The 72,089-nt window shown below is 36.9% G+C and overlaps 1 protein-coding gene across 1 annotated transcript; it reads left to right on the forward strand.

Annotated features, from left to right (window-relative positions):
* The first annotated feature begins 27,785 nt into the window (after positions 1-27,785).
* LPL (lipoprotein lipase) lies at positions 27,786-50,512 on the forward strand. The gene is made up of 10 exons (XM_028093104.2): positions 27,786-28,026; positions 34,551-34,720; positions 38,899-39,078; positions 40,411-40,522; positions 41,658-41,891; positions 43,517-43,759; positions 45,646-45,766; positions 46,456-46,638; positions 47,669-47,773; positions 50,078-50,512. Coding segments are annotated over exons 1-10 (1,437 nt in total). The 5' UTR covers positions 27,786-27,938; the 3' UTR covers positions 50,079-50,512.
* The last annotated feature ends 21,577 nt before the right edge of the window (positions 50,513-72,089 follow it).

The following is a 72,089-nucleotide window of genomic DNA, read 5'->3' on the forward strand; positions in this document are numbered from 1 at the left end:
AAAGTTAAAACCTTCTTCTCTTCAAAAAGACTGTTATAAATATAAAAAGTCACACCACATACTGAGAGAAAATATTTGTAGTAAGTATATCTGACAAAAACACATTCAGGATATATGGATTTAATTCAGTAATAAAAAATGATCAACACAATTTAAAAAAAATTCTATTTAAATTCAATTTAATTAGCATATACTGCATTCTTAGTTTCAGAGGTAGAATTCAGTATATCATCAGTTGCATACAACACCCAGTGCTCATTACTTCAAGTACCCTCCTTAATGCCCAACACCCAGTTACCTCATCCCCACACCCACCTCCCCTCCAGCAACTCTCAGTTTGTTCCATATAGTTAAAAGTCTTTTATGGTTTGCCTCCTCTGTTTTCCTCTTATTTTATTTTTCCTTCCCTTCCCCTATGTTCACCTGTTTTGTTTTTTAAACTCCACATATGATTTAAATAATATATTTGTCTTTTTATGACTGACTCATTTCACTTAACATAATACCCTCTAGGTCCATTTGCATTGTTGCAATTGGCAAGATATTCTTTTTGATGGCTTAGTAATAATATTCCATTCTACATATATACCTCTTTTTCTTTATGTATTCATCTCTGAAGGACATCTAGGCTCTGTACATAGTTTGGCTATTGTGGATATTGCTGCTATAAAATTGGGGCGCATGTGCCACTTTGAATCACTATGTTTCTATCCTTTGGATAAATATCTCGTAGTGCAATTGCTGGGTCATAAAGTAGCTTTATTTTTAGCTTTTTGAGGAACCCCCATACTGTCTTCCAGAGTGACTGCACCAGTTTGTATTCCCACCAACAGTGTAAGAGTGTTCGCATTTTTGATCATCCTCAGCAACATCTGTTGTTTCCTGAGTTGTTACTTTTAGCCATTCTGACCAGTGTTAGGTGGTTTCTCATCATAGTTTTGACTTGTATTTCCCCGATGATGAATGATTTTGAGCATTTTTTCATATGCCTGTTGGCCATTTGTATGTTTTCTTTGGGGAAATATTTGTTCATGTCTTCTGCCCATTTCTTGACTGGATTTTTTTTGGGGGGTACTGAATTTGATCTTGGATACTAGGTCTTTATCTGATAAGACATTTGGGAATATCTTCTTCCATTCCCTAGGTTGTCCTTTGGGTCTGCTGACTGTTTCCTTTGCTGTGCAAAAGTATTTTATCTTGATAAAGTCCCAATAGTTCATTTTTGCTTTTGTTTTGCTCAACTTTGATTTGTCTAGCAAGAATTTGCTGTGGCTGAGGTCAAAGAGGTTGTTACCTGTATTCTTCTCTAGGATTGTGATGGATTCTTGTTTCACATTTAGGTTTTCATCAATTTTGAGTTTACCTTTGGGTATGGTGTAAGAAAATGGTCTAGTTTCATTCTGCTACATGTGGCTGTCCAGTTTTTCCAACACCATTTATTGAAGAGACTGTCTTTTTTCCATTGGAAAATCTTTCCTGCTATGTTGAAGATTAGTTGGCCATAGAGATAAGGATCCATTTCTGGGTTCTCTATTCTGTTTCATTGATCAGTTTGTCTGTTTTTGTGCCAGTACCATACTGTCTTGTAGATTACAGCTTTGTAGTATAGCTTGTAGTCCACCATTGTGATGCCACCAACTTTGAATTTGTTCTTCAACATTCCTCTATTTAGGGTTTTTTCTGGTTCCATACAAATTTTAGTATTGTTTGTTTCAGCACTCTGAATAAATGTCCATGGTATTTTGGTAGGGATTGCTTTGAATATGTAGATTGCTTGGGGTAGCATAGAACTTTAAATAGTATTTGTTTTTCCAATCCATGAGGATGGAATGTTTTTCCATCTCTTTTTGTCTTCCTCAACTTCTTTCATAAGTGTTCTGTGGTTTTTAGAGTACATATCTTTTAACTCTTTTTTTTTTAAGTTCAATTAGCAGTCATGTAGTACGTCATTAGTTTTTGATGTAGTGTTCAATGATTCATTAGTTGCATAACACCCAGTCCTTTACCTTTTTGGTTAGGTTTACTCCTAGGTATCTCGTTGTTTTAGGTGCAATTATAATTTGGACTGATTACTTAATTTCTCTTTCTTCAGTCACATTGTTCATGTGTAGAAATGCAACTGATTTCTCTGCATTGACTCTATATCCTGCCACGTTGCTGAATTGCTGTATGAGTTCTACCAATTTTGGGGTAGAGTCTTTTGGGTTTTCCACATTATCATGTCATCTGTGAAGAAAGAGTTTGACTTCTTTGTTGGTTTGAAATCATTTTATTTCTTTTTGATGTCTTATTCCTGAGGCTAGGACGTCCAGTACTATGTTGAACAACAGTGGTGAGTTTGGGTTTCCCTGTTGTGTTCCTGACCTTAGGGAAAAGCTCTGTTTTTCCCCATTGTGAATGTTATTTGCTGTATGCTTTTCATAAATGGCTTTTAGGATATTGAGATGTGTTCTTTCTATCCCTACACTTTGAAGAGTTTTAATCAAGAAAGGATTCTGTATTTTGTCAAATCCTTTTTCTGCATCAATTAAGAGGATCATATGGTTCTTGTCCTTTCTTTTATTAATGTGATATATCACGTTGATTGATTTGAGCATGTTGAGTCACCTTTCTAGCCCAGGAATAAATCCCACTTGGTTGTGGTGAATAATCCTGTTAATGTCCTGTTGGATCCTATTAACTAGTATCTTTGTGAGAATTTTGGCATCCATGTTCATCAGGGAAATTGGTCTGTAATTCTCCTTTTGGTGGGTTCTTTGGTTTTGGGATCAAGTTAATACTGGCCTCATAGCACGAATTTGGAAGTTTTCCTTCCATTTCTATTTTTTGAAACAGCTTCAGTAAAATAGGTATTATTTCTTCTTTGAATGTTTGGTAGAATTCCCCTGGGAAGCCATCTGGCCATGGACTATTGTTTGTTGGGAGATTTTCGATTACTGCTTCAATTTCCTTCCTGGTTATGGGTCTGTTCCTGTTTTCTATTTCTTCCTGTTTCAGTTTTGGTAGTTTATATGTTTCTAGGAATGCATCCATTTCTTCCAGATTGCCTAATTTGTCGGCATATAGATGCTCATAATATGTTCTTAAAATTGTCTGTATTTCCTTGGTGTTTGTCATGATCTCTCCTCTTTCATTCATGATTTTATTTACCTGGGTCCTTTCTCTTGTCTTTTTGGTAATTCTGGCTAGTGGTTTATTGATCTTAATAATTCAAAGAACCAGTTTCTTGTTTCATTGTTCTATTTTACTGTTTTTTATTTTTTATTTCTATATCATTGATTTCTGCTCTAATGTTTATTATTTCTTTTCTCCTGCTGGATTTATGTTTTATTTGCTGTTCTTTTTCAGTTTCTTTAAGTGTAAGGTAAGGTTGTGTATTTGAGACTTTTGTTTTTTGAGAAAGTCCTTATTGCCATATACTTCCCTCTTAGGACCACCTTTGCTGCATCTCAAAGGACCTGAACTGTTGTGTTCATTTTCATTTGCTTCGATGTATTTTTAAAATTCTTCTTTAATTTCCTTATTGACCTATTCATCCCTTAGTAGTATGTTCTTTAACCTCTGGGTATTGATGGTTCTTCCTTTTTTTGTTTGTTTGACTCTCAAGTTTTAAAGCTTTGTGGTCTGAAAACATGCATGTATTAATCTCAATCTTTTTGTACCAGTTGTGACCTGTTTTGTGATCCAGTATGTGATCTATTCTGGAGAATGTTCCATGTGTACTTGAGAAGAATGTGTATTCTATTGCTTTAAGATGAAATGTTGTTAATATATCCATTAAGTCCATCTGGTCCAGTGTGTCATTCAAAGACCTTGCTTTTTTGTTGATCTTCTGCTTACATCATCTCTCTATTGCTGTGAATGGAGTGTTAACGTCCCCTACTATTACTGTATTATCATCAATGTGTCTTTAATTTTGTTATTAATTAGCTTATATATTTAGCTTCTCCCATGTTGGGGGCATAAATATTTACAATTGTTCTATATATCCTTGTTGGATAGACCCTTTTATTATGATATGGTGTAGATCTTCATCTCTTATTAGAGTCTTTGGCTTAAAATCTAGTTTTTCTGATACAAAGACAGTCACTTTATCTTTCTTTTGATGTCCATTGGCATTATAAATCGTTTTCCACCCCCTCACTTTTAATCTGGTGGTGTCTTTGTGTCTAAAATGGGTCTCCTCTACACAGCATATTCATGGGTCTTGGTTTTTTTTTTTTCTTTTCCCCATTCTGATAGTCTATGTCTTTGATTGGAGTCCATTTACATTCAGAGTAATTACTGAAAGATATGAAGTTAGTGCCATTGTATTACCTGTAAAGTCATTATTCCTTTGACTGTCCTTTCTGGTCTTTGTTACTTTTGGGCTCTCTCTTTGCTCAAAGGATTTCCTTTAATATTTCTTACTTTAGTTTTTGTTTCTCCTGGAAACTCTATCTCACCTTCTGACAGACTTGATGGATAAAATACTCTTGGCTGTATGTTTTCCCATTGAGCATGTTGAATATATCATGCCAGTCCTTTGTCTCTGTGTACAGGCTCCTGCCAGTCCAGTGTTTCTACACTTGTAGGTTAAACACTTCTTGTTCTGAGCTGCTTTCAGTATTTTCTCTTTATCTTTGAAATTTGCAATTTTCCCTATTATATGTTTAGATGTTGACCTATTTTTATTGATTTTGAGGGGGGTTCTCTGTGTCTCCTGAACTTGAATAACTGTTTTCTTCCCCAGATTAGGAAAGTTCTCAGCTATAATTTGTTCAAATAAATAATCTGCCCCCCTCTCTCTCTTCATTTTCTGGGACTCCTACTATCTGGATATTATTTTGCTTTATGTAGTCACTGATTTCTCAAAGTCCCCCTTTGTGATCCAGTAGTTGTCTTCCTCTTTTCTTTTCAGTTTCCTTGTTCTCCATCATTTGGTCTTCTATGTCACACTGACTCACTCTTCTGTCTCATTTATCCTCGCTGTTAAAGCCTCCATTTGTGACTGCATATCAGTAATAGCATTTTTAATTTCAGCCTGATTAGATTTTAGTTCTTTTATTTTGACAGGAAGAGATTCTCTGGTGTCTTCTATGCTTCAGGCCTAGTATCTTTATAATTGTTTTTTAAAAATCTAGTTCAGATATTTTACTTATATCCTTATTGATTAAATACCTGGTGGTGAGTATTACTTCCTATTCTTTCTTTTGGGGTAATTTTTTTCCATCTAGTCATTGTGTTCAGAAAAGAAAGGAGGAAAGAAAAAATAAAAGAAAGATAAACATCAAAAACAACAATAGTAGCAACAACAACAAAAGCTTCAGGAAGTGTTTCTGGTGCATGGTGTGTACACTCTTCTGCTGTGTTTTGGCTCATCTTTCCCACTGGTCCTTCTTCTACAGAGTTCCTCCTTGCTTGTATTGAGGAATGTTTGGACCTTTAAGTAGGTGTTCTTTGATTTGTTTGTCAGGATAAGCCTTTAAAGGAAATAAGAAAAGAAAAGAAGACAATAATGAAATGAAAATGAATGAAAAACAATAATCGAAAACAAAAGCCTGATCCAAGATAAGAGAAGAGGAAATGGAACAAAGATAGAAAAAGACAAACAATAAACTATAAGCCTTATTCTAAAAAAAAATAAGAAAGAAGAAGGAAACAAAGTAGGGAAAGAAGAAAAGTAAAAAAAAAAAAAAGATGAAGCTGATCCAAAAAAATAGGAGAAGGAAACAAATGAACCAATAAATGAACCAAAGATTATGAATCTGATAAAAAAAAAGTGTGTGGGAGAAAGATTAAAGAAACAAAAAGAAAAAATATATAATAAAGGCTAAAGATTAAAAAATAAGAACTAGAAAAATAAAATATTTTATTTATTTATTTTTTAAATTAAGAAAAGAAAAGAAAAATAAGAAGGAAAAAAAAAGAAGCAAGCCTGGTCCTGATGTTTTGGAGCTTTCTTTAATCAGTAGACTTGGTAGATATGGAAGCCTGTGTTGGTCTTCTGTGGGAGAGGCCTGCTGGGCTGACTCACAAGCTGACTTGCCCTTGTAAAGATGTATCTACCAGACAGAATTTAGTGGAGGGGATTCCAACTTCCAGTGGAGGTGTTGTGTTTCTCTCTGAAGTAGGACTATGCTGGTGGGTGGGAAGAGGGAGGGGTGGTAGAGGATGTAGAATATGGTGTCACCCTGCCCTCTTGTCCCTGGGGAGTGGAACTCCCAACCACCACTGTTCAGGAGGCCCTCTTAGGAAAGCAATCTCCTGTGTCCCAAGTTTTCATCAGCTCTCTGCCCTTAACCTGTCTGCACCCGGGCTGTTGGAATGCCCAGAGTCACAGATCTTCTGTATTTTATCTCTGCCCAGTGGCTGGGATTCAAAACTCCAAGTCTTAAAGGGCCTGGTAAGGTGTGGGCCCACTCCTATCCCCTGGAGGAGAGGCTCAGGGCATGCTCAGCACCATCCTCCCCAGAAAAGCCATCACACAGTGTGTGCCCAGGGACTAGAGTTTATTGCAATGTTCTGTGAAAAGCTGGAATCATGTTATCAGCCATCTGTACTCTACTCAGTCCCCTACTCCCTTCTGTCCCAGAAAAGCAGTCACACAGAGGCTCAAATTTATTGTGGCAGACAGTGAAAAGTGGTGGCCAGGTTGCCTGCAATCTTCTCCAGTCTCTCTGCTTAGTTCAGCTGATGAAAAGCAGCCACTCAGCATGCACAGAGATTTAAACCTATTGTGGCTCACAGTGAAAAGTTTTTTTTTTTCCCTAAGATTTTATTTATCTGATAGACACAGAAAGAACAAGCAGGGAGAGGGAGAAGCAGGCTCTCCACTAAGCAGAAAGCCTGATGTGGGGCTTGATCCCAAGACCCTGGGATCATGACCTGAGCCGTAGGCAGATGCTTAATCAACTGAGCCCTTAGGCACTCCCACAGTGAAAAGTTGTTAAGTGGTTTTGTGCCCTCTGCATGAATCTCTGACCCTGCTGTTGAGCACTGCTCAATAGCTCTCTGGCTGGTCTTTTGTCCTTGGAGAGGCAAAATGCACTCTTCCAAATGCCCTCTGGGAGGGGGGTGATCTCTCCCTGTGCTACCCAGGGGATTACCTAAACTTGGCTTATTGTGTGGTCCCTACCCACCAAGCTCTCTCCCACTTTCTCCCTCTTCCTGACTTTGCTCTGGAAAAGGGTTCCTTCCCCTTTGCAGCCATACAACTTTTCCCTTTCCCAATTCATGGCCCCAAACCTCACATCTGCCATGTTGTCTTGCTCCAACTGTGCAGATTATTTCTTTAATCCTCAGATCTTCTTAATTGTTAAAAATAGTTGAATGTTGATCTAGGTGTATTTGAAGGACAAGGCAAGTTAGGGGTCCCCTAACTACTCCATCATCTTAACTCCTCCCCTTTTGCAACACAATTTTAAATTAGGCAAAATACATGAACAAAACATCACCAATTGTCAATAAGCACATGAAAAACATGTTCAAAATCAGTAATTGCCAGAGAATGTAAAATACAACTATGTGATAGCACAATGTACACTTGAATGTCTAAAACTTAAAAGACTGAATATATAAAGTGTAGATAAGGATATGGAGGAATTGGAATTGTCATAACTAGATGTTGGGAGTGCAAAATGTTACAACTATGTTGGAAAATAGCTTGACAGTTTCTTATAAACATAAAACTTCCCTATGATCTAGCTATTTTACTAGGTATATACCCAAAAGGAATTATATATATATATGACTGAATATATGAATATTCTTAAAAGCTTTATGTGTAATAGCAAAAAAAAAAAAGAAATAATCCAAATGTCTACCAACAGGTGATTAGATAAACATGGATTCATGTTCATACAGTGAAATATTACCCAGCAATATCAAGGAACAAACTACTGATATACAAAACAATATGCATGAATCTCAAAAATATTAGGTTGGCTGAAAGAGACAGACATGATAGAGTGTGTACTGTTTGTTTCCCTTTATATAAAATTTCTACAACAAGTAGAATGAGAACTTTCTGGCATGATGAAAATATTTTACATCTTGATTATGGTGTTCAAAACTTATTGGAGAGGAGTGACATCAGCAAAATGGCACATTAGGAAGCTTTGAGTCCCTGTTCTTCCATGGAGACATCAAGATATAATCAAAACCTTGCTAAAACAAACTAATAGGAAGCTCTGAAAAATAGTACCAAGTCTATAGCAACTAAGTGAACCCCTAATCAAGAAAAAGACATATTTAGGGCGCCTGCGTGGCTCAGATGGTTAAACGTCTGCCTTCGGCTAAGGTCATGATTCCAGGGTCCTGGGATCGAGTCTCGCATCAGGCTCCCTGCTCCTTGGGAGCCTGCTTCTCCCTCTGCTTCTCTCTCTCTCTCCCTCCCTCTCTCTATCTCTCATGGATAAATAAATAAAATCTAAAAAAAAAAAAAGAAAAAGACATATTTAAATCAGTAGGAAATTTTGTGATGTTTTTACTTGCCTATCCCCTATTCTTTCTTCCACATGTCCCATGTGGACAGACTTGGTCTAGAGGAGGAAGCAGCCCAATTCCCAATTTCCTCCCTTGAACCAAAAGGAGTACAGCAGACCTTATTTGCAAGATTCTAACCTATTTGGGGGCAGCCTGAAGAAATGGTCTCTTTTTCTTCATTCCTATCCAGGCAGAGGGCTCAAAAAGCTAGAGGGAGACTAAAGCCCACAGATGCCTAGGGCAAGAAATTACAGGTGAAGATATGTGGTAGACCATTGAATGCAGCAGCCCAGTTCCCAATCTCTCTTTTGAACCAAATGAAGCAGAAAAGATCTTATTTGTTATGTTCTAACCTATCTGAGGGTTTCATGAAGGACTGGTTTCAGTTTCTTCTAATTCAGATCTCAGGTAGAGACAAAGATGAGATGGTGCTTAGCGAAGTTTTAGGGAGACTAAGTCTCACAGACACCTGGGGGAAGAGATTATGGGTGAATACACAACAATAGAACATCCAGGAAGAGAATCTGGAGTAAGGCTTGACATATATTACAATGGCTATGAAAAACTAAACTAACCCTGAAACAGAAAATACCAAGATTTGGTGAAGATGTGGAGAAATTTGTACCCTGTGCATTGCTATTGGAACTGTAAAATGATCCAGCTTTTGAGGAAAACAGCATGACAGTTCTTCAAAAAATATAGAACAACTGTATTTAGCAATTCTATTTGTTACTATTTAAAAAGAATTGAAAGCAGGGACTCGATAGATATTTATATACCAGTGTTATTACTCATAATAGCCAACATGTGGAAAGAACCCAAATGTTCATGGATGAAAATATGCATGAACAAAATGTAGTATATGCATACAATGGAATATTATTCAGTCTTAAAAAGGACAGAAATTTTGACACATGCTATAGAATGGATGAATCTTGAAGACATTGTGCTAAATGAAATAAGCCATAAAAAAGATAAATATTATATGATTTCACCTATACGAAGTACCTAGAATAGTCAAAATCATAGAGAAATAAATTATAGTAGTGGTTATCAGGGGAAGGAGAATAAATGGAGAGTTATAGTTTAATGAATATAGAGTTTTGATTTAGGCTGATGAAAAAGCTCTGGGGATTTATAGTGGTGAGAATTGCACAACAATGTGAATGTACTTAACACCACTTGGATTGTACTCTTTAAAATGCTTACAACTGTAAATTTCATGTTATATGTATTTCACCACAATTTAAAAAACCTCATTGAGTAATTTTGGTGAGCTTTGAGCTATAAGGGTGGTCTCTCTTGCCTAGTAAGTGGCCTGGGAATGATTAAGACAGAGGAGTATTACCTCCTGAGATGACAAGCTAGAGGAAATACAGCTCTAGATTGGTTAGTTTGCATTATCAAAGGCATGTGCCCAGCTAGGTCTTTCACTATTTTTTAGACTTGACCATCCCAGTGAGAGGCAGTGTCTCCCCAGCCAGAAATTAAGATGTCCAAACATCATAATATACAGAAAATTAAAAACACATATGACACAAACATCAACTGAACATTTTACCCAACAGTAGCAGAATATTCATTGTCCTTAAGTGCACATGGAGTATTCTACAGAATAGAACATATGCTATTTCATAAAACAAGCCTCAGTAAATTTAAACTTAAATTATACAAAGAGTGTTCTATGACCACAATGGGATGAAATTAGAAATCAATAACACATAGAAATTAAAAAAAAATCAGAATAACCAAACCAATGTTAAAAGACAGAATAAAGTTAAAGGTTTCACATTTCCTGCTTTCAAACTTACTAAAAAATCATAACAATCAAGATAGTATGGTACAGACTAAAAGATAGAGATATAATCAAAGAAACAGAATCAAGAGTCCAGAAGTAAATCAATCTTCACATTTGTGGTCAATTGATTTTTTTTTATAAGTTTGGGGAAAGAATAGTCTTTTCAAAAATGTTGCTGGAAAACTGGATATCTGTGGTCAGAAGAATAAACTCGGATCCCTATATCACAGCATTCATAAAAATTAACTCAAAATGGATTACAGATCTAAATATAACAGCTAAAACCATAAAGCTTTTCAAAGAAAACAGGGATAAATCTCTGTGACCTTGGAGTAGGCAATGGTTTCTCAGATATGATAACTAAAACACACTATAGAAGAAAAAAATACATAAATTGGACTTCATCAAAATTAGAAAAACAACAACAACAACAGCAAAGCATATGTGCTTCAAGGAACACCATCAAGAATGTGAGGAGACAATCCACAGACCCGGAAAAAAAAATCACAAATTATATACCTGATAAGCGACTTGTATATAGAATACATGGAAAACTCTACACCTCAATAATAAAAGATAAATAATCCAACTGAAAAAAATGCGCAATAGATCTGAATCCACATTTCTTCAGAGAAGATATACAGATGGCTAGTACACACACAAAAAGATCCTTAATATCATTAGCTATTAGGTAAATGTAAATCAAAACCACAATGAGATAACCCTTCACACTAACTAAGATGTCTATAATCAAGAAGACAGATGATAACAAGTGTTCGTGAGGATTTAGAGAAATTAGAACCCTTATACACTGCTGGTAGGAGTGTAAAATGGTGCAGTGACTTTGGAAAGCAATATGGCAATTCCTCAATGATTAAACACAGGGTTACCATTTGACTTGGCAATTCTGCTCCTTGGTGAAAACATATGTCCACATAAAAACTTGTATCTGTGAATGTTTATAGCAGCATTATTCAAAATAGCCAAAAAGTTGGAAGAATTCAAAGGCCCATTAACTGATAAATGGATAAATAAAATGTGGTATATCCATACAATGGAATATTATCTGTCATATAAAGAAATGAAGTACTGATACATGATTCAACATGCTGACAAAACCACATGTTATATAATTCCATTCATATGAAATATTGAGAATAGTCAAATCTATAGAAAGTATAATAGTGGTTGCCTAGGGCTGGGGAACTTGAGGGAAATTGGGATTGACTGGTTATAGGTTTGAAGTTTGTTTTTGAGGTGATGAAAATGTTCTAAAATTGTGGTAATGGTTGTGGAACTCTGTGAATATACTAAAAGACATTTAATTGTATACTTTAAATAGGTAAATTTTATGGTATGTGAATTATATCTTGATAAAGCTATCTCTCTCTTTTTAACAGTGGTAGGGGTGGTTACAGGTAGCAGAATGTCACTGGGATAGGTATAAAAAGGCAATGAGATACAAGTAACTGGGAGGTGGGCAGGGCTCCAATACAAGTAGATATGAATAATACAGAAGAGGCAACAAAATTTCAGGTGTGAAGCACCTGTAAGTTTAAGTTTTAATACATGGGCACTAGCCATGATTGTAAGGTGGCTCCATGACCATTTAAATGAGGAAGGAGAGAATAATTATAGGGATATCAATATCCTAGTCAGTTCTACCACTGGGAATCTATGTGAGTCTTAATGAACACGACATATTAGGAAGCTCTATTTTTCTCAAGGTTTACACCAAGGTTTCTCAGTGTCAACATTATTGACATTTGGGGCTGGATAATTCTTTATTATGTGGAGTTGTATTAAGATGTTTAGCAGTGAAAGGAGGGTTAAGATGGCAGAAGAGTAGGGTGACCTTAAGCTTGCCTTCTCCCTCAAACCCACAGCTAGGTAAATGTTAAATCATTCTGGGCACTGAAGAAATCAATCTGAGGACTCAGAGAACAAAGCTGCACATCTATAAGCAGAAAAAATGACCACCTCATGGCAGGTAGTTGCTGCGGAAAGTTGATTTGGGGCAGAAAAGAGCTTTGAGCACTGTGGAGGGGAGGGAGCTCTGACTGTAGAGAGAAAAGCTAGAGAGAAAGAGTGAAAACACATGGAGGGAATTGCACAAGACAAACTCTTCCCCCTAACCACTGACTGGAAAAAGGAGAGGGTTTAAATATTCCAAGTTTTTTAATAAACAGTGGAGCACAGAGTCTGAAGTTTCAGAGGTCTGTTGCATCGCCAGTGTTGCACCTGGAGTTCTTGGTGGTGCTCCAGTGGGGTAGGAGGTGGAGACCCAGGAGCGGGCAGTGTGGTCTGAGGATTCCCTTGATCATATGCAGAGAAAAAATTCCCCTGTTTGGAGTGCAGTTGGTAGAGGTGATACAGTCTCTCAGGGGCAAAAGACCTGCAGACACCATTGAGCTGCCTTGTTCACCAGCATAGGAACTAAGATGCTGCCTGAGGAGAGCAAACCTTGGCTCTGGCTTTGTGCTGTGCTCTCCATAAACTTTGAACTGCTGCACAGTCATGCCACCATTTTCTGAGACAAGCTAGCACCAGCCACAGTGTAGGAAGACCCCTTCCCAAAGGATCAGCATTGGTCCATGCCCCAGCGGTCTCTGAAGTTTGGAGATTTGAAGTCCAGCCATGCCTGAGATAAAACACCAGAGTGTTGTGCAGCCTGGCAGGCACACAGCTCAGACACAGACAAGGTGAAGGCGAGGATCAGACAGAAGCCAGGGACACAGGAGGGGTGATTGTTTGCTCATCTTTGAGGGCTTCCTAAAGAGTGGTGCGTGAAGCTTCCTGCTTTAGAGATGAGAGAGCAGGGTAAAGCCATTTTCACCCCCAACCCATCAGCACTGACCTACCTCAGTGAAAAAAACAGCACCACCAAGTGGAGGCTGGAGCCGCTTAAACCAAGCCCTGCCTACTTGTGCCATGCAGGTGCATCTCCACCAGAGCAAGTCCACCAGAGAATCTGAGGAGCAGGCCTCTCCCCAGAAGACCAGCACAAACCTCCTGCATGCACCAAGTCTACTAACAGTACTGCAAAGCTTCAGCACTGGGGAAACAGAGCTAGCTTCCTTTTTTTGTTTTGTTTTGTTTTCTTTTTGGTTATAGAAAACATTTTTTAAAAAAAATTATTTTATTTTTTATTCTTTATTTTTATATTTTATTTTATTTTATTTTATTTTATTTTATTTTATTTTATTTTATTTTTTGGATCAAGTTTCTCTTAACAAGCAGACCAAGACACACCTCGAATATTTTATTTGTATTTTTTTAGACTTCAAAAATGTCAAGAGGGAGGAATTTATCCCAAAAGAAAGAACAGGAAGAAGTTACAGCCAGGAATTTAATCAATACAGATGTAAGTAACATGTCTGAACTAGAATTAAAAAAAACAAAAACAATTATAAGGATACTAGCTGGGCTTGAAAAAAGCATAGAAGACACTAGAGAATCCCTTACTGCAGAGATAAAAGAACTAAAATCTAGTCAGGCCAAAATTAAAAATGCTATAACTGATATGCAAACCCAAATTAATGCCATGACAATGAAGATGGACGAAGTACAGGAATGAATCAGTGATATAGAACATAAAATTGTGGGAAATAATGAAGCTGAAAGAAGAGGGAAAGAATGGTATTGGATCATGAATGTAGAATTAGGAAGATCAGTGATTCCTTAAAGCGCAGTAACAGTCATATTATAGGAGTCCCAGAAGACGAAGAAAGAGAAATGGGGCAGAACATTTATTTGCACAAATTATACCTGAAAACTTCCCTAATCTGGGGAAGAACACAGACATCAAAATCCAAGAAGCCCAGAGAACTTCCACTAAATTAAACAAAAGCCAGCCATCAACAAGACATATGGTAGTCAAATTCACAAATGCACAAGGAAAAAATCCTGAAAGCGGCAAGGGAAAAAGAAGTCCTTAACCTATGAGAGGAGACAGATCAAGTCACAGCAGATCTGTCCACAGAAATTAGGCAGGCTAGAAGAGCATGATATATTCAACATGCTAAATGGGAAAATTAGGCAGCCAAGAATACTTTGTCCAGCAAAGCTGTCATTCAGAATAGAAGGAGAGATAGAGTTTCCAGGGCAAGCAAAAATTAAAGGAGTTCATGACCACTAAACAAGCCCTGCAAGAGATATTAAAGGGGCTCTTTCTGTGGGGGCGAGGGGGAGACCAAAAGCAACAAAGACAAGAAAGGAAGAGAACATCACCAGAAACACCAACTTTATAGGACACACAATGACACTAAATTCATATCTTTCAATAATCACTCTGAATGTAAATGGATTAAATACTCCAATCAAAAGACATAGGGTATCAGAATGTGTAAAAAAACAAGACCCATCTATATGCTGCCTACAAGAGAGTAATTTTAAACCTAAAGATACTGGCAGACTGAAAATGAGGGGTTGGAGAACTGTCTATCTTGCTAATGAACATGAAAAGAAAGGTGGAGTAGCCATACTTATGTCATACAACCTAGATTTTAAACCAAAGACTGCAACAAGAGATGAAGAAGGGCATTATACCATAATTAAGGGGTCTATCCATCAAGAAGATCTAACAATTACAAATATTTATGCCCCTGACTTGTGAGAGCCAAATATATAAATCAATTAATAACAAACATAAAGAAACCCATTGATAATAATACAATAATAGCAGGGGACATTAATACCCACTAACAGCAATGAACAAATCATCTAAGGAAACAATGACTTTGAATGACAGACCACACCCAATGGACTTAACAGATATATTCAGAACACTTCATCCTAAAGCAGCAGAATACACATTCTTTTTGAGTGCACATGGAACATTCTTCAGAATAGATCACACACTGTGTCACAAATCAGGCCTCTCTTCAAGTACAAAAAGGGATTGAGATCAAACCATATATATTTAAAAGTCACAACGCTATGAAACTTGAAGTCAATCACAAGAAAAAATTTGGAAAGATCTCAAATCCATGGAGGTTAAAGAATATACTACAAAAGAATGAATGGGTTAACCAGGAAATTAAAGAGGAAATTTTTAAAAAGTACATGGAAGCAAATGAAAATGAAAACATGACAGTCCAAAACCTCTGGGATGCAGCAAAAGCAGTGCTAAGAAAGAAATATATTGTAATACAGGCCTACCTCAAGAAGCAAACAAGTCTCAAATACACAACTTAACCTTACACCTAAAGGAGCTAGAAAAGGAAGAGAAAATTAAGCCTATATCCAGCATAAGAAGGAAATTATAAAGATTAGAGCAGAAATAAATGACAGAACAGATCAAAATGATAAACAAAACAAAAACAAAATAAACAAAAATGATAGAACAGATCAATAAAACTAAGAAAGAGTTTGTTCTTTGAAAGAATTCATAAAATTGAAAAACCCCTTACCAGGCATCAAAAAACAAAAGAGAAAGGACCCAAATAAGTAAAATCATGAATGAAAGAGGAGAGATCACAAACGATACTACAGAAATACAAACAATTATAAGAGAATATTATGAAGAATAATATGACAACAAACTGGGCAGTCTGGAAGCAATGACAAATTCCTAGAAATGTACATACTACCAAAACTGAAATAGGAAGAAATAGAAAATTTGAACAGACCCATAACCAGTAAAGAAATTGAATCAGTAATAAAAAAATCTCCCAAACAAAAAAAAGTTCAGAACCAGATGGCTTCCCTGAGGAATTCTACCAGACTTTTTATTTATTTATTTATTTATTTATTTATTTATTTATTTATTTATTTAAGATTTTATTTATTCATTTGACACAGAAAGAGAGAGAGAGAGAGTGCACAGTAGGGGGAGTGGCAGGCAGAGGGAGAGGGAGAAGCAGGCTTTCCACTGAATGGGGAGTCTGATGTGGGGCTTGATCCTAGGACCCTGGGATCATGACCCAAGCCAAAGGCAGATGCCTAACTGACTGAGCCACCCAATGTCTACCAGACATTTAAAGAAGAGTTAGTACCTATTTTTCTCAAACTGTTCCAAAAAATACAATGGAAGGGAAACTTCCAAACTCTTTCTATAAGACCAGCATTACCTTGATTCCAAAACCAGATCCCTAATGAACATGGATGCAAAACTTCTCAATAAAATACTAGCAAATTGAATTCAACAGTACATTAAAATAAATTGTTCACCATGATCAAGTGGGATTTATTCCTGGTCTGCAGAGGTAGTTTGATATTTGCAAATCAATGAATGTGATACACCACATTAATAAAAGAAAGGATTAGAACCATATGATCTTCCCAAAATATGTAGAAAAAGCACTTGACAAAATACAGCATCCATTATTGATAAAAACCCTCAACAAAGTAGGGATAGATGGAACATACCTCAACATCACAAAGAGCATAAAGACCCACAGCTAATATCATCCTCAATGGTAAAAAACTGAGAGTTTTTCACCGATGGTCAGGAATAAGACAGGGATGCCCACTCTCACCATTACTATTTAACATAGTACTGGAATTTTTAGCCTCAGCAATCAGATAACAAAAAGAAATAAAAGGCATCCAAATCAGCAAGGAAGAAGTTAAACTTTCACTATTTGCAGATGACATGATTCTCTATATGTAGGAAACACAAAACACCACCCCCAAATTGCTAGAATTCATACATGAATTTAGCAAAGTTGCAGGATATAAAATCAACTTACAGAAATCTGTTGCATTTCTATACACCAATAATGAAGCTACAGAAAAAGAAATCAAGGAATCGATCCCATTTGCAATTGTACCAAAAACAATAAGATACCTAGGAATAAACCTAATCAAAGATGTACGGTATCTGTACTCTGAAAACTACAGAATATTTATGAAAGAAATTGAAGAGGACACAAAGAAATGGAAAAACATTCCATTCTCATGGATTTGAAGAGCAACATTGTTAAAATGTTTATACTACCAAAAGCAATTTACACATTTAATATAATCCCTATCAAAATACCACCAGCACTTTCCCCAGAGCTAGAACAAATAATCCTAAAATTTGTATGGAACCACAGAAGATCCCAAATAGCCAAAGCAATCCTGAAAAACAAAAGCAAAGCTGGAGGTATTACAATTCTAGACTTCAAACTATATTACAAAGCTATAGTCATCAAGGCAGTATGGTACTGGCACAAAAACAGACACACAGATCAATGGAACAGATTACAAAACCCAGAAAAGGTGACTCCTGGGTGGCTCAGTCAGTTAAGTGTCCAACTCGTGATTTTGGCTCAGGTTGTGATCTCATGGGTTGTGGGATGGAGCCCCACGTTGGGATCTGTGCTCAGTGGGAGTCTGCTTGAGTTTCTCTCCCCCTGCTCCTCCTCCCCTCTCTCTCAAATAAATAAATAAATAAATATTTAAATATTTAACATTTAATAAAAAATATATATTTTTTAAAGGAAAGAAAACCCAGAAATGGTACCACAACTATATCATCAACTAATCTTCGACAAAGTGGGAAAGAATATCCAGTGGAAAAAAGACAAGTCTCTTCAACAAATGGTGTTGCGGAAACTGGACAGCAACACACAGACCCCACCTTCTTATACCCTCTTATACCATACACAAAACATTAAAAATGGATGAAAAATCTAAGTATGAGACAGGAATCCTTCAAAATCTTAGAGTAGCACACAGGCAGCAACCTTTTCACCTTGGCAATAGAAACTTCTTACTAGACACGTCACTGGTGACAAGGGAAACAAGCAAAAATGAACTATTGGGACTTCATCAAGATAAAATCTTCTGCACAGTGATGGACACAATCCACAAAATTAAAAGGCGGCCTACAGAATGGGATAAGATATTTGTAAACAACATATTGAATAAAGTGTTAGTATCTAAAATCTACAAAGAACTTAACAAACTCAACACCCAAAAAACAAATAATCCAGTCAAGAAATGGACACAAGACATGAATACACACTTTTACAAAGAAGACATCCAGGTGGCTAACAGACACATGAAAAAACACTGAACATCACTCATCATCAAGGAAATACAAATCAAACCCACGATGAGATACCACATCACACCTGTCAGAATGGCCAAAATTAGCAAAACAAGAAACAACAGGCATTGGTGAGGATGTGGAGAAAGGTGAACCCTCTTACACTGTTGGTGGGAATGCAAACTGGTGCTGCCACTCTGGAGAACACTTTGGAGGTTCCTCAAAAAGTTAAAAATAGAATTACCCTATGATGTAGCAATTGCGGTACTAGAAATTTATCCAAAAGATACAAAAATACAGATTTGAAAGAACACATGCATCCTGATGTTTATAGCAGCATTATCAACAACAGCCAAACTATGGAAAGAGCCCCATTGTCCATCAACTGATGATTGAACAAAGAAGATGTGGTATATATATATGCATATATGTATATATATATATATATATATAATGGAATATTACTCAGCCATCAAAAAGAATAAATTCTTACCACTTTCAACAATGTGGGTGGAGCTTGAGTGTATTATGCTAAGTGAAATAAGTCAGTTAGTGTAAGACAAATATCATATGATTTCACTCATATGCAGAATTTAAGAAACAAAACAGATGAAAAAGAGAGAAAAACAAACCATAAGAGACTCTTAAGGATAGAAAACAAACTGAGGGTTGATTGAAGGAGGTGGGTGAGGGATGGACTAGATGGGTGATGGGTATTTATGAGGGCACTTGTGATGAGCACTGGATGTTGTATCTAAGTGATGAATGATTGAATTCTACTCCTGAAACCAATATTTCTTTTTAATTTATTTATTTGAGAGACAGAGAGCTCATACATGAGTTGGGGGATGGAAAGGGCAGAGGGAGAGGGGAAGCTGACTCCCCGCTGAGGAGGGATCAGGACACTGGGGTCAATCCAAGACCCCGGGATCATGACTTGAGATAAAGGCAGATGCTTAACCGACTGAGCCACCCAGACGCCCCTCCACTAGAATTAAAAATAAATAAATAAAAATAAATAAAAAAAGATGTTTAGCAGGATTTCTGGCTTCTACCCACTAGATGGCAGTAACACCTCCCCACCCTTACCTTTCATGACAACCAAAAATGTCTCCATACATTGCCAAATGTCACTTGTGGGCCCAAATCACCCCTGGTTGAGAACCTATGTTTTATATGTACACTTTATAGGGTAGGAATAAGTGCTATACTGGTAAATATTTAGCCTACTCACTCTCTAGTGGAAAACACACACACACACACACACACACACACACACTCAGTTTGTACTATTTGCTAATTTCCATACTCCCTTAATGACTTGTTTCTAGCTCAAATGCCATCAACCTGCTTGCATAATTCCTAAAAGTTTAGCAGTCATCTTTAGCAAGCTTTTTAAAGCCTGCTTCAGCAAATTACAGATAAGGATTAACAGTGTTTGAGTGAATAGAGCATTCCAGCTGAAACTTGATGTTAAAGTGATTCCTGGACCAGGGTGCTAGCAACCAGGAATAGGTCCAGAGCTCCAACTTTTGTGGTCTACTTTCCTTTCACTGTGGGCTTTAACACCTATTTTCAGTGTTCACTATCAAGATCTAATGATTTACTTTCCTTGGAAGTTTTCAGTGAAGCTGCTGCAGCCGAAGTCCAAGATGGAAAAGTCTTTGGCATTCAGGCAGGACTGTGATGACAGGACTCCTTATTTTCTCATGGCCAGTCAAGTAGACAAATTGGGTTCAAGGCCTGTAGAGAAAGCCCTTAATAATGTGGGCTCAAGGTCCTGGCAGATTTATGCCCTTCTTTCATTTCTCTTAGGTAATAAGTCAACTGGGTTGACCTGTAGCTTGAAATAGTCCAAAGAGTGCATCTAGGGTAGGATATGTGTAGTAGGCTTGGGATGGCTGTGTAGAATTTTGAACAAGGGTCAATCAAATCTCTGTGTAGTGAGAAGACATATGGTAATTGATGTATGAAGTCAGAGAATAAACTTTTTAGAAATAATTCTAAAGATCAATTTGTGTGCTGATTCTCCCAGGTGATTGTCCAAATCCAGACAAATTCTCAATTCTGAGTATGATGCCTTAGCCTTTATAATGGTGAAGACTGTTCACATGTGGCACAATGTATTATTATTAGACTGTTTACATATTTTGAATGAAAGGTATTGGAATTAGTACTGGACAACATATACATATTTTTTTAAATTCTTTTTTCTTAATATTTTATTTATTTATTCATGAGAGACAGAGGGAGAGAGAGAGGGAGAGAAGCAGAGGGAGAAGCAGGCTCCCAAGGAGCAGGGAGCCCGATGCGGGACTCAATCCCAGGACCCTGGGATCATGACCTGAGCCGAAGGCAGACGCTCAACCATCTGAGCCACCCAGGCGCCCTACATATTTTTGGATAAAACAGTACTCTAACTCTATTCTTTAAAGATTTTATTTATTTATTTGAGAGAGAGAATGAGAGAGAGAGAGAGCATATGAGAGGGGGAAGGGTCAGAGGGAGAAGCAGACCCCTGCCGAGCAGGGAGCCTGATATGGGACTCAATCCAGGGACTCCAGGATCATGACCTGAGCCGAAGGCAGTTGCTTAACCGACTGAGCCACCCAGGCGCCCCTACTCTAACTCTATTAATGATGACAAAAAAAATCAATAAAATGGCAAGGTTAGTTTTATACTAAAATAGCAGTATAAGTAGGAAAAAATATCACTTATAAAATTATACTGGTTGCAATAACATTTCTAAATCATGCAATAAAATTAAAAAGCATCACCATATAATCACAAATATTTATAACAATGCAAGCTCAGATCTGGATCCTTTTGATTTGGTTCTGATTTGCATTTACCTTTCTTCATTTGTGAATGACATTACATTGCCATTTTTAGTCATATGTAAGCTTCTTTAAGACTTCAAAGTTTTCAATTTATCCTTTTAATTCTGGCTTTTTACTTAACTATTTTGCCAAGGAAACTAGAAATAAATTTTAAGATAAATGTAAATACCTTGTATTATATACTGATTTTTACCTTTTAAACTTTTCCTTCCTTTCTTCCCCTATTCAATCATTTGTTCATATAAATGTTTGAGTACCTATAGTGGTGCCGAAATCTATGTTTGGTGCTAGGGAAACAGATGCTATGACTCAGGAGGTCACAACAAACTCTTGGAAGGAAATCTGGGAAACTCTATGAAGAGGTACTTAATATGGCAGTCCTTCAAAGACTTAGAAATAGAGTTACTTGGGGCGCCTGGGTGGCTCAGTTGTTAAGCGTCTGCCTTCGGCTCGGGTCATGATCCCAGGGTCCTGGGATTGAGCCCCGCATTGGGTTCCCTGCTCGGCGGGAAGCCTGCTTCTCCCTCTCCCTCTCCCCCTACTTGTGTTCCCTCTCTCGCTGTGTCTTTCTGTCAAATAAATAAAAATTTAAAAATCTTAAAAAAAAAAGAAATAGAGTTACTTGTCATATGACCCAGCAATTCTACTCCTTCATATATACCCAAGAGAATTAAAAACATACTGTTCACACAAAAACTTGGACATGAATATTTATTAGCAGCATTATTCATGGTGGCCAAAAGGTAGGAACAACCCATATTCATTAACTGATAAATGGATAAATAAAATATGTTATATGCATACAATGAAATATTATTTGGCAATTAAAAGGAATGAAGTACTCACTCATGTTTCAAGATGAATGAACCTTAAAAATATTATACTAAATGAAAAAAGCCAGTCATGAAAACCACATATTATATGATTTCATTTTTATAAAATATTTATAAAATATCTAGAATAGATAAAACTATAGAGACCAAAATAGCCTAGGGTTGGGGCTGGCAGGGGCGGGGATGTGACAGCTAATGGGTACAGACCTACTTTGGGCATGATCAAATTTTCTTATTTGGTCATGTTCACACAGCTCTGTGAACATATTAAAAACAATTTAATCATATACCTTAAATGGATGTATTGTATGATATAGTACTTACATCTCAATATTATATATTATACATATATAATATTATATGTTATATGTTATACATATATTATATATTATACATATATATTATATATTATATATTATTTTTATCTGAATAAAGGTATTTTGTATCATATATGTAAAACTCTTAGAAAGACTCCTGGCACATATAGCAAGTGCTGTATGAGAGCTAGCTGTTATTATTTAAAATAAAAATTAAAACAAAATCATTTTTCACTCTTCAGGTTGGTAGAGATTAAATAGTTCAGTAATATACAGTAATGGCAGAATATCCACAATCACTCAACTCTCCTACACTGTAGGTAGGAATATAAATTTGTGCAGTTTCATTAGAGGAGTTTCATTGCATATTAAGATGATAAATATTCATACTTTTTGACTCAATAATTTTAAAGAATTTGTCTTTGTTCATTATAGCCTAGTTTATATTATCAAAAGATCTAAATAACTATTAATGTTGTCTGGTTTAATAAATGATGGTACATCCATATAAGGGAAACTCACATGGCCATTACAATTTTAAAAAGGGAGGTCTTCTTCATAAGCTCATGTCTAAGTCACATATTAAGTGGAAAAATAAACTGCAGAACAGTTCTTATAGTTTGCTAACATTACTGTAAAAAGTAAGTTGTGAATTTGTAGATGAATATGAACATACATAAGCACACATTTACAAACACAGTTATGCTTGTAAATGCACAGACTTTCTACAAAGGTACACGAGAAAGGGAACTGGTTGCTTCTGGAGAAAGACTAGAGGATTGAAAGTATGAGGTCAGAAAAAGACTTTTGTTTGGTTGCACACACATTTGTGCTGCTTGAAATTTTTTGCCTTTTGTGGTTTTATTTTGGTCAAGAATATATTACTTTTTTAACTAAAGAGTTAATTAAGAGGAAGAAGAGAAATACGAGGCCAGCAGAAAGCTCCAGTCAGATAGAGTCCTCCATTTCCATAACCAAGATAGATTTGGCCTAGATTATGACAAGTTTCATAATTTCAAAATTCAGCAAAAATTAAAAATAAAATATATCTTGCTTTTCCCCCCATTTAACACTGGATCATCTTTTACTCAGTGTTATTAATGCCCCCAATAACTATTGACCAAGAACCTCTTAACTTCCCAGCACAGTTTGATGCTATGGGAAGTACCCAGAGGTGATAAGAACAATACCTTCCTTCACATTACATATAATTTAACAAGATAAACAAGAAAATTTCAAGTAATAAAAGAGCTTAATGATTATTCAAGTTAATTCTGTCTGAAGTCTCTAAAAAATAGCTTTTTTGAGATGTTACAGTGTCACCAGAAGTCAGCAGGGGGCACTTCAAACATATCTGTGCCGAACTCAGGTTAGCTCATTTTCAGCCTAGATCTTTGATGTTTTGTCTGAAGTTACCTCGGAATGTGAAGTCCTCAGCAAAAAACACTGGTGGTCTTACATAGTCAAGTCAAGTCAGGTCCCAAAGAAACTCTCCTTTTATTTCCTACATGGATTTCAGTTTTTAAGTTTTTTTTTTTTTTAATAAAACTACTTAAAAATTAACATGGGTTATAAATCCAGTAGGCTATCTGTGGGACATTCATTTTGGTTTTTATGAGCTGTCTTCTAGAAAAGGCCTACACCTTTCTCCCCCTCAGCAGTCACAGTATTTGTCTCTCTGGTATGTTCTGATGTGTCTCCCTCACCATAAGGCCTTGTTCCAGGACATGCCATTGCAATGCATTGGCTTTTTAAATTATTATTCACTCTCTTTTTAAAAATTATCTTTTATTTCTCTTCTAAACTTTATTTAGGCAAATCTTTTAATGCTGATATTAAAATATGATTTCTTTCTTTCTTTCTTTCTTTCTTTCTTTCTTTCTTTCTCTCTTTCTTTTTTTTCTTCCTTCCTTCCTTCTTTCTTTCTTTCTTTCTTTCTTTCTTTCTTTCTTTTTCTTTCTTCTTTCTTTCTTCTTTTTTGTTGTTTGCTTTCTTTTGTTGTTTGCTTTCTTTTGTTCTTGGAAGAAGGGAGGGGATTGATATCCCCAATGCAAAAAACTAAAATCCTTAAAATGTGTCTGGATTATTTAACACCATACTTTTATCATTGAAGCAATTCTTTCCATACTCCACAGTTCCTTCACCCCCAGAGCAAAGAAAGTATCACTGGTTCCTTTATTCAAACCTGGAGGAGGAAGGAGATAGTAGCAAATTGGCTAAGTATAATATTTATTTATACTTTATCTTTTTCAAAATAGAACACCCAACTTTACCAATGGAGAATTATACTCTGAATTTAACCTTCTTTTGAACTGCCACTTGGAATTTCTTCAACATAGCTTTGCTAGGTAATGAATAAAAGAAGTCTGCAAGGTCAGCATCTCCACTTATCAACTGTCCAGTAGGACAGCTCTAGCCTCAGGGACCAGATCCCAGAGCTATGATCTCAACCTCATCCTCACCCTCACTGTCACATCACCATCTCTGACAGATGCAGCCTGTGCATATGTGCATATGGTAGGTGGCACTGGAAAAATTTTTGACAGCAATTTTTGGTTAGCATTTTGATTTTGTTTTTTCTTATTAAAAGTCAATAGATTTTTAAGTACTTATTATATTTAAGAGTTTATATTTGTAAATTTTATTTTCATTAGCCATGCTTTTTTCTACATTAAATATAATTTTTGTGGTAAAGACCAGATCTACTTCAGTACTGATGTTGTTTTAGAGCCCACTTAAACATTCCATCATATTTTAATTTAGGAAAAAAAGCCACAAAAAATATATGCCCTAAATTATGCATGTGCAACAAACATCTGCTTCTCAGCTTTTTCCAATTTGTAATTACAGCAAGATTAAAATATAACCATCAAATATTTTTCCCCCTTGGGATCGCCAAAGGAAAAAACTTTGTGATTTGTGGTTACTGTTATTTATTCTTGGTTTCATCTTCCCTCAACTGTACAATGGGAATATTATTAAGTCCAGGGTGTTTTTTGTTTTTGTTTTTGTAATGATTAAATGCAGAAACGGATGAAAAGTGCTCAGTGTATGCAAATAGCAGTCCCTCAGTCTAAATAATAGATAGATTTAACAAGATAAACAAGAAAAGATAGAACTTCACTACAGTTCTGGAGTTTCTGGTCCTTTCTGTAGGCAAATCATTTAACTTTTAATTTACATCGTTTTAAACATATACCAGGAGCAAGTGTCCTGCTGTAAGAATGCTGGGTTGTTAAACTTTTATAAAACAGTTTAGCTTCTTCTAATCTGAAGATTTTTAAGCCTGTTACAAAGGAAATGCCAACTACGAAAAAAGTCAAGCATCATGTCATTGGTAATCAAATAACTTTGCTGAAGTTTGGACGAGGCACTTCACTGAGGCACTTCGCTAACGCACAGGCAGTCCAGACCTGGAGATCAACAGCCTCCGCAGTACAACGCAGGCATCTTTGAGACAGCCAATCAGGAGAGCGCATTGCCACCACACCCACCTGTTCATTGCTTGTCCTGGCTATCGGAGCCAAATTGTCTCCTTTTTTTACCAGGCTGAGTTGCTAGGAGTTAATTCTTCCTGGAAATCTCTGCCACTCCGATGGACATGCAGCATAACAGCACAGGCCATTCCAAAGCTGGTTTCGTGTTAAAAAAAAAAAAAAAAAAATTAACCCTTTATTTCTTTGGTTTTGTTATCTGTTAACCTGGGAAATCATTTTAAACATACATTATAAGACTCAGACTTCCCTTTAGCAATTACATAAAATCTTGTGGTTCTCTGAAAGACACAGAAGTGCAGATTGGGTTGTTTATCTTAGCAAACAATATTTATGTGGGAAAATAGACCTCACGAGTATTCTATATAAGATAATAGGCATTTTTGCACTTTTGTTTATATGTCATTTATATCTTGAGCACATACCATGCAACTGTATTCATTTTGTGTCATTTTTTTTAAATTAGAATTTCCTATATAGTTTTTGGAGGGCTACCACATCATAGTTATTCATCTTCTGCACAGTCTATTCTAAGGTTCCTCTGAGGGGTTTAATTCTTTGCAGGTTTCAGAATTCCTCTATATGCTTTGTCATATAGAATGAATGTGCACAATATATTGTTGAAAAATTGCAAGACAATATGTTGTGTTGTGGCATTTAATGCATCAAATTAACAATAGAATTTTATTTTACAGAATAGCAAATTTAGAATTACTGGGGTATTATCAGATGTATTTCATTTATAAGAAAAACTTAACATGTGAGCCCAGTTTAAATTCTGTGGCCTTTCATCTTTCTCACACACAAATGTGGATGGGGGTAGAATGAATAGAAGGAAGCATTCAGGATATTCAGAGAAATAATTCAATATAGACAGTGAATTGGAGGTTTTGATTTATGAATCTGTTTCTCAGATGTAAAGTGTGGAGTATAAAGATAATTGTTTTTCTTGGCTAATGCAAATTATTTACATTTAGAAAGATATTTGAAAGTATTCTGAACATTTTGACAAAAAATACAATATCCAATGAGACTTCATTATTATTTTACTTGCATACCTCAAGACATTTTTAATAGATTATTAAGATATAATTTACATAACACAAATTTCACCCATTTAAAGTGTACAAGTCAACGTTTTGCCACAATGTAATTTTAAAACATTTTTTATCACCATTCCCCCAAAACTTCTCCATTGTTCCCCAGCCCCTATTCCCCAGCACCAGGCAACCACTAATCTACTTTCTGTCTCAAAATGTGCCTGTTTGTGGATTTTTATATAAATAGAATCATACAATATGTATTTTTTGTGACTGGCTTCTTTCACTTAGCATAACAAATCTAGTTTTATATTATTTGACCTCAACAATCTGTTTCTGATGATAAAATATTATCCTTGGATTCCTGTATGAGTTTGACGAGTGGGTATAATTTTCGTGAGAGAAAACTTAGAAACTAGTTAGAGCAGGAGGGCTTTTCTCCACCACATAGGCTAATCCATTTTGCCAATATTAATATACCAGATTGTGCAAGCATAAGATGCAGAACAATGTGTGTCCACGGATCCCTAAATTGACATTGTACAGAATTTTGGGAAAAACAGAAAGATAAACAACAACAAACATTGCAAGTTACAAACAGAAGCCATCAAAAGAGAAGTATAGTTTAAGTATTGATCAAATGTAGTTTAACAGCTTAACTTCCCCTCCTTGGAAAACTGGTGATTGAAAGTATTTAACATAAATGCATATAAATTTGTGTTTGGTGCTTGTACAGGGGGCCCTTGCAATACAGAGTCCTTAGGAAAAGCAAAGAGGAACCTTACGGAGAAAGCAAATTTTCCCTTCTGCCCTTTTCCCCTCTTCTCACGGACAAGATTTATCCTCTTTACAGTTTGCTCAAATACTTGGAAGTGAATTTAGGGCCCTCCCCCCAACTTATGATTTTATAGCCAATAGGTGATGAGGTTTATTTGCATATTTCCAGTCACATAAGCAGCTGTGGAGTGGAAACAGTGTCAGACTCGATTCTTCCTCCTCCTCTTCGGAGGGAACCTGCCACTTCTAGCTGCCCTGCCCTCCCTTTTAAAGGGCAACTTGCCCCACGCCGGACCTCAGCTCCAGCCTGCTCCCGCCTCGGGCTCAGCTGGTCCATCACCCTGTCCGCGCTTCTGCCAGTGCCCTGTAGCTTCTACAGAGAGACGCGCCCCGAGATGGAGAGCAAAGCACTGTTCCTGGTGGCCCTTGGCATGTGGCTCCAGAGTCTGACCGCCACCCGCGGAGGGGTGGCCGCCGCCGATAGTAAGTTTTGCCCGAAGATTCCTCTCCACCTGCAGACACCTTTCCCATCCACACGTTATGAGGATGGGAAAGAGGGAGTCGAAAGGGGTTGCAGATGTGTACCGGAGACTCTCCTAGACTGAGCGCCGGTTCCGAGAAGAGTCTACGGGCTGGGATCCGGGAGGGGTAGGGAGGGAATTCTCCCTCAGATTTTCCTGGAGTCGTTCCCGCGTTGTCCCTTCCAATCTGGCTGAGGCAGTGTTTCCGGGTCCGTAGACTTAGAGGAAGAGTAGGGGGGTAGCTCGAGGGGCGGGACGAGAGAGGTCGGAGGAAGGGCTTAAATGGCGGTGATCGGCAGTAATTGCCTCTCACGAGGACCCTGGAATGAAAGGCACGCAGGTCAAGGTGACCCTGGCGCGGCCGCCACCGTGGCTCGGCCCCCGCCTATGGGAGCGCCAGGAGAGAGTGGCCCCTTCTCTTCGAGAAGCCGACCCGAGGGGGTGGGGACGGGGGAGGAGGCGTTGTCCGTATCTCAGAAGCACTGGACACTCGCTTTCGGCGTCGACACGGTGGTGGGGGACTGGACGCGTGGCGCCGAGTCCCGCGGACGCAGCGTCCTGCACGCGTTCGGGAGCCCGGGAAGCTCTCCAGCTTCCATTCTTGCACGCGCCGCTTTTCTTAGCACCCAGAAAACCTAGCGAAGGGCTGCCCTCCTGAAAACATGGCGCAGCGACCTGCAGTCTGTGGCCGCTGGCTTGGGTGTTACGAGGTTTGCATTCGGCTACCCTTAAAGTCCTCGGAGCCGAGTCCAGCTCTGACGCCCAGCCTCGCGAAGCGTCCACAGGCACGTGGGGCTTCCGGGAGGCGCAACCTGAACCCCAGTCACCGCCCGGGCGCCACCGGATCCTCAGGGTTAAGGTATTACAGGAGAGATGCGAATTTCTTTATTGCAGGGAAGGCAAAAGACCAGCCTGAGACCTGCCCACTATAGAGGCAGACCTAGTACCTTGAACCCTGCTTGGTTCACCGAACATACTAACAGCAACCAAAAGGCAACTGAAGCAACTCGTAAGCGCAGGCAACATTTTCTTACCCCTTCGTGGTGAAATTGCAGTTAGGGCAGTGTGGCTTGGATGTGCTTACAGGCAGCATGGTTCAAGTTACAGTCGAGTTTGTCCATGACTTTGATTGCAGCTGAAAGTTTATTTCAGCAGTGGGTTGTAAAAGAACATTTTTGTTAGATTTATTTAAAAAATGTAGATTTCATCAAATCTGATTGGATTAAAAAAAAACAGTATCTGGAGGTGCAATTAAAAAGTCTTAAATATCTTATATAGTGGCATGTTCCCCTCCATAGTGTTTAACCCCGTCCGAGAAGATGGTAGGAACAAATTCCATATTCTTATTGCAGAAAATACACCATGGTGTGAAGTTACTTTTACCATAAAAACCACACAAATATTTGTTTTCCACAGTTTGTTTTTGCTGGCTTTTTATTTATTTTGAGAGACGGGGAGAGCGCGAGGTGAGGAGCGGGGAGAAGCAAAGGGAGAGGGAGAAGCAGACTCCCCGCTGAGCAGGGGAGCCCTACCTGGGACTGGATCCCAGGACCTTGGGATCTTGACCTGAGCGAAGGCAGAGGCTTAACCGATGGAGCCACCCAGGAGCCTCTGTTTTTGCTGGCTTCTTAGAAGTTCACGACCCTAAATTCCTGGTCTAGTTGGTGTCACCTCTCTGGGTTTGAATTCCTCAACTGAAAAATGAGGAGTTCAGGCCACACTCAAAATCATCTTAGTCTTCTCTAATTCACACTCTTTGATTTAAATGGACACTGTGATTGATGAATTAAATTGGATTTTAAGCAACGTGTGCTTTAGCTAGCTGTAAATCTGTCAAGGGAGGAATCTTTTTTTTTTTTAATAATTTTGAAATTTTTGTTTTTTAAGAGAGAAAGAGCACCTGAGCACGAGGGGCGAGGGGCGGGGGCGGGGGGAGAGAATCCTAAGCAGGCTCCACACCCAGCGCTTAGTAGATGCTGGGCTCCGTCTCCAGAGCCTGAGACCTTGACCTGAGCTGAAATCAAAAGTCAGATGCATAAGGGACTTAGCCACCCAGGTGCCCCAAGGGAGGAATCATTTTTAAGTAGACATGAAATTAATCCCTCCTATCCTTCCCTCCTACTCTCACTCCACCACTCCCTCCCTTTCTATTATGCTTCTCCCATCACAGCAAATTTATACCCCTTTTCTCCTCCAGATGAATTCATCTAGGAATGTAACGATTTCAGAGGCAAAAGATATGAGTGTGAGAGAATGGTAAACAGCACCTCTCTGGGCTCTGACTTATTCTGGATTTTTTTTTTTTTTCTAAGAAGAATGTGAGGATATGAGGTGCTAACTGCCCTCAGGCTCTTTGTTGAAGCCACCTCAGTCCCTGCAGGGCCTCATTAGGAAACTTGAAGAGCTAGACAAGGAGCATATGGATCAGTACTCAGGAGCTGCAATTCTATTTGACCTGCCATAGTGAATTTCCAGGCTATCATCTAAGTTAAATGTGATGGGTGATAACAGCAAAATAGCTGATACCATTTGCAAATGGAGCAGAGCTCAGCACTGGAGTGATTGATTAATAGTAGTATTGAAAATTGTGTGTCAGACACAGGGGTAGAGTTACAATGGAACATTTTCACTTTCTTTCAGGTAGTGTAGTGTATTTTTAGCTTAACCTTTCTTCTTTGCATTGTTCAGGAGGAGAAATTGAGCTATATAGTTTACTGCTTCTATTTTATGAACATTTTTTTTCTATAAAAATGAAAAGCAAATCTATTGGTTAAATAAATCAAGAGCATGTCTACATCGGAATATCTGAAAAGACTAATCACTTTAGTCAGATTTTTTTTCCCCTGATCAAACTTTTTTTTGTTCTCACCCAGTCAGTTTGGTTTTTGGCATTCTGTAGAAGCTGCCTGAGTCAGTAAGGATGACCCTCAGTTTCAGAGAGAAGGTAAATTATTGCTGAAGTCCTTTAAGTATGTGTGTGGTGGGGTAGAAACTTCTAAGAGAATTGCATTATAATTGAGCTCTTGTACCTCATGTCTTCATATGCACACTAATCCTATTCATCTGATAATTGTGAGCTGACTTTAGAATATCTTTCCTGGGATGCTCAATGTTCCTTCTTTTCTAGGAACAATAATGTAATTCCCAATAAATTTACCTTTGAAGTCCTTTGATCTCTAGTTTCATCTCTGTGAGTTATTATCCACATTAAGTAAATTCCTTGTCTTTTTTTATACGCTTAGAATTTTAGCTATTTAATAATTTAGAAATAAAGATTATATAGGCAAGAAATGCATTAACTTGTATCTTACCCCAAATCTTGTCTTAGTGCTGAATAAGGACATATCTGATGGGAACCAGTTGGTGTGGTGATGCTGATATGATAAGTTGAATTCAGGATGGAAGCTCTTATGAAGGAATACAACTTAGGCAGCCTCCCTTCCACTAATTTAAAGTAGCTTTAATTTCTAAGGGGACCTGATAAAAAAGATCCTTATCCCCTTAAGAAAGATAAGTGCAGAGTCTTTAATACCATTTTCATGTATGGAAAACAATAATTCTCTTAGTAACAATGGAATCAAATCAGTTCATCTGCCAGCCAAGAGCAATCCCAGTGTATACGGGGACAGCTAAACATGTTGACTGACACACATCAGTTGTGTGAGAAAGTGAAGCTTGGGAAGTACATTCATCTTTAGGATCCTGAGACATTCTTACACCAGTAGTGTGAAAATTTCTCTCAGAATACCAAAGAGAAGGAAAGACTGACTGTAATCACTAATAACATTTATGATTTCATATATAGAATTGACATAGAATTGAAAACATCTTGTAGCATATAGAGTGGTGCTGTCTTCCTGTCAAATGCTTCATTATGCTTTCTGTAACTTAAAATGAAAAAGAATTTCCCTGAGAAGTGAAATAAAAGTCTCCAAATACAAATTTGTTTGAGAATGTATGAATTTCCTATTTTTTTATTTAGAAGCTATACCCAATAGGAAATGTTAGTTGTGGAAAATTGGACCTCTCAAATGGGCTATGCAGATAATCTGTACAGGAGCTATGATTTTTCTTTTCTTTTCTTTTTTTTTTTTTGAGAGGGAGCCTGCAAGGCCCAAGAGGGGAGGGGTAGAGAAAGGGAGAGAATCTTAAGCAGGTTCCACCCCCAGTGCAGAGCCATCTCGGAGCTCGATCTCACCATCCTGAGATCATGACCTGAGCTGAAATCAAGAGTTGGATGCTCAACTGACTGAGCTATCCAGGCACCCCAGAATCTATGAACTTAATAGACATTTTTTTTTTTTGTGGAAATATACAAAGCTAGCCTTAATAATGTCAGAGAATATTCTTAGTCATTTCAAAACCACCAACAACACCAGGGCTATGAATCTATGAATTAAATAGACTTTTTTTTTCATGGAAATATACAAAGCTAGCTTTAATAATGTCAGAGAATATTCTTAGTCATTTCAAAACCACCAGCAACACAAGGGCTACTGTATTGCATAATTCTAGGGAAAAATAGACCGAAGTGAGTGGCATCTTCTGGAGTCATGCAAGGCAATAGTCTTAAATATCAGTTTAACAAATAGGTGGTGGGTGAGATCTGTCTGCCAGGTCATTTGGATGATTTCTACTTCATAAAAATTCATAATCAAACATGTTAAAATATGATTATTGAGGAGGGATGAGTTATTTGATGTGGAGAGATATGGGATAGATGAAACTAATTTAGTTTTAAATTTTCTAAAGTACTTTGTAACAATAAAAAAACTTCTTGGGCATTGAGAGCAGAATCAGATTAAAAATTTACAATATTTTTTTCTACTATCAGGTAAATAATAAGGCCACCAAAGTACTTACTGGCTAGAAAGCAAAAGGAAGACCTACATCCTCAAATAAGATGGAAGGCAGAGTGTATTTTTAATAAGTCAATGGCTTTCAAGTGCACTTTTACTATATGAAAATGAAAAAAAACTTAAATATCAATAGTCTATCACAGGCTATCATTTGAATAAATTATTTTAGAATGTTCAGGTGCTAGAAATTGTGTGTGTGTGTGTGTGTGTGTGTGTGTGTGTGTGTGTGTGATCAACTTGTCACCTATAATGAATTACTTAGCAAGTAGCCACAATATTGCTTAAGGAGTTTTAGAAAATAATTAAAAAGGAAAACGTTGGCCAGTACTCAGCTAAGTACATGATAAGCCTGATTTGAATCCCTGTACATTCACTATACTGTATCATTCTTATTTTCACTTTTTGCCTGGCTTTTGCAATGTTACTTGAAATTACAGATTTTTAGCATTTGAATTATGAAAAGTGTTAGTTTAAATTAAGAAATTAGAAGGACCAATTATTTATCTTCTGAGTTTTAAATAGAGAAACCTAAAAGTTACAAATTATTACCTTATAGTAAATAGTTTTTAATATTTTTTACTTGCGTTAAGAAATTAATTTCCCCTAATATAACTTCCCTTTGACGTGCTCACTTTAAGAATTTGACTTTATTTGAAATACAATTTACTTCAAGCATTCACTGTAGTATTAAATGAAGACATCAAAATTTAGATTTATTATCAAGAGAGTCAAAAGGTTGGCTGAAGTTTTATTTCTCTCCTTATTCACTTCAGGATTGACTATGAAGTCAAAGTGGATTTTTTCCCAAACCTGCTTTGCTGTAGTTTTTTAAGCTTTGACTTTGTGTGAAATACTGCAAAGACAAGTAATATTGGAAAAGAAATATTTGGGGAAAGAACTAACCAATTCAGGGGCACCTGGATGGCTCAGTTGGTTAAGTGTCTGCCTTTGGCTCAGGTCATGATCCCAGGGTCCTGGGATCAAGCCCGGTGTCTGGCTCCCTGCTCAGGGGGAAGCCTGCTTCTCCCTCTCTCTCTGCTGCTCCCCCTGCTTGTGCTCTCTCACTCTTTCTATCAAATAAATAAATAAAAAATTAAAAAAAAAGAATTAACCAGTTCACACATAGCACAGGCATTTCTGAATGATTTTTTAAAACATTTTTAACTGATGTACCTTGCTATGGGGATGGGAACAATTTTATACAAAAATTTACTTAGGCTTCCAACTTTCTTATTGCTAACATTTAAAAAAATTATGCTAGTGAAAAGGAAACAACCTTTCCTCAGGCCTATTATATCATATTTTGGGAAAACATTCCTTTGATGTAACCAGAGAGTGAAAGAGGGTGAAATAATATATGAAATAAGTGGAACTTTACAATGCAAGAGCCATGAGCCAGTATTCTTTGGGAGAATGAGTTTTGAATTATAACCAAGAGACCTGGATTCTGGTCTCTGTCAACTTTGATCACCAATGGAGGATTAGTCATTCTCTTGTAATCTACCTATATTTAAAAAAATAGAAACAAAAATAGCACTGGTGGTAGCTGCTTATAAACCTAAAACATACCATTCCAGCAAATAAAACAACCCTCCAATTAGCCACCTATCCAATTTTTCCTTTTCAGGAATTACGGGAGGAAGAGATTATATAGATATTGAAAGTAAATTTGCTCTAAGGACCCCTGAAGACACAGCTGAGGATACTTGCCACCTCATTCCTGGAGTGACAGAATCTGTGGCTAACTGCCACTTCAACCACAGCAGCAAAACCTTTGTGGTGATCCATGGCTGGACGGTAAGATAGTCTCTTTGGGAAGGAACAAATTGGGATAGACCAGGCATCCTGCCTGACTGGCTTGCTCCCATTGTTGGGAACCCCATGATGAGTCTCCCTATCTTGTACGTCTGCTTGTTTTCCAATGGTTTTACTTTAAACTTGAGTACAGGCAATTCTGGTTTGGGGTGGGGATTGTGGAATCTAAACTCACATGTTCATGAGTACTTCCCCCAGGTAATGCCATCTTTCATTTTATCATGGTATTTAATTGATACCCTCAAACCAGCCATTCTTGTGAGGTGGGAAAATAAGACTTTGCTCAACTACAGAGCAGAATGTAGGTTATCATTCTAGGAAACCAGCGGAGACCTGTCATGATCCTGATTCATGCAGCACATCACCAAATGTCCTTTCCTAAGGGAGAAGCTATCAGAGAGAGGAGAGGGTTGGAATAGAGTGAGGAGATATTGATTCTGGTTCTGGCTTTGCCATTCTCCAGCTCTGTGATGTGATTGATGCTACTTCTCATCTCCAGGCCTCAGTTGACTGATGTGTAAGACAAAGAGGTTAGACTCTACGTCCCAAATTCTCCAGTTGTAAACTTTAGGGAACTTTTCTAGAGATGAAAGAGGGCTAGCCAGGGAAGTGTCATGCAAAATGATTAGAAAAGGTGAAAACTGTGGTTACATTTACTTTTACTTTTAAAGAATACAAATAGGTGATGAGGATTAAGGAGTACACTTGTGATAAGCACCAGATGTTGTATGGAAGTGTTGAATCACTCAATTTTACATGTGAAACTGTGTGTTAACTAACCGAAAGTTAAATAAAAACATTTAAAAAAGAAACAAAATACAAAAATAAAGAATACTATTAAAGTAGTGGCTTCTAAATGTGCCAGTCACTTTCCATGGTGCAGTTCTTAGCTACTTCAGTTGGTTGTTAATATTTTCAAATCCTAGTGAGCAGATTTCATTTTCTTATGTAAAAAGGACTTCCATAAAATGGGAGGTTAGAGAGAAATAGTCCTGCCATTATGTCAGAGCTTGTGAATAAAGTAATAGATACTAAATAAATTCTAACAAGATGAATTAGAGAATGATTGATAGACTTCTAGTCTCAATTTCTTTTCCTGTGTAACTTAAGTGCCTTTCTTATTAACAATCCTGGACAATTGCTATAACTTTTACAGAGGTGAAGGCAACTACTAACAGAATTTACGTGGATGTTTATTTAAAAAAAATCTATTTACTAGAATTAACATAATAAATTACATATCTCATGACAAAAATATACATTCAAATTCTTAGCAGATGTTTTTACATTTTAAGAGATTTAAATAAGAAGAAGCAATCCTTGGTAGTTTTAGAGACATTTTGGTTGTATATAGAACTTTAAATACTTTTCAAAAAAGTATAGTAAGCTTAATAAACATTTTTTATGACAGAATAAATTGAATATCTCAAACATCTCAATCTTATCCCTAAGAGAACTTGATACTTTAGGAATTTTGCAAAAGCATAGTTCCTTCTCATGCAAAGATGACATACGAACCCAGTATCAGCAGATAGTGCCAATTTCTATCATTGGTCTTCCTGCCCACTAAGGCCACCATATTCTCCACACTGTGTGTCCTGACATTTTGAGAGCCCAAGCCTCAGAGGCTAGGCCACTGGCTGTAGAACTGAGTTTCATCATAAAGAGCTGGTTGGTCTATGCAGTAACTAATCCAGCCATACTGGGTAACTGATCTCAGCTTATCTCAGTGGAATGCCTGGCTGGTTCAGTTGGACCACCTGGAATGAGTGGCCAGAAGGGCTTCAGTTCAGCTGTGTGTCTGAGAATCAAAGATTTTAAAAATTTGTGCTGATTTTAGGAACCTCAGAAAAAAAACCCGGTAAATAATACCTTTTTAGAGTTAAAGAAGGTGAGTACTCGGATTTTCCACCCCTTTATTGTTTAGGGCTACTTATAGCCATATTTTAAGTTGAATTAAAAAAGAAAGGATTGGAATAGTTTTTAGGCAGTTAGTAAAAGTATCAGTCACTGTAGGAGTAAGTTGGGTTACTTACTCTTTGACAGATTGCCTAACTTGGAAACACTGATAATGCAGAAAAACTTGTAATAGGGGTTTAGAGCAAACAAGATTTTTTGCCTTATCTGAGATAAACTGTTTAGCAACTCAAGGTCATAGGACAAAGAGAAATGTAGAAGTTCTGCAGCTTTGCCATGGAAAATTCAAAAGAATGCTTAGCGTGTAGTATGCATAGAGCACATTCCAGAAGGCAGTTGAGACACAGCTGTCCTGGAGCTTTGCCACCTGCTTAGGTTTCATAGACCAAAGTGTTAAGTACAGAGTTCTCATTGTAGTAGGAGGTCCTCATGCCTGGCTAAAAGGAGTGGGTAACATTGCATTCTGAAGAATTGACATCATCCTCTCTTGAAAGGCAGTTGCAAAGTGTGGCAAACCCCAACATCTAAGAGAGGAGAAGGGGAGACAGGACCAATTCATCGGGGTTTTGGGCTAGGTAGGTGTTCTGACTTGTTCCCTCAGTGACCCAGGCTGCACTTAGACTTTTTAAAGCAGCCTCTTGCTGAGACAGGTTCAAAGAAGGTTTAAATAAGTTTCTGATGGACTAACATCACCTTTACACCTTTTCTTTTTTCTCTTCGTACTTGAAATGGCAATAGCTTTAGAGCTGGTATTAAATTACTGCAAATAGATTGGGAGTCAGAATGGTTACAAGAAGACATTTATGAGGTGGCAGGTAACTTCAAGATCATCTGAACCCACACCCTTTGTATTATAGGTGGCCTAAAAGGTTAAAACAGTGCCTACATTCATAGAAGTAATTATTGGAAGAGCTGGGACTGAAACCAAAATCTCCCGAGTTTCAGGCTTCCTTTTTCTTACCACAGAGCACAGCAATGAGATGAAAAATTGTACAGTTGTTAGTGTCAGGAGTGAAATGAGATCTCATGTTTTGATAGTTTTAGCCTAGAAAATAAACTAAATAAAATGGAAGCATAAATCTGAAAGAATCCACTATATAAGACCTAAGTTCCAAATGAAGTCCCTTGGTTTGAGAATTCATGACTCTTATTTTTGTTGCCGGAATTAATCTAAGAAGAACATAGGCTTTATAGGTCTCCCCTGAAAAGCTACTTTAAACATGTATTTCAGAACCTTCTTCGTTGAGTACATATTTAAGTAACCTTTACTGTGGCTACAACATGATTTTCTCTCAGGTCATGATAGGGGTGGGGAGATTTGGGAATCTGAATCAGGTTACTGTTCTGTTCAAGTTCATGGCAAGATGGTGCACAGTTTTACAGTGTGCAGTTTTTAAGTGTGTTTCCATTATTTTAAAGTATGCATCTTTGCAAAGGTGTCCAATGTCCTCTCTGAAAATTTAAATTAAAATTTTACATAGAGTTAACCCGAAAACTCTTACAGTTCTTTTGACTTTGAATTTGGGAGCCTTTTTAAAATAAGAAGCAAAGACTTACATTTGGAAGTCTCCTTATCTCCAAACAGGGCCAATCTAATAATTGGTAATTGTGACTATTAAGCCTCATTAATTCCACTCTGATAATTAAGAATTTGAGAGAATTATAAAAAAATCTAAGCTGAAGCTGATCATTTGCTTATGTATTAACAAAGAGATTGCTAAATGAATTTACCTTCTGTTAGGATTAGTATGTTTGAAACTATTTTTTTTCATTAGCACTTCAAATGTTTTATATAAATGACTCTCTATAAGAAGAAAAAAGTGCGTTCACATCCTCCAAAATAATATGGTTGGGAAAAATTTATTAGCCTAATTAGAAGTAATGAAATTTATTTTGAAATAGTATATAATTCTGCTGCAGAATTTTAACTTATCCAGATTGATCTTTTATATAAATTATTGGTTTTACAAAATTTATAAAACAAGTTTTTAAAAATTGGTGGTTTAAACCTAATCTGCCCTTCCTCAGCTTAACACATTCCTTCTTTGGCATACTCAAATTTTCCTCAGGAGAAGCAGGCACAAGTCTCTGAATATTCTTTTGCATGGTTTGATTTTTTTTCTGAGCCAATGGGCTTCCTTTCAGGTTTGTTTTCTTTCCATTTAGTGTAGGTGTATTAGGCTGACATATCGATAACAAGTTGCAGGTGGGTATTTTAGGAAAGCTTGTATCATCCTCTTCAGGTGACAGGAATGTATGAGAGTTGGGTGCCAAAACTTGTGGCTGCCCTGTACAAGAGGGAACCTGACTCCAATGTCATTGTGGTGGACTGGCTGTCACGGGCCCAGCAACATTATCCAGTGTCTGCCGGGTACACCAAGCTGGTGGGAAAAGATGTGGCCAAGTTCATCAACTGGATGGCGGTAAGACTGGGGGAAGAAGGGTTATCTGTCCAAAACTGATCCCTTCACTAGTGCTGAACAGAAGGCTGGTCTTTATTCCTTTTCACATAAATATAAATATTTTCTGGGGCAATTCAAATCTTCAGAATAAGCACAGGCATTTTTTTTAGCCAGAAAGCAGCATTATGATAAGAATGATAAAACTGTAAAGTCAAGGCATAATCCTGCCCTACCCTATCCTTTGATATTCTCATAGTGAATAGATCTGGTGAGACCAAGGACTAAGTAGGCCGAGCAGACAAAAGCTTGTTATTTCAGGGCAGAGGGAAGATGTCAGGTTTAGCCAAATTCTTCTCTACCACTTGGCTGGCACATGGAAATGTTATCCTGTCTTTGACCCATTAGAATACCAATCTTTTTCATGAAAAGATTAATAATACCCATTCCTTAGTGTAGATTAAAGATCCAGATTTTTATTGAGGGTTAGGGGACTGATAGATTTGAGCTAGGAAGAAAATGGCAGGCAAGGTCTATGAGGTGGCTACGGGTCAGGAGTTCTGATTTAGCTTCCACTTTTATCTACTTTATTCTCTGATGTCATCCTCTGAAAATTACCTTTGAAAAGTATCTTGGGGTTGGCTGAAAGAAAGTTAATACTCTGACAGGGCCAAATTATTTAAGCCAGATACTTGGAGGTAGAAAAATAATCTCTGTTTATTGGACTGACCATTAAAAGATTAAAGTTCTTTTCTTGACAATTTTGCTCATCAGGAAAGTGAACCTGGGCAAATCAGATCGCCTGCCTGGGCGTCAGGCTTCTCATCTGTTGAATAAAAAGACTGGACCATATGTGTATGTGGTTCATTCTCCCTGTAATATTTTCTGGTTTTAAGTCATTTTTCTGGCTAACCTTAAAGAATAAAGTGATGTAGGGTATTTAGAGTAGGGAATAATGGGTTAAGGTTAAATATATATTTAATATATGTGTGTGTATTTACATATAGTTTATCCACATATAGATGCACACATATATACATATATCTACATTTAAATATATAACGACACATGTACATGTACATGCATACATATGTTTTCAGATATATGGAAATTCAGATTTCCATACACTTCAGTTTCAGATGGATGGGAAAACTTTCTAATTAAATATGTTTTTAAAGAAAGAGAAAAATCTCAACACTAGAGTGATTGATCTAGAGCACAAAATTAAAATAAGTAGAGTTAATTTTCAGCATTGCCTGTATTTCAAAAACAATACTTATATTCATTTTTTTTCCTTTTAGCTTTGATCCTTTGTATAGAACTGTAAGAAGCCCTTTTTCTTTTTCTCTTCCAAAGGAGGAATTTCACTATCCTCTGGACAATGTCCATCTCTTGGGATACAGTCTTGGAGCCCATGCTGCTGGCATTGCAGGAAGTCTGACCAATAAGAAGGTCAATAGAATTACTGGTAAGAAAGCAGTGCCAGGAGTCTTATCACAGAAGTGTTGAGATGCCTGTCATTCTGAAAGAGAATCAGAATGTTTGTTAAATACCCATATGTATGTGGTGTTCCTCTGTGTTCGCCCAGCCATTTGATTATGTCATGGGAGGGCTTTTTTTTTCCTGAAGTAGGATAGAATATGGGCCCTTGCTCTCTTGGGCTTACCACCTACCGTCAGAAGAGAAATAGAACAGAGTTAAGCATGGAGAGCCAAATGGAGTCTCTGGGAAGCTCATTTCCCTCCTCTCTCTGCTCTGTGCTTTGGTGGTATATTGCATGTATGTCACCTCTCACATCAGTGCTGGGAAAAATGAAAAAGGACTGACACCAGAGGCTAGTTGTAAAAAGGAAGACAGTCAACCAGGGCAAAGGCAATGGATGATTTGGCAGGCCTAGAGGAAAAAGAAAGAACCCACCATTGTTTAAAGGCCTTCTCCCCAGGGTCAAAAATAATTTACAAAAGGAGATCTACTTGTCCTGAATGAAAATTGCTATTTAATGGCTAGTTCAAGAGACTCAGATTCCTTTCAGAGGAGCTAGGCCTACTTTTAATACTCTCAGTCATTTCAGAATTCAATCACTACTGGAACTAGTTGGTATTATGCTAAGCAAAATAAGTCCATTGGAGAAAGACAATTATCATATGATCTCACTGCTACGTGGAATTTGAGAAACAAGGCAGAGGATGATAGGGGAAGGGAGGGAAAAATGAAGCAAGATGAAACCAGATAGGGAGACAAAACATAAAAGACTCCCAATCTCAGGAGACGCTGGAGTTTGCTAGAGTGGTGGGGGGTGGGAGGGATGGGGTGGCTGGGTGATAGACATTGGGGAGGGTATGTGCTATAGTGAGCACTGTGAATTGTGCAAGACTGATGAATCACAGACCTGTACCCCTGAAACAAGTAATACATTATATGTTAATCAAAAAAAAAAAAAGAATCCAATCACTACAGAATAAGGAGCTAATAAAAACCTATGTGGCTGCCAGTTACATTCAAATGATGAAAAATTGAATGCTAAGGTGACACTAATGGAGGCTAAAATGAATGGGAATTTAAAAATCTGTGAGGCCTGTATTTTTTTTTTTTTTTGCATTAAGGCCTAGATCCAGCTGGACCTAACTTTGAATATGCAGAAGCTCCAAGTCGCCTTTCTCCCGATGATGCAGATTTTGTAGACGTCTTACACACATTCACCAGAGGGTCGCCTGGCCGAAGTATTGGAATCCAGAAACCAGTAGGACATGTTGACATTTATCCTAATGGAGGCACTTTTCAACCAGGATGTAACATTGGGGAAGCTATCCGTGTGATTGCAGAGAGAGGCCTTGGAGGTAAATATAATTTAGAAGTTAATTAAATGTAATTTTCACACTTAATTCTTATTGATCCAGGCTCCTACCCATTCCCCACAAGTATGTAGTTTGTATTTATTTATTTATTTATTTAATTTTTAAAGATTTTATTTATTTATTTGACAGAGAGAGAGAGACAGCGAGAGAGGGAACACAAGTAGGGGGAGAGGGAGAGGGAGAAGCAGGCTTCCTGCCGAGCACGGACCCCGATATGGGGCTCGATCCCAGGACCCTGGGATCATGACCTGAGCCGAAGGCAGACACTTAATGACTGAGCCACCTAGGCGCCCCAAGCATGTAGTTTTAATATACACATTTAGCCAAGAAATGTTTCTGAAGGAGCTATCATATTCAGCACAATCACCATTACAGCCTTAGTACTTCCTTTGGTCACAGACAGACATTTTTTCTTTTATGTATTATATTGTAGACTACACTGAGTACTGAACTTCCATAAATAAAAGAAGAGAAAGGTGAGACCTACACAAGAAAACTCCACTGCTTTGGATAATAACAGCATAAAGTGATATCGGGCCACATGTTGTTATACTTTGAATATGGTTGTGAAACCATAAGAGTTATTGTTAATTAGTCCAAATTTCTCTTGTCAGCCTTTTATAGAGATGTACAAATTAGGAACAAATCAGGGGCAGCTGGGGGGCTCAGTCTGTTAAGCTTCTGACTCTTGGTTTCGGCTCAGGTCGTGACCTCATGGGTCATGAGATCCGGCCCTGAGTGGTACTCCACCCTCAGTGGGGAGTCTGCTAGAAGATTCTTTCACTCTGCCCCTCCCCTCACTCATGCACATGCATTCTCTCTCTTCTTCTCTCTCTAAAATAAATAAATAAATCTTAAAAGAAAAAATAAATCACCATTCTCTAACAATGAATATTCCAAAATTTAAAGAAGAAATATAATTTAATATTATCTTAATGTTTACTTCAGTAATCATGTTTGTGTTAAATTTATAATTTGTTTTAAGGGATGTTTTCATCCTTTGTGAGCAATGGAACCTACTTGTAGTCAATATGCTCAGGTCTTTTGTACACATGTTATAGAAATTATAGCTTAATGTTACTATTTTCAATAGTTATAAAATCTTATGGTAAGAGATACACTTTCATTACATTGCTAATTATTTCTGTGATTGAGGTAAAAATTATTAGTAGTGAGACAACCTCCAATTATACATAGTATCTATGATAAAATACTATTCACTTAACAATTCTGCCTTTTATCTTGTTGTTTCTAGTAACATGTAGATATGTTTTATGTTTTCAGTATATAGGAAGGATGTGATAAACTGGGGGGAATCAACTTCTACCTTGAATGACTCTTACTATATCTTCATAAACATACAAATATAAGACAGCAGAAAAGGCAAAAGTTCTCTGAAAATTTGCAGTTTTGAAACTCAGAAAGAGATGAAAAACTGCCACCAAAAATACCTCCTTAAATAGGGCTTACACCCAGTCAGTCACAGGACTAGAACCTTAGGTAATTTTGTTCTGACACCACACCTAAACTAGTTTAGACATACACGATGAAACACTCATCGTGGACACACATGGAGTTGAATTTTCTTTGTGCCTCTTTTTCCCCAGATGTGGACCAGCTAGTAAAGTGTTCCCATGAGCGTTCCATTCATCTCTTTATTGACTCTCTGCTGAATGAAGAAAATCCAAGTAAGGCCTACCGGTGCAACTCAAAGGAAGCCTTTGAAAAAGGGCTCTGCCTGAGTTGCAGAAAGAACCGTTGCAACAACTTGGGCTATGAAATCAATAAGGTCAGAGCCAAAAGAAGCAGCAAAATGTACCTGAAGACACGCTCTCAGATGCCATACAAAGGTAGGCTGGAGAATGTTGTGAATAAGGAAATCAATTTGATGTTTATCATGCTCATTGCATCACATGTACTGAGTCTGTCCATCACCAACAGAGGTAGCGAAATGATGTTACTAAACCCTGAACCCTCACTTCCCATTGCCAGTAAGGCCCAGTGCACAACCTGTGCTGCCGTATGCAGCAGCCTTGCTTGCCATCCTCCTCTGTAATTGTGACCCCTAGCATGGGCCAGCCCATTAGTATCAGGCTCTGAGCTAATTTGAATCCATCCATCTATCCAGGGTCAGCAAGCAAACTATGGCCCATGGGCCAAATCCAGCCCACCACCTGCTTTTGTAAAGAAAGTTTTATTAGAATACAGCCACACATGTTCATTTTTGTATTGACTAAGGGTGCTTTTATGCTACTGCAGCAGAGTTAAGTAGTTGGGACAGAGACTGTATGGCCCAGTAAAGTTTATTTGCTATCTTGCCCTTCATAGAAAAAAGTTTGCCAACTCCTGAAGTTTGCTTTAAGTGAAAGCAAAAATTACCTGTATTTTAAAATTCAACTATTCCTGGGAGGGAAGAATATACCAAACCTCAAGATATTTCCATTTTGTCATGAATTTGTACGCAGTTGAATTTCAAACTTGTTTAGAGCAAAATTTATAAGGACTGAAGGGAAAGAAGAGAGGAGATGCCAAGGAAATCTGACAAGAGGAACTAAGACCAGAAAAGCTAACTTATGTGGAGTCCAGATGGAAGTCTGAGGGAAGGGATGATATTGAAGTATAGTTTTCCAAGGTAAAATGTATCTGATGGAGGCAACTATTTGTAAGGTGGTTTGTTAGAACCTCTATAGTGGTGTGTTTGGTGGCCCAAAGGTTTGGAGCAACAATAATTCAAGGAAACCTTTTAAAGCAATGAGGAAACCCTTAGTTTCCCTGACTCTTCAGAATGAGAAAGTGGGTGTGAGGTATAGAGGAGACTGGAATCTTCTGAAGACTCATCCCCAGGCGTCCTGCTCAGTGCTATGCAGTGCTCCATCACTATTCTTGGGGGTACTTCGGCAGTCTCAACTTCCCCTGCTCTGTCTGTGGTGATGCCTGCAAGGGCTCCATTCAACCCCAAACTCTGTTTCTCTTCACCTTTAGTAGCTGTGTGTTAAGCCTGCTGCCTTTCCTATCTCTTTAACCTCCCCCATCCCATCTACTCAGGGTTTTTAGTAGAGATGGGGAGAGCAGGGAGGAAATGTAGAAGTTCAAGTATCTGCTTCCAGAGGTTCTCCCTAATACAGAACACATTAGGAACTAGCAGTCTTTATGGCCTCACTGATGATTCAATGAATAAGTTTGGTTGTGAGCCTGCTATAATACCTGCTCTGTGCTAGATGGTGGGGGGATAAAGAGGGTAAACGTGATCTTCTGACCTGAGGGAATTTACACATAGGTAGGGAGTCAGACGTACCCATAAAACATGAAGAAACAGTCACATACAGTGTCCCATTAACAAATGCCAAATATGTTCCATACAGATATTCGGGGACAAAATGGCCAAGAAAGGGTAGAGTTCTTGGAGAAAGAATCATGGGTATTTTGGCTTCTTGATTTGATCTCCCTTGTGCCCCATCAAAGATGACTACTTTCCAGGACTGCTTAACAATTCATACACACCTGGATTCCTCCTATCCACTTACAACCACTTTCCTGAAAGGGAGTGGAATTCAAGGTCTCAATTTTCTAGTAACAAACACTGTGCAGATATGCGGAAATCCTTCACACTGATAGTCATGTGTGAACACTTCCTATTTAATGGTTCAGAATTCTGTGGTTATGATTTGCGTTTATTTGGGGGCAGTGGTGTTTCCATAAAAACTGATCAGCATTTGTTCCAATTTTCTCCTTACAGTCTTCCATTACCAAGTGAAGATACATTTTTCTGGGACTGAGAGTGATACACAGACCAACCAGGCCTTCGAGATCTCTCTGTATGGCACTGTGGCCGAGAGTGAGAACATCCCTTTTACCCTGTGAGTAGCCACATGACATTTCCTCCAGCATGTGGAGGAAGAAGAGTAGGACATTTGGAAAAGAAGTGGTCAACATATTTTTTTAAAAAAAGCTTTATGACAAAAGATACTCATTACATTAGTACATATAATAACATGGATTAGAAACAAAATAAGTACCCAACATTGAGGCAATGGTTAAATGAATTGTGGTTGTGGTTTAAAGTCAATACAATCAATCTAGTTTCTAAAAACTATAATTATAGAAAACCAGGTAAAACATGGCAAAAAGTGGAAAGTAAAATATGAAGTAAACAAAGAAAGAATAGAGAATTTTATGTATCCTATGACTTTAACAAAGTAAACATGTTCACATAGCAATATAGATTGAAAGGGGGTATATGAAGATGAATATAAATGTCTCTGAATGATTGATTTATGGATTTTTTTCTTAAGATTTGTATTAAATAGTTCATACTGTTTGTGTAAAGTTAGAATAGATTAAAAGGGTGTAGATATCTTTTAAAATACCCTAAATGCCATTGATCTTCATCTTGCGTATTTTGCTGGACATTTTTTGCATTTTTAAAATATTCCCAAACAATAAAGCTATTTATGTCTTGGGAGGAAGAAGAATGAAAAAAACAAAAGACCAAAAAACAAAAAACTTGTTTCCACAACTAACCAAATATGCTGATTTTTTTCTTTAGGCCTGAAGTTTCTGCGAATAAAACCTACTCCTTTCTAATTTACACGGAGGTGGATATTGGGGAACTGCTAATGTTGAAACTCAAATGGAAGAGTGATTCATACTTCAGCTGGTCAGACTGGTGGAGCAGCCCTGGCTTTGCTATTGAGAAGATCAGAGTAAAAGCAGGAGAGACCCAAAAAAAGTAATTAAATGTATTTTTCTCCATTCATGTTAGACTCACTGTGTCCTTACCTAGGGATAATGGAGCCTTCAACATTCAGGTGGAACTTTAGTAAGCTTTTTCTTTAAAACTATATCAACTAGATAATTACACCTATAATTTTGGGGAGGAGTATTCTTTTATTATCGTACCAGAGAAGTAATAGTATTTCTGAATTTCATGGAAAGAAAATATAAGCCCTGAACTGATCACAATTATTGAGTGAGAGCTGAGATTTTAAGTTGAGGATCTCAGCTTCTCATTTAGCACTGTTTCTGCAAGCACAAAACAGTTATGGAAAGAATCTCAGAGATGTTACTTTGACATTCAAAGATTAAAATCAACCTCTTCAAGAAGAATGAGATTCCAAGGTAATCTCATCCTGTCTCCCCACCCCCACCTCATGTATATCTATAAATTAATTGCATAGAGAGCCCCATAGGATTTAAAACTTTTTTACTAAATGTATAGGGATTTTGCAAACTATAGTGTGCCATTATTGTTAATAAAAATGACTCTTTAAATTAGGACTGATAAATTTTTTCTCTCTGGTCATTTTCTTTTATAACAAACAAAACAAACAAACAGCAACAACAAAAAACAAACAAAAAACAGGTTGTGGGTGGAGAGGCTATGCAGAGCATTTGTTTCTCTAACAGGACAGTTGAAGAATGGTTTGTGAATTCCCTAATGCAGATAAAAGGAAGTGGTAAAGTTGATCTTGTATCACCTCGTCGTGGTAAAAGCTTTGTGATTTTGAGGCTTCTCCAAGCTGTCTATATCCTGTCTAGACTGATTAACTCTACTGTTGAACAGTGGGTTAGGCCCTCAAATAACTCTCTGGTTCAGATGTGTTGCTGACCAGAATGGCCTGACTTTAAACAGTTATTGGAAATACCAGAATAATTAATCATATTGATCAGGTAGGATTTAACCAGCCCTGACCAAACCATATATTTTCGGTTGTTTCTCTTTTCCCATATGACATGTTCACATTCATTTTCTTCTACAGAGTAATCTTCTGTTCCAGGGAGAAAGTGTCTCATCTGCAGAAAGGAAAGGCATCTGTGGTATTTGTGAAATGCCATGACAAGTCTCTGAATAAAAAGTCTGGCTGGTGAGCATCATGGGCTAAAGATCCTCGGGTATCCTGAGCTTGCACTCAGGGACACTGCTTCATACATTGCTCTTCGTCCCATAACTAAAGACTTGCACTGGTTCTTGTGGCTAGAATCTTCAGGTGGTCTTTCTTAGCCCTTCCATGTACACATTGGCCTGGCCCATTTGTTTTTGTCAGTACTTCCTCCTTTTTCTTTCTCTTTCTGTTCTTTTATTTTCCTTTTGCACTACCACAAAAACTTTACTGCTGCTTTTTTCTGTACTGCATCCCTACTACCTTTACAGAGCCTGTGTGCAGAGCATACAACACAATAGTCATCATTGTGACTGTGGGTCTAGCCCCTCCAGGGGAGCAAAACATCAGCTGCAGCACATAGGACTTCTTGGTGCTCCAAGTGGCAGCAGACTCCAGGACAGAGAGCCAAAAAGGGGCAGCCACCAAACATCCATCTCAAAATCCCCAACGATGGGGAGCTAATGGAGTTAGAATTTAGGAGATGGTTTTCTTTTCCATCTGAAAACAATCCCCTGGCTCTTTCCTACTGACCCTTAAGACTAATCCATATGGCAGCTGTCAGCTAAATCTTTCCAGAGTGTCAATACTAAGTGGAGATTAAGCATGTGACTTTCTCCATGCCCTCCCGGATTCTCACATTATCTCACTTTCATTTGTCTACTCATTCCCCTGCCAGATACCAAGTACTAATGGGTTACAAATATAAGGGGGGAAAAGCTTAGATCACGTCATACAAGCGAGGGAAACAAGAAACAATGGGAAAGGCTGGTCACAACATCATCCAGAAATAGAAAAAACAATTGCTTCTGGTTTGTCTTCTCTCAGTTACATTGATAAACAAAAGTACAGAATAAGAATTGCCTAATCAGAGAAGTATATTAAAGACCCCATGTGGAATTTCTATTATTATTTTAAATTTCTATTTTGTGTTGTAATTTATCCATGGATAATTATGGATTATGGATAAATCAAGAAAAATAGGCAAAAACAAAATCACTGTGACTCTATTCCCCCGGAATAACTCCCAATTAACATTTAAATTTATATTCTTTCAGACCTTGTCAATGCATATATAATTTTTATATTTTTTCATTTTTTACAAAAATGGAATTATGACATACACTCTGAACAATAAGATGAAGCCACTTGATTAAAAACATTAATGTAAGAGTACTCAAGATAAACTTAAAATGGAAAATAGTTGATGGTACTGAGCCAGGCAGAATAACTGAATTTTTATCTAAGTGGACTAGTCTACTCAGAGGTTAATTGCTTTGTTTTCCCTCATCACAAATCTGAGACAATTTCACATTTGCTTTAACTTTTAAAAGCGACTCCTCTGTGAAGTTTTATACATTCATTTATGTCACATACAAACACACACAAACACTTGTATATATACATTCTCCCCAAATCATCCATAACTTTGACTATATGTGAATGTAAAAACAAAATCTGAAAAATCAGGAAATATCTCCAGCTGTTTTAAAAGTATTTCTGGTCATATTATTTACATAAGTCACAATCATTTATCTAAGAAAGTCTATTGATACATTCCTTGTCTGATTACAGGATTATTGAGACCACAGATATTTAGGTGGTTTTTCTGTATACATCTGAACTTTATCTAGGAATGATTCAGACTAATAACTACTTCTGCAGTTTCTCTATTCTGTCACTAAATTAATGAAAAGTTCTCTGTCTCTTATCTTCTGATATAACTCTTTAGAAGACTCATATCACAAGAAAAGAAAGAATCAGGCATTTCATTTGACAAGTTTTAGAATTAAGAAATCTTAAATCAGGAGCACCTGAGTGGCTCAGTTGGTTAAGTGTCTGCCTTCGGCTCAGGTCATGATCCCAGGGTACTGGGATCGAGCCCCGTGTCAGGCTCCCTGCTCAGCGGAGAGTCTGCTTCTCCCTCTCTCTCTGCCCTGCCACTCCCTCTGCTTGTGAGCACTCTCTCTCTCTGTCAAATAAATAAATAAAATTAAGAAAAAAAAAGAAATCTTCTTAAATCATATCGTCTTTGAAATCATTTGATTCAGTCCTCTGAAAATGATAGTCCTTATTGGGACATGGCTTAGTAGATCTTAGAGTGTCTTTCATTCCCACAAGCCTGCCGTTATCTACATCTGATCCATTATCCTCATGTCCTCTGGGTATATACTCATAACCTTTGTTCTGAACTTCCAGTTGGATAACTTTTTCATCATGAAGGTGGGAGGGGGTGGATTGTAAAACACTAAGCAAATAATAAATTGCCCTTCCTCTGCTTTTTCTCAGAACCTGGGCAAATCTACAGAAGGAAGAACAGCACATGAATTTTATGAAGAATGAAATCACTTTTACAAAAGATGCCCAGTGCTTGGGTGTTTCAAAGAGAATTTTCCTGAGTATTAATCCCTAATTAATAATTAATTAGTTATTTTAGGATACAGTCTTAAATACCCAAAAAAGTGGCTAATTCAATTTGAGGAATATAGTGGCCAAATAGCACATCATTAAAAGAGTACAGATTTAAAAATCACTGTTTTGTCCTTTGAAAAAGAAATAAGAACCATTTTGGCTCACGGTAACATAATACACCTTCTTTATCTAGTAAGTTTAACCATAGCTTAAAATTAAGTAGAATCTCACTTTTTAATCAGAAGCTTGCATTTTCTGGACTGATACCTTCTCAATGTTTTCTCCAAATCTGAATATAGAAAATGATTTTTTTTTTTTTTTTTTGGTGGCATGAGTTGGACCCATTTTCTTACTAGTCAAAGCACCTGACTTTTTTGGAATGGTTTTTCTCTTGCCATCAGGTTCTGTGTTGCCCAGGAGTTAACCAGGGACTAGTGACTTGGAGAGAGGAATAGAAAATGAAATTGATAAATCACTGAAACTTTAAACCCTCCCTGCAGCTGGTTGCATCATTGCTAAGTTACAAATTAAAAGAGATATAAAATTTAGACCAATTCAGTCTTAATAGGCTTATAGTTTGTCGCTTAATCTCTACCTGCCATTTGTCTCAAGATTATATTTTAACAGTGCTTTCTAGGTTGGTGTTTTACATGAGCCTGTTATTGTCAACTGACACATAATTTTAACTATGGGGAAAGAAAATGATACCACAATTTCATTAATCAGATTTCTGAAGTTATATTCATCAATTTGAGGTCATTTAATATCTGATAGGCACTGTTCAATTTTAGGTTTATCTCAGTCATGCTTCAATCATACTTTGAGCATGTCTCTTCCCTGGTTTTAGTAAGAAAATATGTACTCAAGGTCAAATTTTACATCACGCAAACTTCTATAAATTTTAGACAAGGGTCATTGTTACTAAGTTAGGAGGTGAAAAATTATATATCCATAAACAGTGCTTAAAACCACTGTGAGCAATTAAAAGAATCCTCAATTGCCATAGCCACATGAAATGCCATGAGAGGTGTTATTTTTAACAACTAGTCCAGAGTGAGTGAACAGTTATTTATAAACTAGATATCATATTTTCAGAATGATCTTCTATATATTAATATAAATTGATAAACAAGTAAAATGTCTCAAAGACTATTGCTGGGAATCCAAACTATGAACATGTGTGGGTATCTGAACATAAGACTCACATACGAAGCCCCACATGTACATTTATTATTCAGCATGGCTTGGAAAGTAAACAAGAGATACAGTATTAGGATGTATTGAAGTAGAAATTATTCCAGAGGTACTAGAACTTAAGCCCTTCATTTGAGAAATATGGTTATACCTATACAAAGTAGGATGAATGCTGTGATAGATATCAGCCAACTTGGAATGAATTTTTTCTAAAAATAAAATATTGTGAGATTTGTTGTTGTCATCCCCCTTTATTGCTAATTCATTAATTTTCTGGATTTGGGTTTTGAACAAGGGTGCATAAACTTCAGAAAATATGGATCCAATCAGTGTATGGCCCTAGGAACTCTGGCTTCTACAGACTTCACTATATATATTTAAACAATGCTTTGGCTTTAAATGTTATTTATTAACTGTAAATATATGTGTGTATGAGTAAAGGGAAATTGTATATCAGAAAGGTTTTGGCTAAGGGCATTTATAGACATGTGGTGCTAACTTTGTACATGTCTTTGTCAGTGACGGTCTCACTGAGCCAACTTACTCTGATGAAATAATACCATAAAGTGACTTTTTTTTAAAGGAAACTTAATTATGTTAAGAAATGGAATCTGGTTTTAATAAAATTGACAAAATTTTATTACAACACTAAGTCATTATTTTGTATTGTTTTAGCTCCCTAAAAAGATATTTATTCTTAGGGCAGATTCATTCAGCACATTTTTACTGAGTAAAATTTACTGAGTAAAATGACTATACTTGGTAAAAAATTTAACTTCTAAAAATTATAATACTCATTATATTTTATTTTTATATTTACATTTGTACAAAACCTTAGAAATCCTTTAAACTATAGAGGAAAATAATACAGATTTTTTTCTTAAATAAAATGCACAGAATTTTCCTTGCCTGCCCCTACTTTTTCACTAGTAAAATGTTAAATTAATATAAAAAATTTTGACCGCTTTCTAGAATACATTATCTTTATTTCTGAGGTTTAATTGTTACCTACGAAGTGAGTTTGTGCAATAAAATTAACTATTTGGTGTGGGAAGGTGCATTTTTTAGAACTTTCCTTTGTGAAAAGAACAACATAGCCATATATGCAACTAAGAAGAGATTGCTTCTTAGTGCAGTCAGAAAGAATTTCATACAGAAAACAATTGTTTCAGTGGCCACTGATCCAAAACATCATTGTTAGTTAGATATAGGGTCTTCTGGACTGGGGTCCCCTTGACAGGAAGAGACTTCCCCAATTTAAACTTTCCTTACTGTCCATCAATGCCTGTTGATATAATCAAAAAGACAAATAATAACAGGAGTTGGCAAGGCTGTAGAGAAATGTGAACCTGCATATATTGCTAATGGGAATGTAAAATGGTGTGGCCACTCTGGAAAACAGTTTGGCAGTGTTTTTAAAAATTAGTTACAGAGTTTAACCCATTTGACTCAGTGATTCCACTACTAGGTATATACCCAAGAGGCCTGAAACGTATGTCCACAAAGATTTGACAAAATGTTCATAGCAGCATTATTCCTAAGAGCACCAAATTGGAAGCAACCCAAATGTCTGTCAACTGGTGAAGACATAAAAGAAAACGTGGTATGTTCATACAAAGGAATATTATTAAAAATTAAAAGAATGAACTCCTGGTATCTGCTACAACATGGATGTACCTTAAACTCTTGTTATATGAAAGGACCAGATGCAAAAGACTACATATTGTATGATTCCATTTGTATGAAATTTTCAGAAAAGGCAAATTTATAGAGAAAAAAGTAGATTTAGTTGTTGCCTGGGGATGAGAGTTGGAAGAAAAATTAACTACAAATGAATATAAGGGATATTTTGGGGGATTGTGGTGATGGTTGCACAACTCTGTACTTTACTTAAAAAATTATATTGTACACTTAATAATATGGGTGACTTTTATGGCACGACTCAATAAAGGTCTTAAAAATGTATATGCATAGACCTGTGGGTATAGACACAATCACATTACATATATAACCTATGAAAACTATAATTTGGAGACACTCCCATCTTGCCCCTATAGGAGAAATCTGCAGTGTTTATCTACTATCCTCTAACACCAGCCTTGTCTATCCCAGGGCCCAACACATGGCACTTATGAGTGAATGCTGCCATAACCTTGTTCTATTAAAAATGTTTTATTTTAGGGTGCCTGGGTGGCTCAGTCGTTAAGTGTCTGCCTTCAGCTCAGGTCATGATCCCAAGGTCCTGGGATCAAGCCCCACATCGGACTCCCTGCTCAGTGCGGAGCCTGCTTCTCCCTCTCCCACTCCCCTGCTTGTGTTCCCTCTCTCGCTGTATCTCTCCCTATAAAATAAATATATAAAATCTTTAAAAAATGTTTTATTTTATATATGCAACTGATAAATCACTAAATTCTACCTCTGAAACTAATAAACAAATTTAAAGAATGTCTTATTTTAGCCTGATTCAGTTAGACTGCAGGCCAATTTTTGATGCACTTATCATACTGTAGAAATGTTATTATAGAGATGAACCATGAGAGATGATGGACTCGGAAAACAAACTGATGGTTCTAGAGGGGAGGTGGGTGGGGGGATGGGTTAGCCTGGTGATAGGTATTAAAGAGGGCACGTTCTGCATGGAGCACTGGGTGTTATGCACAAACAATGAATCATGGAACACTACATCAAAAACTAATGATGTAATGTATGGCGATTAACATAACATAATAATAAAAAATAAAAGACAAAAATGTTATTATAAAGATAATTATCCTCTAAATGAGTCTTATTGGGGATTTTAAATATTTAAAATATCAAAAAACCATTTTTAGAAGTAGCAGATTTTTAGAAATCACTTAATACAGCACTGTCATTTTTTAGTTGATATAATAAGCTCAGAGAGGTTAAATAACTTGCCTAATATACTACTAATTAGTAACACATGAAACTAGGACTGATTCTTACTGATTAATAACTTAGTATATCCTCCTACATTTACATTATTCTGCCTCCCAAATATATTAAAAATATGTGCTTAAGTATAAATTAATTTCATATACAAACAGCACAATGCATTTACCATTAGAAGATACATGCTGGGACTTCTAATAGTGGAAAAGGGATTTGTATTAATCCCATCACACTCTTTGTGACTATTGACACAGCATGCATGTAGTGATGAAGTTTCCCACTAAGTACACTACCTTCCATGGCTCCTGACTGGTTCATTACATCTCAATTCTTCATTTTGTTATCATAGTATTGTACACAGAGAACTATGTATCTGCAGCTCAAACATATATGTAGAACAACTGGAATAGTGTAGCAATCAGCCATTAAGTTGGCCCCAAAGATTCTCACCTCTTGTTATTCACATCCTTGGATAGCCACCTCCCACATTGACTTTTGTGACTAGTAGATATGGAAAAGGTGATGATACATCATTTCCAAAATTAGATTTTAAAAGTACCACCTTCTATTTTGGTTGTTCTCTCATCTGTCTCTCCTCTTGGGTTATTCACTCTGGAGGAAACCATGTTGTGAATGTCCATATGGAGAGGCCTATGTAGTGAAGGACTAACATCTCTCAACAGCCACAAGGATGAGCTTGGAAGTGGATCCATCAAACTCAGTCAAGCCTCTGAGCCAGCAGCCCTGGCCAATAGTGTGAATGCAAATTCATGAGAGATTCAGCAATATATTCCAAATCCTTGACCCACAGAAACTGTGAAATAATGTTTATTGTTCCAAGCCGCTAAATTTTGAGATAATTTGTTATGCAGTAATAGATAACTAAGAAATATACTTTACCTACAGACAAGACTTTAATAGTTTTCTGTTTGTTTTGTTTTATTTATAAATTAAACATTTATAAAACCATATTTCAAAAGAACCAAGGAAGGTTACATTTTGAAGGAAACTTCTTTCTCCCTTCACTTTAGTAAGGCAAAGGATAATAGATAATCAGCTATTTGGTTTCTATTCTTAGTGTTTCATTTTTGTTTTTTAAAAATAATATACTTCTTCCATATAAAAAGATTATGTATAGAGTCATACTTATATCTAATGAAATTTGCAGCTAAGAATGATCAGATAACTTTCAAACTAAATTCCTTCCTTCCCATAGCACTGCCATCCAGAAAACTAATTTCATACAGAAATATCTCATGAGATTTCTGTCATTTAGAAATTCTTTATACTTGAGTTAGCTATCTTACCCTGGCCACATCAGTCTTTACCCATTAGCACTATTACAAGTTAGTAGCTTGTCTCCCTTCTATTATTATGGGTTTATAGACAGTTGTGTCACTATCCCCTTCAATTCAGGGGCTGGGAGCTTCCTGATGAGACATGCCAAGTCCTTCTTGAGGTTTCTACAAGTTAATCAACTGAGGGACAAAAAACTCCGTCAGCATTTGCCTCAGAGTTGCTGACCATGCTTGTTGAATGAATGTCTTCTGTGTTCCATGTTTACATGTAGCCTGGAATTTCCAAATTCATGGAAACTAATGAGAATGAAAACACATCAGTTCAAAACCTTTGGGATATAGCAAAGGCAGTCCTTAGAGAGAAGTACATTGCAATACAAGCCTCTCTCAAAAAATTACAAAAATCTGAAATATAAAAACTAACCTTACACCTAAAGGAGCTGGAGAAAGAACAGCAAATAAAGCCTAAACCAAGCAGAAGAGAAATAATAAAGATTAGAGTAGAAATCAATGAAATAGAAACCAGAAGAACAGTAGAACAGATCAATGAAACTAGAAACTGTTTCTTTGAAAGAATTAATAAGATCGATAAACCTCTAGCCAGGACTTATCCAAAAGAAAAGAGAAAGGACCCAAATTAATAAAATCATCAATGAAAGGGGAGAGATCACGATCAACACCAGGGAAATACAAACAATTTCAAGAACATATTATGAGTAACTATATGCCAACAAATTAGGCAATCTGGAAGAAATGGATACATTTGTGGAAACTTATAAACTACCAAAACTGAGACGGGAAGAAATAGACAATCTGAACAGAACCATAACCAGCAAGGAAATTGAAGCCATAATCAAAATCCTCCCAAAAAACAAGAGTCCAGGGCGAGATGGCTTCCCATGGAAATTCTATCAAACATTTAAAGAAGAAATACTACTTATTCTACTGATGCTGTTTCAAAAAATAGAAATGGAGGAAAACTCCCAATCTCATTCTATGAAGCCAGCATTACCCCCAAACCAGAGAGAAACTCCCATCTAAATGGAAAATTACAGACCAACATCCCTGATGAATAAGGTTGCCAAAATACTCACCAAGATTCTAGCCAATAGGATCCAACAGTACATTAAAAGCATTATTTACCAACACCAAGTGGGATTTATTCTTGGGATGCAAGGGTGGTTCAGCATTTGCAAATCAATCAACATGAGAGATCACATTAATAAAAGAAAAGACAAGAACCATATGATCCTCTCAATAGTTGCAGAAAAAGCATTTGACAAAATACAGCATTCTCTCTTGATTAAAACTCTTCAAATATAGGGATAGAGGGAACATACCTCCATATCATAAAAGCCATCTATGAAAAGCCAACGGCAAATATCATTCTCAATGGGGAGAAACCTAGAGCTTTTCCCTTAAGGTCAGGAACATGACAGGGTTGCCTACTCTTACCATTATTGTTCAACATAGTACTAGAAGTCCTAGCCTCAGCAATCAGACAACAAAAAGAAATAAAAGGCATTCAAATTGGCAAAGAAGTAGTCAAACTCTCACTTTTTGCAGATGACATGATACTTAATGTGGAAAACCCAAAAGACTAGACCCCCAAATTGCTAGAACTCATACTGCAATTCAGCAACATGACAGGATACAAAATCAATGCACATAAATCAGTGGGATTTCTATACACGAACAATGTGACTGAAGAAAGAGAAATTAAGGAATTGATCCCATTTACAATTGCACCAAAAACCATAAGATATTAGGAATGAACCTAACCAAACAGGTAAAGGATCTGTACTCTAGAAACTACAGAATACTTATGAAAGAAATTGAGGAAGACAATGTTAGAAGAAATGTTAACTATTCCTTAAAGTGGAAAGAAAATAGTTCCAGGTGAAAATATGAATCCACAAAACATAATGAAGATCACAGGAAATTATAATTAAATCTATATATAAATTTTTCTTATTATTTTAATATGTTTAAACAATCACCTGTTCAAAGCAAAAGTAATGACAAAGAATTGTGGGGCTTATAACTTATGTAGAAGGAAAAATAGAAAAATGAACCAGAGGCTGGAAAGGAAGAAATGAAAGTATACTATTGTAAGGTTCTTATGCTGTAAGTGAAGTTGTATTATATAATAGCATTAGAATAAAGACTGTGATAAATTAAAGGTTTACATCATAAATGGTTAAACTGTGAATGAAATAACAAAACAGTTTGAGCTAATAAACCAAGGAAAGAGATACAATGATGTAATAAAATTATTTAATCCAAAATAATACAGAAAAACAGAAAAAAAAGAAAAGAGAAACAAAGAACAGGATGGAGAAATAGAAAACAATTAGAAAATAATATCCTTAATTCTAACCATATCAATAATAACGTTAATTATAAATGTTATACACACTCCCAAATAAAAGGGGATTTTAGGGGGCCTGAGTGGCTCAGTTGGTTAGGCATCTGACTCGATTTCAGCTCAGATCTTGATCTTAGGGTTGTGAGTTTAAGCCCCATGTTGGGGCTACTTAAGTAGTCCCTTTAAGCCTACTTAAAGAAAAAGAGACTTTATATATATCATATATATATACATATATATATATCTGAAGAGATCACAGAGAATAATAATGAGAAACTAAAACTCTCATACATGACTAGTGGGAGTATTAACATATATTCATTTTGGAGAACAGTTTGGCAAATTCTTAAAAAGCTAAACAAACACCTACCATATAATTCAGACTATCTACTCTTAGGAACTTACCAAAGAGAAGTGAGAGTCCTATACAGACTTGTATAGGAATGTTTATAGCAGATACATTTGTAATAGTTATAAACTGGAAACAACCCACATAACTATCAACATGTGAATGTCTGAAAAAATTGTGGATTATTGATACACTCAACAACGTGAATTAATCTCAAAATAATTATGGCTGTGTGAAGAAGCCAGACAAAAGAAGAGTACAGACTGTATTATTTCATTTATCTAAAATTCTACTAATTTCAAATTAATCTATAATGACAGAATGCTGATTAGTGATTGCCTGAAGACTGAAGAGAAGCAACACAGAAGAGAAGGGCTGTAAGGCAACATGAGCAAGTATTTGGGGTTGTGGATATGTTCATTATCTTGACTGTGGTGATGGTTACACTGTCACAACACATTAAATTGCATACTTTAGAAATGTAGCTTATTGTATGTGAATTATACCTCAATAAGCTAATCAAAACAAAACAAGATAGAGAAATACATATATAATATTTACCCATGGATATATTAAAAATCAATTTTTCTTTTACAAAAACCATTCCTGGGGCCAAATAATTGAAGAGGAGTCTCACAAAGCTCTATTTGCTCCAGCAAAACCTTGGGAATACCTTCCCCAATATGTGCAGCTTTAATGTAACAGCCTGTCTTAGAGACCATCGTGTTTTAATTCTATCATGCTCAGTAAATTGTTTTTATTGTTGACCAAAGAAGCTCAAGATTCCTATGTCATTCATCATCTAACTCTCCTCCCTTTATGACTCTGTATATTCCCTATTTTGACTCTGTCTCCCACCTCCCCCAACCCCACACATCCTTCCACATTTTCCTCTGGGATTCTTCATTTGTCATCAGTAAAATCCATTGTATGCTACTAGGTATTTACCCCAAAGATACAGATGTAGTGAAAAGAAGGGGCACAGGCACCCCAGTGTTCATAGCAGCAATGTCCACAATAGCCAAACTGTGGAAAGAGTCAAGATGTCCTTCAATAGATGAATGGATAAAGAAGACGTGGTTCATATATACTATGGAATATTACTCAGCCATCAGAAAGGATGAATCCCTACCATTTACATTGACTTGGTTGAACTGGAGGGTATTATGCTAAGTGAAATAAGTCAAGCAGAGAAAGACAATTATCATATGGTTTCACTCATATGTGGAACATAAGGAATAGCACAGAGGATCATAGAGGAAGGGAGGGAAAACTGAATGGGAAGAAATCAGAGAGGGAGATAAACCCTGAGAGACTCTGGACTCTGGGAAACAAACTGAGGGTTACAGAAAGGAGGGGGTGGGGGGATGGGGTAACTGGATGATTGGTATTAAGGAGGAGTGCTCATCATGTTGTGATGAGCATTGAGTGTTATATGCAACTAATGAATCATTGAACACTACATCAAAAACTAATGATGTACTATATGTTGACTAATTGAACATAATAAAAAAAACCCATTGTAAGCTCAACCTCTCTTCTGAACATAATCTTTCCCTTCTTTCTCTGAGACTTGGTTGTCCCTTGAGAATACCTCTTTCCTCTAGCCTTCTGTAATGGTAGATATTTTCTTTCCTCTTTTGTCACTTGGCCTGAGAGTGTAGCTATCCCTGCTTGTCCTTTCCACTTTTAGACCATTGCCCCTTTCTCTTCCCTCAAACTCCAAGTTTGCTAAAGCTCATGTCAACAAACTCATTATCTTCTATCTCTCCTTGCAGATATCTATATATAGACCTCTGAGTTATTTTTTCTAACCATTATTTTAGCACCTGGCTCACACTCTCTAATACTAGTCTTGTCATTATTCTTATTGATTGGATATCCACATTGTAGCAGATTTTATTTTCCAAAAATGGCCACAACAGTATTTCCCATTCCACATGTTCTTCTACAATGTTTTATGTTCCCATCAAGAGTTGGGATCTGTTCTCCCCACCCCTTTGAATCATGTGGGCCCTGAGATTGCTTCTACTAATGGAATATGGTAGATACGACATGGCACCAGTTTGGGTATAACCCTTTACTGGCTTTGTAGCTTCTGATTTCTACCTTTTGGAGTGCTCACTCTTGGGATACTTCTCTTTGGGACCCAGCACTTGTTATATTAGAAGTCCAAGCTACATAGAGAGACCATATGTTGGCACTCTGGTAAAAACAAACAAAACAGAACAGAACAAAAAACAAAAAACAAAAAGCAACTAGCTGCATGTCCAGCCAGCAGCTAGCACTAACTGTCAGCCATGTGAATGAGGCATTTTGGATTTCCAGCCATTGAGTGTTCAGAAAACTATAATTCCAGCTGGCACTTGGATGCAACCACATGAGAGATCCCTGTAAAGAACTGTCCAGCTAAGCCTAGTCAACCTACATACAGTACTATGAGAGATAATAATTAATTGTTCCTTTGACTATGTTTTGGGGAGATTCACTATGCAACAATAGATAGCTGGAATGTATACAGATGATGCTTCCAATATTGTGGCCTCACAATTTCTTTATCTCTTCTCCTTCCATGGCCTTGTCTTCCAATCTACTTTTACATAGACTTCCTGAGTCGAATACCACAGCATGCCATTATTCCATTATTACATCACTAATAAATTCCATTTCAAGTTTGGCCACTAATTTCTGTCTTTCTATTTAATCAATCTAATGTTCCCACTGCAACAGTTCCTCAAATGCCTTGGAACCTCCAATTCATTGATTTATCTATTTCTTGCTTCCTTACATATCCTCACTTTGATCCTTATTCAGCTTAGATTTTAAGGCCCAAGGTCATTATTATTCTACTGCCCAGACTCTCAAAGTTCTTGCCCCTCTCTCCCTGAATTGAACTTCCCAGGGCAAAATGCAAACGCTGAATAAATCCAAATAATCACTTTCTCAATGACTGCATCTGAACTGCAGAATGTGACTGGAAACACACAAATTCATGCACATAAGTGCATGTGTGCATACACACATAAGCACATGCACACACACACAACTCTGGTGCCTATCTCACTTTAACTTTGTCACCACCTCATTCAAATTGTCCCTTATAGCTGCTCAGTAATTCTACTACATTTCCAAATATTCTTTTACTCTCCCAGGGGATTATTTCATCTCAAACCTGCAGTAACTCCTTACCTCTCTTCACTCACAGCTGATGACTTAGCTTCTTTTTTTAAAAATTTTGATTGTTATGTTAATCACCATACATTACATCATTAGTTTTTGTTGTAGTGTTCCATGATTCATTGTTTGTGCATAACACCCAGTGCTCCATGCAGAACGTGCCCTCTTTAATACCCATCACCAGGTTAACCCATCCTCCCACCCCCCCCAGAACCCTCAGTTTGTTTTTCAGAGTTCATTGTCTCTCATGGTTTGTCTCCCCCTCTGATTTCCCCCCCTTCATTTTTCCCCTCCTGCTATCTTCTTTTTTTTCTTATATATTGCATTATTTGTTTCAGAGGTACAGATCTGTGATTCAACAGTCTTGCACAATTCACAGCACTCAGCATAGCACATACCCTCCCCAATGTCTATCACCCAGCTACCCCATCCCTCCCAACCCCCCCACTCTGAAGATACAGATGCAATCATAAGGAGAACTTTTATGTATTCTGCTCCTCAATTGACCAATTTCCCTGCTACTATGTCCATATACTCTGCTTTCCTTCTTGATATGACATGTTCCCTCTTCCTATCTAAGGCCAATTCCTTTATATATCAGTTGTGCAGGAGAAGGAATTTCTTCTGTCCTACTCAGACATTGCCCTAATGTTGTCCCTGTTCTTTTCTGCCCCTCAGTTTTTGCTTCCCTGCTAAATCATTCTGTCAGCATTTAAGTGAGCTGTAACAGTTTCTACTTAAAAAAAAATAACATTTCTTTGATCCCAATCCATCTCCAACTACCATTCTATTTCTATGTTTTCCTTTTAAGGCAAAACTGCCTGATTTGTCTCCACTCACTTTTTCTACTCCCCTTCTCCATTTTCAAAGTCTAATCAAGCTGTCACTTTTATTCTACCAAACTCACTCTTGTTAAGATTACCATGACGCTAAACCCCTGGTGGGTGGGATTTGTGTGATATTCTTCCAGGAAGCTCCCAACTGTCTTAATGTTCATGCTTTGCTAGAGGGAAAAACAACTTTAACTTGACAATGGCAAGGCCTCTGGTATCTTGTAGGTTCTCTTTAGCATATGAAAGTTCTTTGGAAAACCTCCCTTTTCCTTACCTCCTGCAACTCTCAAGTATATAAGCAGCCACCCCTCACAATCCCAGGATAGCAGCTCTTTCTGCCCACAGATCCTGTCCCCGTGCTGTGCTTTAATAAAACCACCACTTTACACCAAAAAAAAAAAAAAAAAAAAGAATATAGTATTGTGGGTGCACCTAGGTGGCTCAGTCAGTTAAGCGTCCATCTCTTAATTTCAGCTAAGGTCATGATCTCAGTGGGGCTCCGTGCTGGGCATGGAAAGTGCTTAAGATTCTCCCTCTTCCTCTTCCCTCTCTCTGCCCCTCCCCTGCTCCCTCTTAAAAAAAATGGTATTGTGTACTTGAAAGTTGCTGAGAGCAAATCTTAAGCATTCTCATCATATACACACACATACACAGGAGTTAACTGTGTTAACTATTTGAGGTGATGCTATGTTAATTATTTTGATCTTTGTAATTATTCTATAATCTATATGTATATCAAGTAATTACATTGTAGATTTTAAATATATGCAATTGTATTTCTCAATGATTCCTCAATAATAAAGTTAATAAATATCCCCACTTGGCTTTCTGATATGTATCTCAAATCTAACATGTAAAAAACATAACTATTGATTATAAACCTTCTAATTCCCCATTTTTTCCCACCCAGTTAATGGCAAATTCCTTCTGCCTGCCTATTGCTCAGGAAGAAAACTTTAGAATTTATACTTAAATCCTTTCGTTTTCCTTCCACAAGGATAGTCAATCAGTCAAGAAACCTATCAGCTCTGCTTCAAAATATATCCTGAATCTGACCACTTTTTACCTTGTTAATGCTATCACTATCAAATCTTACCTGGATTATTACAACAGTCTTCCCTTAATCTCTCTACAATCGCCTTGGCTACCCATTAGTTTTGTAATAATATAACAGACACATGAACTTTCTAGAATACCACATAACAATCCCATTCCTCTACTCCAAACTTAATTTCTCTGCTAACAACAAAACTGTAAATTATTATTTGCATACGTGAGCAAACGTGTGTGCAGGTATTTGCATGCACGTGTATGTGTGAGTGCATATATGTGTGTGCATTGTTAACTTTATTTTACATTTAGCCCACTTCTAGTTAATTTTTATATATGGTGCAAGATAGAGGGTTTTTGTTGTTATGGTGGAAGTGGCAATAATCGTTTGCTTTTTTATTTAATGTAGTCAAATTATTTCAGCAGTATTTGTTGAAAAGACTGGCCTTTCTCCATTGAATCACATTGGTAACTCTGTTCTCTGATCCTCACAGATCATTTACTCATAATTATTGATTTTTTGGGGCATATTTGGGCTCTGAACAGATTTAACTCAGAAAGCTGGCGCAAAAGTTCTAGTGTGGGGATTTTCCTATTTTATCATGGTTTAAGTTTTTTGCTTGTTTGTTTGTTTACCTTCTCATCCCAGGCGTCTGGACCTAAAATGGAAATCTGCCTAAGATGTGAGATGAAGGGAAGTACCTAGACCTGAGTTATTTCTCCGACCTCTCCCATTCCTTTGACATGGTTCCAACATCTCTAGAGTCTTTTTTGGATACAGATATCTCTTAATTTCTAAGTTAAGACAATTTTTCTTTAGTGAAAGGTAAAACACAAAGATTTCACAATCCAAATGAAACTCATTCTTAGGACACAATAGAAGAAATTGCTTAAGGGGAGAAGACCAATAATTAGCAAAATTGGGAGCATAAGCCAAGGATGGTGAAATTTTCCTTCTAGTCTTAGTGTTCCTGTAAGGGGCTAGTATGGTAGCAGAAATCATGTCATGGATGAGATGCTGAAGATTGGCACATGATCTGCACCTGAGATCCAGAGGCTATGGTTCTAGGCCCTCACATGCATCTTCTTTTCTAATCCTTGTAATGATCCAGGAGGTTGGCATCATTGCCCCATTATAGCTGAGGAAATGTTATGTGCAAAATCCAAGCTCACACTACCAGCATATGGCTGCCAGGAGATATAATCCCAAGATCATCTCCTGAATTAGCCTGAACTAAATCAAAATTAGAGGCCCTTAATGGTGACATAATGGCCCAAATGCAAGTCAAGGGAAGTGGATAAATAGAGAGACAATAAATCATTGTATTCCCTATACTTTTCTAATTCAATCAATTTTTCATTAATTTAATATGGAAGCTCAGCCCCAGACAGCATGCGTCTTACTCTTTTCCCAAACAAGATTTCTTACTCTGACTTATACATTTTTGCTCCTATGGCTCTCTCTGCCAAGAATAACAACTGTATCTTCTCTATACCTTTAATGACTGTATTCAATGTTCTGAACTCCCTCCCTCAATCTCTTTTCTTCCATTGCTACATGACCACTAGGATCTATCAGCATGAGTGTAGCATGTATTCAGATATTACTTTTTTATTATTAACTTCACTTAGCCAACATATAGTACATTAGTTTTTGATGTAGTGTTCAATGATTCATTAGTTGTGTATAACACCCAGTGCTCATCACATCATGATATTGCTTTAATAAGAATAACAGATACCATTTTCTCTGCATCAACTATGTGCCAGACACTGTGCAAGTCACTTTGTTTACATTTGATTTTTTTTAAAGATTTATTTATTTATTTTAGAAAGAGAGAGTGCGTGGAGTGAGGGAAAGGACAGACAGAGAGAGAATCCTGAAGCAGACTCCCACAGAGCATGAAGGCCAACCCAGGGTTCTATCCCAGGACCCTGAGATCATGACCTGAGCTGAAATCAAGAGTTGACCACTTAACCAGTTGAGCCACACAGGCACCCCTACATTTGTTTTATTCTCACAACATCCCCCTAAAACAGACATTTTTATCTCCTCCTTATTGATGATACATTGAGGTACAGAGAAATTAAGTAACTTAGAAATTAAAGACTCATAACTAGTAAGTGAATAAGTTGGAATTCAAACCCAAGTCTGACTTCTAAGTTGTTGGTTTTCCTCTAAGTTTTAAACCTATTTGAGCATGTCAGCACTTGGGGGATGGTCCACCAGAAATCTATTGGCAAGGAAAAGAAAACCAGAACACATGAGAGCAACTCATAGACAAGGGGCCAGGATGGAAAAGAGAGACAATTTTTGAGTTCTTCCATGCGTCTGTCCTACTGTCTTGCAGCCCAGTCCATATGGAGGTATGTCTGAGTTTTAGGGAGAAGGGACTAATCTGTGGATGGCTAGATTTAGCATCCATGGTGTGGGGTCTGGTAGCAGCTTTGGCCAAACATTTTCCCAGCAAGTTTTAATGCACAGGAATCTCTGTTTTTTGTAAATTGCATTGGCTTCAGTGGGGACTCAATCAGAAAACCTTGACATCTCTTCCATTTAAACGATTCATTGGTGGTGAACTGTGACAAGTGATATTATTAACAGCTGGAGGTACAGAGGAAGGCAAGTGTAAAGTCAATTCAGGCCGACAAATTTTATTAGGCACCTACTACATGCAGACAATTTTTAAGGTGCTAGGGTCGCAGTACCTATGGCAAGTTTGAACAGGCATACGGAGTAAATAGGAAAGCTATGAATGACATAGATCTTCATATGCTTCATGTGCTCATAAGTGAATGTCTTTTTGTAATTCAGCTACCCAGAGTGGGCATTGTTTTGTAATTCAATCAAAGACCCTGTACATGTTAGCGCTGACTCTGTTCTCTGCCTTGTCCTTCACCAAAATTAATTAGGGAGGGAAGATTTAAAGATGCTGGAGGTGTCTGTATATGAAGTAGGAGCTAGAAAATAATGCTGTGTTATATTGTGCTTTGGCTCTATGTTGCCTCCATCATTCTATTTACCCAGAAATGAATTTATATCGTTTATCTTGCCTTCTCAGATGGACACCAGGTTCCTTTAATAATAATGATTATATTATCAATCTACTTAAAAAAACCTCAAAGAGTATAAAAATAAATATATTTATATTAACAACTCTTTGTTAATTAGATGTAAAAATAAATGGATGGTGACAATCATGAATAAGTACTTTTTTCTTTATTTTTAAAATTTTAATTCCAATATAGTTAACATACAGAATTATATTAATTTCAGGTGTACAATATAGTGGTTCAACAGTTCTGTACATTACCCAGGACTCATCATGACAAGTGTACTCCTTAATCTGCATCACCTACTACACCCATCTCCCACCCACCTCCCCTCTGGTAGCCATCAGTTTGTTCTCTATAGTTAAGAGTCTGTTTCTTGGCTTGTCTCTCATTTAAGAAACAACAAATAAGCAAAAGCATAAGTACTTTTTAAACTGACAAATAGCATAAATGAATGAAACTTCACTTCATTCTCCATATCTCTACCTCTACCGGTAGAGATTCTCTACCTCTACAGAAGCAATGGGCATAATTGAAATTGACCAGTATACTCATTCTCTCTGGGAACAGGACATTTAGGATATTCTAAAAATACATTCTTTGATTTATTAAAATGGATTTCTTGAGAATGTAACAAACATGAACATAATTAGCTCCAGGAAGAGATTTTCCTGTATGTCCTAAGAAGAAGAATATAAAAAGGAACTGAGATGCTGACCTAAAAAAAGCTAAGTAAAGATTGGGTGAATTGAGTTGGGGTTAGAAAAAAACAACAACAATAGAAAGCAGAAGTTAAAAAGAAGGAAGGAAGATATTCATATTTTAACACTATATAGTTAATGTTAATTTTAAAAGAAAAAATAACTGTTTCCTACCATGTGTGCCAACATCATGTGAGATGGTGTCATACACAAAAGCAATGAAGTACAGGTTAAATAAAGAGCTGGTTGAATTCATCCTTGTGAACTTAGCACTTTGATATGTAAGAAAGGGCTAGAAAATTAGTCTCTCAGAAGTCCCCAAGTTGGAGATTTTGGGTTGTAAAATGAGGTCCTAGGATTCCTCTATATGTGATTCGGGCTAAGATGTCAATGACAAGTATACTACTCTCAGAGGTATGAAGCATTCTATTTGAAACCAGGCCACTTATTATTTCAAGGTGACCATGACTTCAAGGGCACATTTTAACTCTATATGCATCAAATAGTATCACTTTGTTTGTTCCTTGACCTTTGTAATCTTAAAGGAGTGAATGAGGATGATACCTTTTTAAACATACCAGTGAAAGATGAAACACTGAAATTATATTGACTATTTTCTGTGAAAGAAATTAGCGGGAATAGTTCACTATTATAAGATTAACCACTTGTGCATATCTTTCCACAAGATAATTTGTCAAAGGAATCGATAAATTACAATATTTTCCACATTTTCTCATAAGTTACATTTCGAAAATCTTAGAAAAAATAGTGGAAAGGATGTGACTCATTTAAGATAAGCTGAAATATGATTTTTACACACACCAAAAGCAAAGTCAAAAGATAACAAATTGATAAAAGATTGATATTTAAAAAACAAGTTTCTAAAAATCAATAAAATTGTGCACATGTGCACACACACACACAAAGAGGGGAAAAGGGCAAAAAATGTAAAAAAGACCCTCAAACAGATGAAAAGATAGTCATTGTCACTCACAATAAGAGATGAACAAAAAAACTAAATACCACTTTTTACCAATTTAGATTGGAGCAATTCTTTCTTTCTTTTTTTTTTTTTAAGGATTTTATTTATTTGACAGAGACACAGTGAGAGAGGGAACACAAGCAGGGGGAGTGGGAAAAGAAGAAGCAGGCTTCCCACCGAGCAGGGAGCCTGATGAGGGGCTTGATGCCAGGCTCCATCCCAGGACCTTAGGATCATGACCCGAGCCAAAGGCAGACGTTTAATGACTGAGCCACCCAGGCGCCCCTAGTTTGGAGCAATTCTAAAGTTTAAAGATACACTTTGTTAGCAATCCTAAAGGGAACTAAGAACTCTCTTACATTGGTGGTGTAAGTACCGCGCTAACCAATTGCGCCACTGGAGTTCCATGTGGTAGGAATGTGCATTGGTACAATTACCATGGAGGGCAATTGGTAATACCTATCAAAATTATAAATGCATATCCTTTTCTAATATCCCTGCTCCTAGGAATTTTATCTTGAAGATTCACATCTGCCTAAAGATATTAGTATGGTGCCACTCATCACAGTTTTGTTTTTAATAGAAAATTTGCGAACAACACATATGTCCATTAATTTGCAATCATAATTATTTGCAATCATAAAAAAAATTGAGGATGAAAAAACATTTGTCAAAGTTTGGTATCCATTCATGATAAAACCCTCAAAAATTTAAGAACAGAAAGGTATAATCTCAATTTGAAGAGCATTGTATTAGGTTTCTCTAAGAGAAACAGAATCAATAGAATATATAATGACATTATAAAGACAGATGATAGAGATAGAGCTACAAAGAGATTTATTATGAGAGTTGGCTCACATAGTTATGGAGGCTTAGAAGTCTCACAATCTGCTGTCTGCAAGCTGGAGAACCCAGAAAAGAGGTGATATAAGTCAGTCTAAGTCCAAAGGCCTGAAAACTGGGGGCCAGTGGTGTAAGTCCCAGTCTGAATCTGAAAGCCCAAGAACCAAGGGTGCCAATGTCTGAGGGCAGAAGATGGATGTCTTGGGTCAAGCAGATAGGTCTGCCTTTTGGTTCTATTGAGACACTCAACAGATTGGATGACGCTTACCAGCATGGGAAAAGTTATCTTCTTTACTCAGTCTACTGATTCAAATGCTAAATCTTTTCTGGAGACACTCTCACAGACACACCCGGAAATAATGTTTTATGAACTATCTGTACATCATTTTATTTTATTTTATTTATTTTATACAAATAGATGGGGTATATTGACTAGCTTCCAGTCTGTGTCTCATGGTTTACATTTGGAACTGGGGTGTTAACCTGTATTAATCTTTTAATTTTTTTAAAATCATTTTATGATGTTTTGATAGCTTAGGTCCTTGCAGACCTGGTGAGTGATGAGAAAAAAACTCTATAGGCCTGATATTGAGGCCAGATGCTTGGTTTCTGGACCTGTTTTGAAAGCAATAAGCAGAACTATAGTTGTAAAGTCACATTATTAACTTAGCTCCATGTTCTGTTTTGCTACCTACTTAACTACTTCTTAACTTTAATCTTTTGAGCTTTTATAAGATGTAAAAATGTATATAATCCTGTAAAAAAATGTTCATTTTCTGAAGCACTTTCTTCTCTGTGAAGATTGTGTTTCATGGGTAACTGCCCTAATTTGAGCTCTAATAAAACTTTATTTTCTTTTCATATTAAGGTTCTCTCTCTGGTCAAAGATCTTTCAACAGAAAGCATTGATGATATTATTTTGTCCTTTTATGCCAGGGTGATTGCTTCACTATCCTGGGTCCATCATGTCTCTTGATCCTTATTTAGATTCCCTAGGAGTCTATGTGTGGAGCCAATAATGAAGCCTTTATTAGAAATATTACAACATATATATTTTTTCAATGAAATTGAATTGTTGTGCAAATGTTATACATGTGTTTTGAGGTGAGTTTTTGTTTCTGTACTTTTGTAACATTTATAGCATAAATACAAAAATAGTAATACAAATCCAAATAATAGTATTCAAAGCAACAAATGGGGAGTATGTATGGAATTAAAAAGACAAGAGAAGAATCCAAAGAATTCATTATAGGGATTTATAATCTTGAATGAATTTGAATATCTGTTTACCTCCTTTATCTAGAGTTATTTGTGTTTTGTGATATGTTTGAACTGATTGGTATAAACTGGTAATTAATTTTTCTGTTATCTGTAATGATTTTCTTGGCCAATCAGTATCCATAGATACTACATCTTGTGGTGGTTGTAAGTCTATCTTTCAAAACATTTGATCACCAGTATCAATATTAGTATAATTTTTTTAGAATCGGGCAATTCTATTTAAAGCCAGTATTACCCTGTATAGCAGTAGAGTTGTAATGAAAGGTACTCTGATTACAAAATAAATTAAGGAGACACCTGGGTGGCTTAGTTGGTTAAACAGCTGTCTTGGTCATGATTTCAGGCTTGTGAGCTCAAGCCCCGTCAAGCTTGGAGTCTGCTTAAGATTCTCCGTCTGCCTCTATGCAACCCCTAACCCTACTCATGCACTCTCTCTCTCTTAAACAAATAAATAAATTAATTAATTAATTAAAAAATATATTAAAGAACATTACAGGAATGTTTTGCAATACTTCCCCCCAAAAATCTTCCTTCTCCCATATACCATATGTTAGTTTGTATAGGTGTAGCTGTTATAGGCCAAGTTGGAGTGAATTTAGAATTCCATTGTTGTTTAGGGCATAACCATATATTTGCTTGAATTTACAAATGTCAGTAGATATTGGAATCCAGCAAGAATCTTTGACTAATAAGTCCCATCTTCCTTCAATGGAAAGAACTCTGGTGGTATTTTTAATAGTTCTTATTCCTACTAATTGAACATAAGTCTGATTGGCCATAAGTTTGGGTACCCAAGACAGTGATTAAGCATTTATATAAGTTTTAGGAGCCTTTTAATAATTTTCCATAGATTAGGAGAGCTATATAATTTCCATAAATGTGCATTTTGGGTTTTCTTCAGTTAATAGAGAAGGCCATTGACCCATAGCTACCTCAGATTCCATTTGGATTACTATGTCTAGGAGTCCTTGCCAGGTTAAAGTACATACTCTTTCCTCTTTTTGGACATGAGCATTTTCAGTTATAATATGCTAATTTTATTTAGTTCTTTAAATTAATGCTAGATTATCAGCCAGACAGATTTCCATCATATACGTTCTTTCTGAAATAAAAATATTTCTAATTTTCCTTTTTGTACAACAGTGTTTTTCTCCTTAGCATGTCTTTCTTCATTAAAAGCAAACTCAGATTGACTGAGGATACCAGGACTGATCCCATGGCACCCAGATCTCATTATTTTTCTGTGGCCAAAGTTGATTTATCCACCAATTGTGTTGTTCCATTGTAAACGAAGAGTCTTAGCATAATTAGGATAAAGGTTTTGACCCAAAACTATTGGGTTCCCCAGACTAATGTTAAATGAATAGTAGAAACTCTGAAATGTAATTTAGTCTGAGTATGCCATAAGGCTTCTCATAATCTTCTGAGTCACATGGTAAAGTTAGACTCAGGAAGTGGCTGAATTCACCAAGTCATTCCTAAAGTTGCATTTTTTAAAAAAGATTTTCTTTTTTTTCATGAAAGAGAGAGAGAGAGGAGACAGAGGGAGAGGGAGAAGCAGTTTCCCCACCGAGCAGGGAGCCTGATGTGGGGCTCGATCCCAGGACCCTGAGATCATGACCTGAGCCATAGACAGACACAACTGCCTGAGCCACTCAGGTGCCCCTAAAGTAGCATTTTTGATAGATACTTATTGGTTGTTTTTATTTTTGTTGTTTTGTAGGCCATTCCATCAACAAAAACATGGTTTGTGAGTACACTGGATACTTTGGCATGTTAGACAAGCTACCCCTAAGTTTCTCCTGTTGTACCCAAAAACCTTTCTTAACAAATTATCATCTAAATTTAT

The sequence above is a fragment of the Eumetopias jubatus genome, unplaced genomic scaffold (genome assembly GCF_037043125.1).
Source record: "Eumetopias jubatus isolate StellerSeaLion01/CBP00866 unplaced genomic scaffold, mEumJub1_p1.0 scaffold_2, whole genome shotgun sequence".
Lineage (NCBI taxonomy): Eukaryota > Metazoa > Chordata > Mammalia > Carnivora > Otariidae > Eumetopias > Eumetopias jubatus.

Coding starts and splice junctions, on each gene's coding strand:
- LPL (XM_028093104.2), top strand. CDS start 27,939: ATGGAGAGCAAAGCACTGTTCCTGGTGGCCCTTGGCATGTGGCTCCAG. Junction 40,523..41,657: donor GAAGGTCAATAGAATTACTG/GTAAGAAAGCAG, acceptor TTTTGCATTAAG/GCCTAGATCCAGCTGGACCT. Junction 43,760..45,645: donor CTCTCAGATGCCATACAAAG/GTAGGCTGGAGA, acceptor TTCTCCTTACAG/TCTTCCATTACCAAGTGAAG.